Source organism: Lolium rigidum, unplaced genomic scaffold (assembly GCF_022539505.1).
Source record: "Lolium rigidum isolate FL_2022 unplaced genomic scaffold, APGP_CSIRO_Lrig_0.1 contig_23365_1, whole genome shotgun sequence".
NCBI lineage: Eukaryota > Viridiplantae > Streptophyta > Magnoliopsida > Poales > Poaceae > Lolium > Lolium rigidum.
In genome coordinates this window covers 55,139-127,227 of record NW_025900008.1, presented here as the reverse complement: position 1 = coordinate 127,227, position 72,089 = coordinate 55,139, and the positions used below count along the sequence as shown (strand labels likewise).

The 72,089-nt window shown below is 44.0% G+C and overlaps 1 protein-coding gene across 1 annotated transcript; it reads left to right on the top strand.

Annotated features, from left to right (window-relative positions):
• The first annotated feature begins 45,065 nt into the window (after positions 1-45,065).
• Positions 45,066-47,002, top strand: LOC124680636 (alpha-ketoglutarate-dependent dioxygenase AlkB-like). The gene is made up of 3 exons (XM_047215705.1): positions 45,066-45,555; positions 45,917-46,267; positions 46,526-47,002. The coding sequence occupies exons 1-3, from the start codon at positions 45,148-45,150 to the stop codon at positions 46,799-46,801; spliced, it is 1,035 nt and encodes a 344-aa protein (XP_047071661.1). The 5' UTR covers positions 45,066-45,147; the 3' UTR covers positions 46,802-47,002.
• Positions 47,003-72,089: the final 25,087 nt, after the last annotated feature.

Here is a 72,089-nt window from a genome sequence, read left to right as displayed (position 1 = left end):
AGTGTCTATTGCAAAATTAAGTTGCTTACTAATAAATCAGGGCAAAACATGTGAAGATAATTATTAATGAAAGTTATTAATTGGGGCTGGGAACCCCGTTGCCAGCTCTTATTGCAAAATTATTGGATAACCGGATGTGCCACTAGTCCATTGGTGAAAGTCCGCCCAACAAGATTGAAAGATAAAACACCACATACTTCCTCATGAGCTATAAAACATTGACACAAATAAAGAGTAGTATAGTTTGAATTATTTAAAAGTAGCACATGAAGTATTTACTTGGAATGGCGGAAAATACCATGTAGTAGGTAGGTATGGTGGACACAAATGGCATAGGTTTGGTCTACGGTTATGGATGTATGAGAAGCATTCCCTCTCAATACAGGTCTTTGGCTAGCAAGGTTTGATAGCAAGCATAAAGGTTGAGGGAAACAAACAAATATACATATGATAGAAACAATCATGCATCTTTCTCATAAGCACAAGCAATTTTAACTTTAGAATACTAAACTCATTAGCATAGAGATAATAGAGTAATATATCTAAGTGTATTTCTCTCTTCTATTTAAACATCAGGGTGTTGTTGCTATTGACCAATGCTAAGTTTGCCAAAACCAAATAGATTTACTTGATGCTCCCAAAGTGATATCAATACTCATGTCAAGAGTAATCATATAATGGAGATTGCAAACTAAAATAAGGTGTGCAAAAAGTAAATGATAAGACTTCTCATTAATATTCCATAACGATAACTCACACCAACGGATACATAGATAACCAACTAAGAGAGATACTTCCACATTGCATACTATTCCATATAATAACTTCCCTACTCATGATATAACACTACTTGATAGTAAAAGATAAAGGTAGTGATAATATGATACCGCGGCACTCCCCCAAGCTTGGAACAAACCAAGGGGATGCCAATACCGATGATGAATTACTCCTTCGGTGATGATGGTGAATCTTTGCCGTCCTCAGACTTCGATGGAAGAGGCTCTTGATACGTCTCCAACGTACCTATAATTTCTGATGTTCCATGCTTGTTTTATGACTATACTTACATGTTTTGCTTGCACTTTATAATGTTTTTATGCATTTTCCGGAACTAACCTATTAACAAGATGCCACGAGTGCCGGTTCTCGTTTTCTGCTGTTTTTGGTTCCGGAAAGGCTGTTCGGGCAATATTCTCGAATTCGACGAAACGAAGACCAAACCTCCTATTTTTCCCGGAAGGCTCCAGAACACCGAAGAAGAGTCGGAGAGGGGCCAGAGGGCCACCACACCATAGGGCAGCGCGGCCTGGCCTGGGCCCGCGTCGGCCTGTGGTGGGGAGCCCCCAGGTGCCCCCCTGCGCCGCCTCTTCGCCTATAAAATCCCTTTCGACCTAAAAACACCGTACCACTTGACGAAACTCCAAAAAGACTACTGGGGCGCCGCCGCCATCGCGAAACTCCAATTCGGGGGACAGAAGTCTCTGTCCCGGCACCCTGCCGGGACGGGGAAGTGCCCCCGGAAGCCATCTCCATCAACGCCATCGCCTCCATCATGCTCCGTGAGTAGTTCCCCCATGGACTACGGGTTCTAGTTGTAGCTAGTTGGTATTCTCTCCCCCATGTACTTCAATACAATGATCTCATGAGCTGCCTTACATGATTGAGATTCATCTGATGTAATCGGTGTTGTGTTTGTTGGGATCCGATGGATTGTTACGTTATGATTGTCTATCTATAAAGTTTGTGAAGTTATTGTTGCTGCAATCTTGTTATGCTTAATGCTTGTCACTAGGGCCTGAGTGGCATGATCTTAGATTTGAGCTCTATAATTATTGCTTAGATTGTATCTACAAGTTGTATGCACATGTCACTGTCCGGAACCAAAGGCCCCGAAGTGACGAAATCGGGACAACCGGAGGGGATGGCGGTGATGTGAGGGACACATGTTTTCACGGAGTGTTAATGCTTTGCTCCGGTGCTCTATTAAAAGGAGTACCTTAATATCCAATGAGATTCCCTTGAGGCCCGGCTGCCACCGGTTGGTAGGACAATAGATGTTGTGCAAGTTTCTCATTGCGAGCACGTACGACTAAATATGGAAAACATGCCTACATGATTAATGAATTGATGTTCTTTCTTAATGCCTTATCAATCCTATCAATTGCCCAACTGTAATTTGTTCACCCAACACTTGTTATTGGAGAGTTACCACTAGTGTAGATAGCTGGGAACCCCGGTCCATCTTTCATCATCATATACTCGTTCTACATGTCAACTATTTTCTGGTACCATTGCTCTCATATTACTACTACTGTTGTTGTGTTACTGTTACTATTGCTCTCATATCACTGCTACTTTCACATCACCCCTGTTGCTAGTGCTTTTTCAGGTGCAGCTGAATTGACAACTCAGTTGTTAAGGCTTATAAGTATTCTTTACCTCCCCTTGTGTCGAATCAATAAATTTGGGTTTTACTTCCCTCGAAGACTGTTGCGATCCCCTATACTTGTGGGTCATCAAGACTATTTTCTGGCGCCGTTGCCGGGGAGGCATAGCTCTACTCATAAGTTCACCTGGGGAGTACACTCTACCTCTCTCTCTGTTTTAATTTATTTTGTTTTGCTTAGTTTACTTCTGTATAGTTTATTTGTGCTTAGTTTATTTCTGTCTAGTATTAGTTTGCGTAGTTTACTTTTGCTTAGTTTATTTTTGTCTTGTTTTATTTGTCTCACATACCCAAAAATCCATAAAAATTTGAAAACCCAAAAAATTAAAAACTGCTGTTATGGGAGAACCTACAACCTACTTGGAGCTTATAGAATGTTATAATAATTATAGAGAATCAAGAACTGGTAAAATAATGAGTGCTATGATAGAAAAATTGAATACAATTGCTGAAATCTTGCTTGAACGCCATAATATAAACTCGTTGCTCTCAACAGGATACTAAACATCTTAAATTTCAATGTGGCTTTAGTGAGGAATTTTTAATTAAGAACTATAATCGGAATTGCTATATTCATTATGGGTTCGAAGAGGTAGAACAATTTGTCTTATTTATGGGAGCCTCCGAGATAGAATCCTTCATGGTTGAGAATTATGAAACTTGTGCTATTTGTAAGGACCTTAAAGATTATGTCTCTACTATCCTTAATTCTTGTATAGAATGCTACAGTAGGAATCCGTATATCCTTGATTATAAAGAGAGACACATTAATGCACAAGAATACACTCACAATTTGCAGGAACCGGTGGAAGAAGAAATTGATGAACCTGAAGGCTCATTGGATGAAAAAGAGGAGGAAATTGATGAACCTGAAAGCTCATTGGATGAAAAAGAAGAGGAGAGTGACGAACAAAAGGAGGAAGAATGGATTAGCTACCCATGCCAACCTTCTAATGAGAGTAACTCTTTATCTCTTACACTATTTGATTGTCCTCCATGCTTACCAAAAGAGGTTGAATGTTATGTTCCTGTGGATTCTCTTGAAATATTTCCTATAAGTAAAACTTGTGAGAATAATTATGCTACTGTTATATATGATAATCCATGCTACTTTGATAAATCTTATGATAATGCTTTGTTTGTGCCTGATGTCGAAATGCATGGTACTAAAGAATTTTGCTTGGCAAATGTTTATGATAAAGCTCTAGATGATGGTCCTATGTTACTTGATAATATTAATTGTACTACTAATGAAAATGAGATTGGAGAGTTCTTGACATTATCTATGTGTCCCATATCTCTTGAGATTGATCATTCATCTTGCTATATTATTGATAAAAGTGTGTTTGAAAGTTTTAATTCCACTATTTTTGAGCTTGATAAAAATTATATGTTTGTGGATCATGAAAAGTATGCTGCATGTGATAGTTATATTGTTGAGTTTATTCATGAAGCTACTGAAAATTATTATGAGAGAGGAAAATATGGTTGTAGAAATTTGCATGGTACTAAAACACCTCTCTATATGCTTAAAATTTTGAAGTTACACTTGTTTTATCTTCCTATGCTTGTTACTTTGCTTTTCATGAACTTGTTTATTTACAAGATTCTTTTACATATGAAGCATGTTAGACTTAAAATGTGTTTTGAATTTGCCTCTTGATGCTCTCTTTTGCTTCAAATACTATTTCTTGCGAGTGCATCATTTAAAACTGCTGAGCCCATCTTGATGGCTATAAAGAAAGAACTTCTTGGGAGATAACCCATGTGTTATTTTGCTACAGTAATTTGTTTTATATTTGTGTCTTGGAAGTTGTTTACTACTGTAGCAACCTCTTCTTATCTTAGTTTTGTGTTTTGTTGTGCCAAGTGAAGCCTCTAATCGAAGGTTGATACTAGATTTGGATTTCTGCGCAGAAACAGATTTCTATCTCGTCACGAATCTGGGCTTATTTCTCTGTAGGAAACTCAGAAAAATCTGCCAATTTACGTGCGTGATCCTCAGATATGTACGCAACTTTCATTAGTTTTGAGTTTTCTGATTTGAGCAACGGAAGTACCATTTTAAAATTCGTGTTTACTGGCTGTTCTGTTTTGGCAGATTCTGTCTCTATTTTTTGCATTGTCTCTTGTGGACTTTATGTGAGGCTTTCTAGACGTGGAGAGCTGTAGCTAATGTTTTATTGAGTTCTTGCAATGTGTCACTACAGGACCAAGGTGGATTAAAGTTTTTTGAGTACTAACCCCTCTAATGAAGTTTATGAGAAGTTTGGTGTGAAGGAAGTTTTCAAGGGTCAAGAGAGGAGGATGATATATGATCAAGAAGAGTGAAAAGTCAAAGCTTGGGGATGCCCCCGTGGTTCATCCCTGCATATTTCAAGAAGACTCAAGCGTCTAAGCTTGGCGATGCCCAAGGCATCCCCTTCTTCATCAACTTATTAGGTTTCTTCTATTGAAACTATATTTTTATTCGGTCACATCTTATGTGCTTTACTTGGAGCGTCTGTGTCAACACCCGGATTTTTAAGTCCAGATGCCTATTATGCCATACATCGCAATCCCAGGAATATTGTTGTTGCGAGACATAATAGTTAAATATCATAGAGTCATCATTTATTACAACACATAATCGTCTTACAAAGAGGGATCACATGATCCAATATTACAGTAGTAGTTGATCTATTGATCAACGAACATCACAAATAGCGGAAGCGAAGTAGTAACGGACTATCTAGTCCACAGGCCAACGCTTGACGTCAGGAGCGGTCCTAGTTGTCGTAGACGTCCTGCTGTCCATCTTCCTCCGTACAGCTGTTCACCTTCATAGTCTGGCCATTTGAATAGCCAGGGACAAAGCCATGAGTACTTTTAAAGTACTCGCAAACTAATACTAGTGTAAGCACTATCAAATTGTGGTAAGGGGATACTAAGCTCTAGGTTTATTTGCATAAAGCCAAGTTTATTTCATAAACATTTAGTAAAGATGCTTGAATCACTAGACTAACTCAAGTGGGAACATTAGTGTCATTCCCACAACTCTGTTGTGATTCAATTCAAAATCACCATTCACCTTTCAAATCCAAGTCACTAGTCATATGTCACATTTTTGAAAACGGTCTGATGACGGAACAGTATGGCATTTCCAATCGTCCGTAACCGTGGACACGGCTATTCGAATAGTTCTACACTCTGCAGAGGTCGTACACTTGTGCCACAATATTTGCAATAATCCGTCAGGGTTAACTGGCCCTGATTTATCATACTCCGTATGCGGACTACCAACCATAACCTTTCACTTATATACTCTAGTATATGGCACCTCTCCCCATGAGCTTGGCCTCCCAGTGAAGACACACCGTCAGCCTGGGAACTGCACAGGGCTTGGGCCGGACAGTTCACCTCAATCACGTCATTCCACATCAATTCACTTTCAACGGAGGCAGCCTCGGCATAACCCCTATGACGCTTGTTTAGAGGGAACCCATACTAGAACACATAAATTTCTAGTTAAGCCCTTACCCATGTTGGGTATTGTGGGGGTACTTTCAAAATTGGAATGGTATCGCATCCGAACCCAACCATCAGTTTTATATCAAAAATCACTATCTTCTCTTGGTCATATTCACCTTCAAAGTCATTCAATGGAATGAACCATCATTACAAGGTTTCAACTTCATTTCAAAGTCACATGTTCCCATCTAGAGTAGTCCAATTTTTAATTGATTAGCACTACCAACTATTTCATGAGGGGTGCTAAGCATCTTGGAGCTTGCTAGGCTAAGGGTGATTCTCTTGGGCTACTCTATAATTCAACCAAGTAAATCATAAACCAAAAAGTAACTTTGATAAATAAAATCAAATAAAGCTTGTAAGGTAAAAACTGGGGATAGGTTTACTAGGCATAAGGTAAAAGTAATAGTGCCTTGCTCTGGTAGAGCTTTGCACAAGGGAACTTTGCAAGGGTGTTAGCTTGCAAACAAAATGGCTTGCATTATTCTAGCTTGCAAGAATATTAGCTTGCATGCATGGGTAATAGCTTGCATTAATAATAGCTTGCATGGGTAATAGCTTGCATTAATAATAGCTTGCATGGGTAATAGCTTGCCTTGATTGGTGAGGTGATCAAAGTGTTCTTCTTCTTCCTCTTGGTAGAATACCTCCTCCTCTTGATAGTCTCCGGTACTATCGTCTATATACGAATACGGGGATACAATCACCAAACAATACTTAAGTACTCTTAATTAGCCTTAGTGGCTCACACAATGATCTAGCATCACTACTTAACATTTATCACAAGGTTATGCTAGGGTTTCCTTATTTAGTAATAGGAAAATAATTTTCTCTTATTAAAAATGATGTTAGGGTTTCTCTTTGGTTTGGTGAGAAATAATTTCCTCTCATTGAATCTTCTTAAGATTTAATTTCTCTTATGAATAATATATGACCTAGGTTGACTAAAGTCAACCTCTTCATACTTATCATTTAGGAAAATGATTTAAATGAGGTTCCATACCTCATGCAATTTAATACTAACATGGTAGTGATTTAATGCCACCAAATAATTCAATATGAGGTTACTTAGACTATGATCACTACCTCATGTTGAATCACTTGAGAACAAGATTTAAATGAGAGAAATATCTCTCATATGATTTAACACAGAGTGATAACTAATTTAAAGGATTACCATTGAGGTGATTTAATATTTTTAAATAACCAGGGATGATCCCATGTTGACCAAGGTCAACACTTCACACTTAGTATTTGATAAAAGTGAGTTAAATGAGATTAATCATCTCATGTGATTTAATTAATCTTTGGAAAATTTAAATATTATTTAGATTTAAGATTTATAAGTGAGCAAGTATGAGCCTAGGAAATTAAAGGTCAACACATTACTTTATATTATTTGAGAAAGATGATTTAAATGAGGTGAGCACCTCATACCATTTTAATAACACCTTGCAATGGTTTAATATCATTAATTAATCTAAGGTGAGTTTTAATGGACCATGGGATCTACCTCATATTAATTTGGTTGAGGCAAGATTTAAATGAGACCAAAGTCTATTATATGATTTAATAAATAGGTTTGAAATATTTAAATACTACTTATGAGAATGATTAAATATTTTCAAATAGGAACCTATGGGTCAATAATATATGTGTTATTAATTCTCATTGAACTATTTGGATTAATGATTTTAGTGAGAAGCTATACCTCATATAAGTTAAACTATCCCCTAAATGATTTAAAATCTATAAGTAACTAAGCATGAGACTTACTTGACCAGGGTCAGTACCTCTAGTTGAATTACTTAAGATCACAATTTAAATGAGAGAGAAGCCCTCATATTATTTGAATAAGTTTATGTGTGTGTATTAAATAGACTAGAAATGGTTCTATAGCCTTTATTTGAATCTAGTCCCTGATCATGCAAAACAACCATGCTATATTTTTACATAAACAATTATATTATGTCAAATGTGATTTATTAGAGTTGGAATCAACTTAAAATCATTTCTAGATAATTTCTAATATTTATTTGAAGTCAGAAAAGGCCCTGCCTTGTTATTTTTATCATTTAAATTTTATTTCGAATTTGGACATGAGGCCAGTGGCATTATTTAGATAATTTCATGAGCTTTCCAAATATATAAAATTGGCTAGATTTGGTTTGGTAGTTTTCAAACTATTCAAAAATTACTAAAGCATCTGCATAGGAATTCGAAATTAAACAAGCAATTTCATTTTTGAATTATTGGGCTTGGCGGGAAAGCAAATAGGCCGAAATGGGCGAAACAGACTTGGGCCAGCCCAACAGCGTGACTAGCACACGCGGGCCGCCTGACATTGTGGGCTCCACCCGTCAGTGACTTAAATCGACCGAAACGGTACGCGTTATGTGATCCGTTCGATCAGAGCTCGATCGAACGGCCGTGGAGCCTCGTCGTCTCCGACGGGATCCCGGCGTGCTGGCGGCGTACCTAGGGGGTCGGAGGGCGCTGTAGGTCGCCGGAGGTCGATGGCGAGGTTCGAGGCGACGTTGGCGAGGTAGAAGAGGCTCTCGGTACGGTGGCGGAGCTTGGGGAGGCGCGGATCGATGGCGAGGATCCGCGGGCTCCGGCGGCCTTCGTCTTGCGATTGGAGCAGCTCCGGCGGTGTGGTGTCCAATTGATGGTGGGAGAGTGATCGGTGATGGGAGGAGAGCAGATGTTGTGAGGAATCGAGGCTCGAGCTTCTCTATTTATAGCGGGGTGAGAGGGCCGGCGGGTGCTGTGAGGGGTCGCTCATGGCGCCGGCGTCTGAAGCAGCGAAGGGGCAAGCTAGGGCGCGCATCGTGTAGGCGACGGCTAGACGGAGCTAACGCGCGTGCTGGCGCAGCAAGGGGAGTACGAGGGAGTACTGGCGATGCTCGAGTGCTCGCAGTACCGTGGCGGCAGAGGTGTTGATCATGGCGATGGCTAGGGCGTTCCCGCGAGTCATTGAGGATGTCTAGTGGCTAGCTGTAGGGGTGGTGAGCATGCGTGCAAAGGGAGAGAGAGAGAAGGTCGAGCGAGTCCAGGCGAGGGCGTGCACTGGCGCGTCCAGGGCGTCGTCTGGGCGCGCTCACCGCGTGTCTGGCACGCCGTGGCGAGGTGCTGGGCGCGTGCGTGCTGGCTTCTAGCGTGCGTCTCTTTGCTTAGGGGTGGTACGAGCGTGTTTAGGGTGATGCAGGGAAGGCAGTAGACATGGTGTAGGGGAGAGGAGGGGCTCAGATCGATCAAGTGTGTGTGGGTGAGCATGGTGCACGGCATGGAGAAGAAAAGGTTCTCTCCTCACTTTAATCAGCCACTGCAAGGACATGGCTCGATGCAGGGGAGGTACAAGAGGTTGATGATCACATAAGAAAAGGGGTGGAGGCTAAAATCCAGTGTGTAGAAGGGTGTGTGTCCAATCTGAAATGATGCCTGCCAAGTGTTCGATGAAATGGCCGCATGAAGAAAATATTGGAATTTTGGAAATCTTTTTGGTGGAGCTCAAACATATAATTAAGGTGATAGATTGGTGGTGGTGGTGCTCATTTTAGAGTTGTTTTGCAACAATTCAAAAAGTGGGGCATCTTCACATAGTTTCAAAGTCTCCACTTGTCAAAATCATACTGGTCAACCTGGTCAACATTAGCATGTGTGGTCAACATGAAAGTTGGTCACTTTCACTTGGTCTTGGATGACATGGCATTGGTTGACTAAGTTTAGTTTAAGAATTGAGAAATACGAGAGGGGTAAAGTGGGGAACATTTTATAAAATGGCCAAATGACCATTATCACATGTATGTTGATTTTGAGATTTGCTTTGATTTGATTTTGGTTTCTTTGATGCAATTGTGTTTGTTTATCATATATAAGAGTTTTACAAACAATAGATCAAGCAATGGTGGCCTTTGGTGAAGATTTGCAAAATTGGGTTATGTGTATGTGAGTTAAAATTGGAATTATCTCACCATTTGAAATCTCTCCATTTGATTTGACTTTTGTTGACTCTAATGTGGTTCTTATTAGTTTAGAAACATTTTAAGAGCATTGAAACCAATTCAAATGGTCTTGTTCAAAGATTTGCAAATTTGGCCTTAATACATAAGAGATGAGGTGTCAAATTTTAATAAACTTGTAAATTGCTTCCCTTGCTTTACTTAGGCATGGGTGAGGGTCCATTTAGTGTTATATTAGGTTTAGAGATGGTTTCACACCATTTGGTCAAGGTTTGAAATCATAGGTCAAGTTTTAGTGAATTGGCTATGTGTCACATAGGCTTCTATGCATATATTGCATTTGATTTTTAATTTGACTTGGTTTGACCCAATTGGTTTTGTTGAGTGTTGAAATGGTATATGGAGGTGATCCAACCATTCACAACAAGTTCTAGGGTCAATTTTCTTGAATTCCCATATTTGCTATTTTACTCTCATATGCCTCTATGGCCTTTTTAGTTTCCTTTTTAATTTCTTTGGTTTCAACTTGGAAAAGATTTAAGAAATACTATATAAGGTTTATAAAGCTTTTCCAATCCTCTAATTAAAGTGGAAAGGTCTAGGGTAAAGATTTATAATTATAGCCCTAGGCACATTTGCCTTTTTCTCATTTAATTTCCTTTTATTTTATTTTCACTAGGATGGTGAGAAGAGGGGTGAGGTTTTAGGGTTTAAGATTATTTCAAATACCAATAACAAGCAATCATGGTAATAGCACAAGAATTAAGCAAGATTATTATGTACCAATCTTAATTTAATAAAAGTTTTTTTTGGTTCCAAAATTTGGAACTAGGGGAATTTGTTTATTTTGTTTTGAATTTCTGGGATGTTACAAACCCTTCCCCCTTAAACAAATCTCGTCCCGAGATTTTAAGAAGAGTTAGGTTCCTAAGAGAGATTGGGCATTTTGATTAACAGGAAGGCATACTTGTCAGGGTCTGGGGTGCTTCCTGAGCTTCAGTGGCCGTCATGTGGTAGAAACGGCCGTTGTTGTTGTTCTGGTTCCTTCTACCTGCGAAACGGCGCTGTTGCTGGGCAGGTGCAGCGGTGTTGGCGGCAATCTTGGCAAGCTTCTTGGGACATTCCTTGGAGTAGTGGCCCACAACTCCACATTCATAGCAGTTTACAGTGGACTTGTCCTTCGTGGCGACAGGGATGGCATTGCTTCCAGTTCTCGAGCCAGTGTTGGTGTTGGTGTTGTTCCCATTGTTGTTGTGGCTGTTGTGGTTGTTGTTGTTGTTGTTGTTGCCTCCGGGCTTCGGGGGTCCTCCGTGGTTGTTGCTGTAGTTGGGGCGATAAGTCTGCGCAGGTGGCCTGTTGTTTCTGGGGGTGAATCCTCCAGAGGGGTTATTGCGGTGCTTCGGGGTATGATGGGGTCCACTCTGGTTCATCATTCTGCGCTTGCGGTTCTCATTGGCCTGATGCAGCTTTCCTTCCATCTGTATGGCTGAGTCCACCAGGGCTTCGAGGTCAGCGAACGGAATATTCACTAACACCGTTTGCATCTCGTCGTGTAGTCCGTTCAAAAATCTTTCCTTTCTTTTCTCATTTGTGTCGGTCTCGTCCGGGGCGTACCTTGACAGAGTGAGAAACCTGTCGCGGTATTCCACCACGGACATTCTTCCTTGCTTGAGTTCACGGAACTCGTCTCTCATTTTCTTGATTAATCCTTGGGGCACATGGTACTTGCTGAACTTCAGCTTGAAGTCTTCCCATGTCATCATCTGTCCCGCATTCATTGCACGGGCACTAGTCCACCAGGCTCTTGCAGGTCCTGACAGGTAGTGGGTGGCAAACAGTACTTTTTCTGCGGCTTCAACTCCCGCAACTTCAAGGTTGTTCTCTATTGTCTGAAGCCAGTCATCAGCATCGAGGGGCTCTTCGGTTTTGCTGAACATGGGAGGGTTGGTGTTCTGGAAATTTTTCAGCTTTGACCCAGGGTGATCATGGTTTCCATGGCCTTGATTGTTCTGAGCTAGCTGTTGCAGAGCAATGATATTGGCCTGCCTTTCAGCGCGTTCAGCCTCTCTGTCTTCCATCATGAGCTGCAGCATCTGCATCAGCGCATCTTGGTTTGCGTTGCGATTTGGGGGTGCCATCTGAACAGGTAGATAGATCATGAGGTAAGAGGGAATTTTCTATGGCTTATTTTGAGTTAGGTTTAAACTTAAAACTTGAAATATTTTTGTGATGAACATAGCACACGTTTTATTTATTCACAACAAACATCATACATTACCAGCACTAAGGGTTTTAAGAACCCTTCTTCCATAAACTACGATACATGGTGCGGGGTACAACTCACACCTACGTAAGTGAAGCTAGTGCAACTATTCCTCATTGTCTTCATCCACATCGATGGGAATGGTCCCATCCTCTGCAGCCTCCAGAAACTCGTAGTCCTCCTCATCAGTGAACTCGTCATCCTCAAAGTCATTGTCATCACTCAGGAAGTTGTCACCTCCCTGGATGTCTTCTCCATCCTCCTCCATCTCCTGGATCTGGTCCTGCTGGGTCCGGACAGTCACCTCTAGGGTGCGAATCTTCTCGCGAAGACGGGTGATAGTAGCAACATTCTTGGCGCGCTGCAGGCGGAGTGACCGGCGGTCCTTGGCGAGTAGCCTGATGGCGTCGGCATGATGAGCCAAAGCCATCTGGGTACGGAGGGCATGGACACGTGTCAGCTCCAGGTCCTTCCGGGTCTCATGAAGCATAAAGTCCAAATGCTCCACATGAATCTTGAGCACCGGGTGCGAAGAGAGTGCCATGGGCTCTCCCATGGTGTCGTGCCTCGCGAAGTGAGCGAAGCAGCTTCCCCGGAGTGCGGCGATGTTCTGTCCGCACACCCGAGCAAGTCCCTCCTGAAGGGCGTGAGCAAGACCGTCCACCCAGCTGTAGGCCTTGAAGGAGAAAAGGATCCTCTCCGAGATGGGAGGTTCCGAGCTTCCCTTCAAGTCAGCGGTGATCATCCACTGCTGTTCCCCAACGGGGGTGTTGTGGATCCGGACTCCGTGGAACTGGGGAGGTGGGCGTTCAAGCTTCTCGGACACTAGGTACAAGTCGCGCTCAAACACCAGACTTCCTCCGTTTTCCAGATCGTAGGTCTCCGTCTGGACGTAAGGCTCCATCTGAAAGTGAAATGGATGAGTAAGTTAGAGATGTGAACAAGTGTGGCAAAATTTTAAATGGATTTATAAGGAGGTGCATGGCTTATTATTTTTAAGAAGATCTGGTAGAGAAGAAAATGAATAAGTTTTTCACAAATACTCCCTTCATTTGTTTTTAGAAACTAAAATTTTCCGAACATCCATTCTAACTAGGGTCTCCTAAGGTCAAACAATGGCTCTGATACCAACTTGTCAACACCCGGATTTTTAAGTCCAGATGCCTATTATGCCATACATCGCAATCCCAGGAATATTGTTGTTGCGAGACATAATAGTTGAATATCATAGAGTCATCATTTATTACAACACATAATCGTCTTACAAAGAGGGATCACATGATCCAATATTACAGTAGTAGTTGATCTATTGATCAACGAACATCACAAATAGCGGAAGCGAAGTAGTAACGGACTATCTAGTCCACAGGCCAACGCTTGACGTCAGGAGCGGTCCTAGTTGTCGTAGACGTCCTGCTGTCCATCTTCCTCGTACATCTGTTCACCTTCATAGTCTGGCCATTTGAATAGCCAGGGACAAAGCCATGAGTACTTTTAAAGTACTCGCAAACTAATACTAGTGTAAGCACTATCAAATTGTGGTAAGGGGATACTAAGCTCTAGGTTTATTTGCATAAAGCCAAGTTTATTTCATAAACATTTAGTAAAGATGCTTGAATCACTAGACTAACTCAAGTGGGAACATTAGTGTCATTCCCACAACTCTGTTGTGATTCAATTCAAAATCACCATTCACCTTTCAAATCCAAGTCACCAGTCATATGTCACATTTTTGAAAACGGTCTGATGACGGAACAGTATGGCCTTTCCAATCGTCCGTAACCGTGGACACGGCTATTCGAATAGTTCTACACTCTGCAGAGGTCGTACACTTGTGCCACAATATTTGCAATAATCCGTCGGGGTTAATCGGCCCTGATTTATCATACTCCGTATGCGGACTACCAACCATAACCTTTCACTTATATACTCTAGTATAGGCACCTCTCCCCATGAGCTTGGCCTCCCGGTGAAGACACACCGTCGGCTCGGGAACCGCACGAGGCTTGGGCCGGACAGTTCACCTCAATCACGTCATTCCACATCAATTCACTTTCAACGGAGGCAGCCTCGGCATAACCCCTATGACGCTTGTTTAGAGGGAACCCATACTAGAACACATAAATTTCTAGTTAAGCCCTTACCCATGTTGGGTATTGTGGGGGTACTTTCAAAATTGGAATGGTATCGCATCCGAACCCAACCATCAGTTTTATATCAAAAATCACTATCTTCTCTTGGTCATATTCACCTTCAAAGTCATTCAATGGAATGAACCATCATTCCAAGGTTTCAACTTCATTTCAAAGTCACATGTTCCCATCTAGAGTAGTCCAATTTTTAATTGATTAGCACTAGCAACTATTTCATGATGGGTGCTAAGCATCTTGGAGCTTGCTAGGCTAAGGGTGATTCTCTTGGGCTACTCTATAATTCAACCAAGTAAATCATAAACCAAAAAGTAACTTTGATAAATAAAATCAAATAAAGCTTGTAAGGTAAAAGCTGGGGATAGGTTTACTAGGCATAAGGTAAAAGTAATAGTGCCTTGCTCTGGTAGAGCTTTGCACAAGGGAACTTTGCAAGGGTGTTAGCTTGCAAACAAAATGGCTTGCATTATTCTAGCTTGCAAGAATATTAGCTTGCATGCATGGGTAATAGCTTGCATTAATAATAGCTTGCATGGGTAATAGCTTGCATTAATAATAGCTTGCTGTTACCCTCCTAAACCCACCGACGGGCAATGGCTGAGCAACACGAAGAGCCGGGAAGCTCCCAGGGCCGCTTAGTGGACCCTGGCACCTCGCGTCGTCTCGCAAATCTTCTAGCCACGTCCTGGCGGTTGCTAGGGCGTGCCACCTGACCTAGACCCGATCAGGAAGGTGTTAGAGTGCTTCGATTGTTCCTGCATGGTAGACACGTAAACATTAAATACGAGCCCTATCGGCTCTCGGGTTTCCTCGTGGATCGGCTCAAGGAGCCGATCGCCCCATGTTTCACGTTGGATTTACAATGGCATGGGGATCCTGCTTGATCAGGACAAAGCTAACACGATCCACAACAGTTTAGGGTTTTCACCGCATAACCGGAACGTCCTACGTGTGATCGGGCCTAGCAGCTACGGAAGATGATGCAAACCACCCCTACGAGAGGCCTAAAAACCAACATAACGTCGATTCCCGGAACATCCCTCGCGAGGACGATGAACAACATCTAACGCACTACCGGATCCTCCGACCCCAGCGTAAGGCCTAACTATGCAGATGTTAAACTAATCCTTGCGGGGCAAGGAGCAACTATAACGGATCGGATCTACTAAGTAATGAACAAGCAAGATGTTGCCCTTACGTCTGGAAAGACGTAAGGGCAGCTAGGTGTCGAGGGACGGCATCGCCACGCAGATATGCACGTGAAAGCATCAATGCAAGCCCCTAAACACCTAAGGATAAATAGTACTGCTCGCCATCAACAAGGCTTCGGCACGAGCGAGTACAAGGTTGACGAATAAACGAATACTGCCTAGATCGCTAGATGCGATCTAGGCAGCATGGTGCTTATCCGGGAGAAACCCTCGAAGAAAGGGGTGGCGATGCGCCTGATTTGTGTTGGTTGAACGATGATTGTCCTCCTTTTCCGATAACCCTAGATACATATTTATAGTCCAAGGGACTTTCTAATTGAGGCGTGCACCTAACCGTGCACGGGCCAGACTCTATCTGTTAATTCTAAACACGATGCGATCTAATATATTACAGATACATAGGCAGTTAAGCCCAAAGTCTTCGCGCAAGGCCGCTTCAAAGATGCTCCACGTGTAATCTTCTAAGCCCATCTTCCCTTACGGCCCATCTCCTGATTTGGCCAAAATCGGGTGATAACACATGCCCCCCTGGTTTTGATAATGATAATTGCAAAACCATCTGTCCTTCCTTCGAGAGGTCATGTCGTGGCAGAGCCGAACCGCCGCAGTATTCTCCATGATGACGTCTTGCCTTCTCAACTTCTCTGCACGATTTGACAATTTTGGCCTTATATCCTCGGAAACTGTTCGAGCATTGATCTCCAATATATCCCCCTTTATTTAACCGCATCGAACAGTCCTCTTCCTCATCCCCTTGCTCCAAACCAGTCGTCAGCCAAAAAACCCTCCTCCTTTATAGCCATGTCTTCTCCTTCCTCTTCCCAATCCTCTTCCGCAAGCGAGGGAGAGCCGGAGGTCAATCAGACGGAAGCATACAACCGGCGCGCTCCCGAGCATTGGGATGAGCAAGAATTTGACTTCGACTTCGTGCCCGAAGGCCGACCCGAAGACCTCGTCTGGTCGGATGGTGACATGCCCACGATCGACGGGGAAGATGATCTTCGGTTCTTGATCGATGGAGAACTAGAGGCGGAGAGCGACAGCAACGACCCTCTGTTCCGGGGTAAATTCACTTCCTCCACCAAAGAGGAAGAAGAAGAAGAAGAGGACGACGAAGACGAAGACGTCTCCTCTGACACGAAGAAGGAACCAGAGGATGACACCTCCTCCGAGGAACCGCCGCCAAAGCGCATCCGTGGCTGGGCCTGGTCCGATGAGGAGGATGATGATGACGAGGAAGAGGCCTCCGCTGAAGGTCACAGTAGCAGCGACGAGGAATTCGTCAACAGTAGCGACGAGGGCAGCTACCCCAGCGACGACGAAGAGGGCAACAGCCCTTAGAGTAGGGATTCACTAGCATAAGACTAGCAGTAGCAATCTGTTCCCCTTTTGTTTGAGTAATTAGCTCTTCCTTGTAAGAAATCCCCTTTTTAATCAATGAAGATGGATAGATTCCTCCTTTTGAGGGCAACCAGCTCTTCCATGTAAGAAATCTGATTTATCAATGAAGAATTTCCTCCAATTTGACTTTGTCGATTTTCCTCAAATTGATTTAGCCGATTCTCCCTCAACTGATTTTGCCGACTACCTAACCAATGCTTAATAAGCCGATGTTAACGCATCGGTCCTACGTAATCCATCCTTCCATTCCTCAACTGACGACTTTGAGACCTGGTAATCTTCAAGAATTCATCATTTGTTGAAGAAAGTTGCGGCGAAGGATCAGCCGATGATATCCCAATCGGCTTCTAAAACAGAACATCCACCAGACCAGCTGCCCCCCGAGCCTCAGTCAAGGCGAGACTAGCGGTGAGGATGTGCAGATCGAACAAAGAGCTTTGCAGGTAATTTGAGGCAGTCACTATGCGGAACCAGCCAAACTTGCCCCCATTGATTACCTTCCCTCCGCTGAAAGCCGATGTTGTAGATGAATCACCAACAGCTTAACTGATGCTTCTGACAGTACTGCCGAATTCGCATCTTGAACATGCAGCTGGTAGATCTTGTGTAATTGTACTAGAGTCGATGTCCAAGCATCGGCTATGCTAAAATTTTTCGTATTTTTTCGATTTTTACCAGCCGATCGATTTCTGAATCGGCTCACCTGGGTACATTTTCGCGGTCTTGTACGCCTTGTACCTTCTCTGTATATGCCCCCCGAGCTCCTTCAATTCAACGATGCGGCCTCTGGTGAGAATATTGAGATCGTCACCTTGGTCAAGCCTATGGGCAGTTTCGGGCGCCCAAACTGACGCTTCTGCTAGCACCGCTACACTTGAAGGCTTGCAAACGAAGTTGGAGGCCCTCGCAGAGAAGACCTGAGTCACCAAACAGTTGGAGGTCCTCGCGGAGTACCCCTTGAGTCGATGGCCGTGCATCGGCTTTTCATTCTTAAGTCGATGTCTACGCATCGGCTGTGTGCTCAAATTTTTTGGATTTTCCATTTTTTACGGCCGATTTGTTTACGTATCGGCCCCCATACTTGAGCTGTTCTGCTGGGCGTTTGGCATGCATTCTCCGCTTCGCATCCTCGTGTCTTATCCATCTATGTGCCCCCCGAGCCGATTCTGTCAAGTCATTGATGGTATCGGCTCTTCAGGCATCTGTTGGATCAATGCTGAACACAGACAAAAGGATGCTGATGATAATTTTGGCCGATTGCGGGAATCGGCCTCCTTTTCCATTGCAATGCTTTGGCGATGGTTTGCAACTTCTTGGATTTCCGCTGTAGCTACGTGGCATGCTGGAGATAAGATCCTTTGCTTTTCATTTTTTGAGGGCCGATCTCAGGGATCGGCCTTGCCACGCACGTCCAATGTCTTGGACCTGCTACTCTGTTAGGCCGGTGGATAAAACCAGCCTCACAACCCTCTAAACTGATTCCAGAGAGCGGCTCTTGGTTATCTGCTTCCCACACGCTCATGGCAGCTAATGATATCTCGATTGAGTCATCCGCCTGAACGACTTCCACTTCATCTCCATCCCACTGTATGATGCATTGGTGCATTGTAGACGGGATGCAACAGTTAGCATGAATCCAGTCCCTTCCTAATAGGACGGCGTAATTGCTTTTTCTGTCGACGATGAAGAACGCAGTAGGTATGGTCTTCCGGCCTACCGTAAGCTCTACATTCAGAACACCTTTCGCTTCTGATGCCTGGCCATTGAAGTCACTTAATGTGATGTTGGTCTTGATCAGATCGTCGCTAGAATGCCCCAAACGACGTAGCATGGAATACGGCATTATGTTGACTGCCGCTCCGGTATCAACCAACATCTTGCTGACAGGCTGCCCGTTGATGTAACCCCTCAAGTATAGGGCTTTCGGATGCTCGTAGCTTCTATCTCGTGGCTTTTCAAAGATAACTGGTCGTGGACCGCAGTCAAATTGAGCCACTGAAACTTCCTCGTCGCTTGGAGCGCGAAACTCCGACGGGAGTATAAACACCATGTTTGTGTCAGCCGATGTCTCTGCATCGGCATCAGCCGACGCCTGTGCATCGGCTTTCGGCTGTTTTGGGCGCCATACTTTCTTTGGCGGGCGCGCCTTCGTCTCCACTGTTTGCTGAATTTTCACGGCCAGATCGGGCCGTGCTCTTCTCAACGTGTACGGAGTGCGTGCCTCGGCTTCTTCCGGGTTTCGCAGCCCGCTGCACTATACGCTTCTGAGAATGGCTGAGTCCATCAGGGCACCACCTTGGCCGGTGATACCTATCTTCTTCCCCATCTGACTCCTCGAAGTCTTCTTCTTGAGAGGACTCAGCTCGTTTGTTATGTGGTGGGAGAGGTCCTAGACGCTCGAACACTGAAACTTCGTTTGTCCTTCTCCTTCGCTGTTTGCACTCTGGGCAGTTCTCGATTGTTGGCAATCGGCTCATTCCTGAGTCCCAGCAATGTTTGAAGAAGGGACAGTTCCAGTGCTTATCCACGTTGTCTTGCTCCCTTGACCTCCCTCTAACGTGGCGTTCATACCCGTCGTTGTTCCTGTCATGCTGACGATACCTCCTGTTTTCCGCATCAGACCGACGATATTTTTCATCGTCTTCGTCGTAGCGTCGACGTCGGTCATACTGCTGTTCATATTTGTTGAGGAGGTGCACGGAGAGTGGGCGCTGATACCGTATGCTTCTCACCTCCTCCTCGGTTAGGTACCGTCTATCATCATCTTGGGGCCGACCGCGTGGAACGGCCTCCTCTTTATCTTTGCCACGAAAGTGGCTGCTCTCTGCTTTGTCCGCGCTATGGCAGTTCACCAGCCTGGCCATATTGACACTAAAGGAGAACCCTGGCTCCCTTATAGAGTGGCTGAGATCTACTGTATTGACGCCATGCGACAGACACGTGTTTCCTTTGAGCTTGATGTTGTGAGCACGGGTTGTCTCAGAGGAGCCGATGAGCTCGGCTTCACAGATGGCCTTCAGCTCATCGTACTTCTTCTTATGATCAGGAGGGAGATCCTCGTATGTGATCTGTTCCTCCGCCATCTCGGATGCCGATGTTGACGTGGATGTTGCAGAAGGTTGTCCCACCGGGCGTGCCAGAATGTGTTACCCTCCAAAACCCACCGATGGGCAATGGCTGAGCAACACGAAGAGCCGGGAAGCTCCCAGGGCCGCTTAGTGGACCCTGGCACCTCGCGTCGTCCCGCAAATCTTCTAGCCACGTCCTGGCGGTTGCTAGGGCGTGCCACCTGACCTAGACCCGATCGGGAAGGTGTTAGAGTGCTTCGATTGTTCCTGCATGGTAGACACGTAAACATTAAATACGAGCCCTATCGGCTCTCGGGTTTCCTCGTGGATCGGCTCAAGGAGCCGATCGCCCCATGTTTCACGTTGGATTTACAATGGCATGGGGATCCTGCTTGATCAGGACAAAGCTAACACGATCCACAACAGTTTAGGGTTTTCACCGCATAACCGGAACGTCCTACGTGTGATCGGGCCTAGCAGCTACGGAAGATGATGCAAACCACCCCTACGAGAGGCCTAAAAACCAACATAACGTCGATTCCCGGAACATCCCTCGCAGGGACGATGAACAACATCTAACGCACTACCGGATCCTCCGACCCCAGCGTAAGGCCTAACTATGCAGATGTTAAACTAATCCTTGCGGGGCAAGGAGCAACTATAACGGATCGGATCTACTAAGTAATGAACAAGCAAGATGCTGCCCTTACGTCTAGAAAGACGTAAGGGCAGCTAGGTGTCGAGGGACGGCATCGCCACGCAGATATGCACGTGAAAGCATCAATGCAAGCCCCTAAACACCTAAGGATAAATAGTACTGCTCGCCATCAACAAGGCTTCAGCACGAGCAGTACAAGGTTGACGAATAAACGAATACTGCCTAGATCGCTAGATGCGATCTAGGCAGCATGGTGCTTATCCGGGAGAAACCCTCGAAGAAAGGGGTGGCGATGCGCCTGATTTGTGTTGGTTGAACGATGATTGTCCTCCTTTTCCGATAACCCTAGATACATATTTATAGTCCAAGGGACTTTCTAATTGAGGCGTGCACCTAACCGTGCACGGGCCGGACTCTATCCGTTAATTCTAAACACGATGCGATCTAATATATTACAGATACATAGGCAGTTAAGCCCAAAGTCTTCGCGCAAGGCCGCTTCAAAGATGCTCCACGTGTAATCTTCTAAGCCCATCTTCCCTTACGGCCCATCTCCTGATTTGGCCAAAATCGGGTGATAACACTTGCATGGGTAATAGCTTGCCTTGATTGGTGAGGTGATCAAAGTGTTCTTCTTCTTCCTCTTGGTAGAATACCTCCTCCTCTTGATAGTCTCCGGTACTAGCGTCTATATTACGAATATGAGGATACAATCACCAAACAATACTTAAGTACTCTTAATTAGCCTTAGTGGCTCACACAATGATCTAGCATCACTAATTAACATTTATCACAAGGTTATGCTAGGGTTTCCTTATTTAGTAATAGGAAAATAATTTTCTCTTATTAAAAATGATGTTAGGGTTTCTCTTTGGTTTGGTGAGAAATAATTTCCTCTCATTGAATCTTCTTAAGATTTAATTTCTCTTATGAATAATATATGACCTAGGTTGACTAAAGTCAACCTCTTCATACTTATCATTTAGGAAAATGATTTAAATGAGGTTCCATACCTCATGCAATTTAATACTAACATGGTAGTGATTTAATGCCACCAAATAATTCAATATGAGGTTACTTAGACTATGATCACTACCTCATGTTGAATCACTTGAGAACAAGATTTAAATGAGAGAAATATCTCTCATATGATTTAACACAGAGTGATAACTAATTTAAAGGACTACCATTGAGGTGATTTAATATTTTTAAATAACCAGGGATGATCCCATGTTGACCAAGGTCAACACTTCACACTTAGTATTTGAGAAAAGTGAGTTAAATGAGATTAATCATCTCATGTGATTTAATTAATCTTTGGAAAATTTAAATATTATTTAGATTTAAGATTTATAAGTGAGCAAGTATGAGCCTAGGAAATTAAAGGTCAACACATTACTTCATATTATTTGAGAAAGATGATTTAAATGAGGTGAGCACCTCATACCATTTTAATAACACCTTGCAATGGTTTAATATCATTAATTAATCTAAGGTGAGTTTTAATGTACCATGGGATCTACCTCATATTAATTTGGTTGAGGCAAGATTTAAATGAGACCAAAGTCTATTATATGATTTAATAAATAGGTTTGAAATATTTAAATACTACTTATGAGAATTATTAAATATTTTCAAATAGGAACCTATGGGTCAATAATATATGTGTTATTAATTCTCATTGAACTATTTGGATTAATGATTTTAGTGAGAAGCTATACCTCATATAAGTTAAACTATCCCCTAAATGATTTAAAATCTATAAGTAACTAAGCATGAGACTTACTTGACCAGGGTCAGTACCTCTAGTTGAATTACTTAAGATCACAATTTAAATGAGAGAGAAGCCCTCATATTATTTGAATAAGTTTATGTGTGTGTATTAAATAGACTAGAAATGGTTCTATAGCCTTTATTTGAATCTAGTCCCTGATCATGCAAAACAACCATGCTATATTTTTACATAAACAATTAGATTATGTCAAATGTGATTTATTAGAGTTGGAATCAACTTAAAATCATTTCTAGATAATTTCTAATATTTATTTGAAGTCAGAAAAAAGGCCCTGCCTTGTTATTTTTATCATTTAAATTTTATTTCGAATTTGGACATGAGGCCAGTGGCATTATTTAGATAATTTCATGAGCTTTCCAAATATATAAAATTGGCTAGATTTGGTTTGGTAGTTTTCAAACTATTCAAAAATTACTAAAGCATCTGCAGGGAATTCGAAATTAAACAGCAATTTCATTTTTGAATTATTGGGCTTGGCGGGAAAGCAAATAGGCCGAAATGGGCGAAACAGACTTGGGCCAGCCCAACAGCGTGACTAGCACACGCGGGCCGCCTGACATTGTGGGCTCCACCCGTCAGTGACTTAAATCGACCGAAACGGTACGCGTTATGTGATCCGTTCGATCAGAGCTCGATCGAACGGCCGTGGAGCCTCGTCGTCTCCGACGGGATCCCGACGTGCTGGCGGCGTACCTAGGGGGTCGGAGGGCGCTGTAGGTCGCCGGAGGTCGATGGCGAGGTTCGAGGCGACGTTGGCGAGGTAGAAGAGGCTCCTGGTACAGTGGCGGAGCTTGGGGAGGCGCGGATCGATGGCGAGGATCTGCGGGCTCCGGCGGCCTTCGTCTTGCGATTGGAGCAGCTCCGGCGGTGTGGTGTCCAATTGATGGTGGGAGAGTGATCAGTGATGGGAGGAGAGCAGATGTTGTGAGGAATCGAGGCTCAGAGCTTCTCTATTTATAGCGGGGTGAGAGGGCCGGCGGGTGCTGTGAGGGGTCGCTCATGGCGCCGGCGTCTGAAGCAGCGAAGGGGCAAGCTAGGGCGCGCATCGTGTAGGCGACGGCTAGACGGAGCTAACGCGCGTGCTGGCGCAGCAAGGGGAGTACGAGGGAGTACTGGCGATGCTCGAGTGCTCGCAGTACCGTGGCGGCAGAGGTGTTGATCATGGCGATGGCTAGGGCGTTCCCGCGAGTCATTGAGGATGTCTAGTGGCTAGCTGTAGGGGTGGTGAGCATGCGTGCAAAGGGAGAGAGAGAGAGAAGGTCGAGCGAGTCCAGGCGAGGGCGTGCACTGGCGCGTCCAGGGCGTCGTCTGGGCGCGCTCACCGCGTGTCTGGCACGCCGTGGCGAGGTGCTGGGCGCGTGCGTGCTGGCTTCTAGCGTGCGTCTCTTTGCTTAGGGGTGGTACGAGCGTGTTTAGGGTGATGCAGGGAAGGCAGTAGACATGGTGTAGGGGAGAGGAGGGGCTCAGATCGATCAAGTGTGTGTGGGTGAGCATGGTGCACGGCATGGAGAAGGTTCTCTCCTCACTTTAATCAGCCACTGCAAGGACATGGCTCGATGCAGGGGAGGTACAAGAGGTTGATGATCACATAAGAAAAGGGGTGGAGGCTAAAATCCAGTGTGTAGAAGGGTGTGTGTCCAATCTGAAATGATGCCTGCCAAGTGTTCGATGAAATGGCCGCATGAAGAAAATATTGGAATTTTGGAAATCTTTTTGGTGGAGCTCAAACATATAATTAAGGTGATAGATTGGTGGTGGTGGTGCTCATTTTAGAGTTGTTTTGCAACAATTCAAAAAGTGGGGCATCTTCACATAGTTTCAAAGTCTCCACTTGTCAAAATCATACTGGTCAACCTGGTCAACATTAGCATGTGTGGTCAACATGAAAGTTGGTCACTTTCACTTGGTCTTGGATGACATGGCATTGGTTGACTAAGTTTAGTTTAAGAATTGAGAAATACAGAGGGGTAAAGTGGGGAACATTTTATAAAATGGCCAAATGACCATTATCACATGTATGTTGATTTTGAGATTTGCTTTGATTTGATTTTGGTTTCTTTGATGCAATTGTGTTTGTTTATCATATATAAGAGTTTTACAAACAATAGATAAAGCAATGGTGGCCTTTGGTGAAGATTTGCAAAATTGGGTTATGTGTATGTGAGTTAAAATTGGAATTATCTCACCATTTGAAATCTCTCCATTTGATTTGACTTTTGTTGACTCTAATGTGGTTCTTATTAGTTTAGAAACATTTTAAGAGCATTGAAACCAATTCAAATGGTCTTGTTCAAAGATTTGCAAATTTGGCCTTAATAAGAGATGAGGTGTCAAATTTTAATAAACTTGTAAATTGCTTCCCTTGCTTTACTTAGGCATGGGTGAGGGTCCATTTAGTGTTATATTAGGTTTAGAGATGGTTTCACACCATTTGGTCAAGGTTTGAAATCATAGGTCAAGTTTTAGTGAATTGGCTATGTGTCACATAGGCTTCTATGCATATATTGCATTTGATTTTTAATTTGACTTGGTTTGACCCAATTGGTTTTGTTGAGTGTTGAAATGGTATATGGAGGTGATCCAACCATTCACAACAAGTCCTAGGGTCAATTTTCTTGAATTCCCATATTTGCTATTTTACTCTCATATGCCTCTATGGCCTTTTTAGTTTCCTTTTTAATTTCTTTGGTTTCAACTTGGAAAAGATTTAAGAAATACTATATAAGGTTTATAAAGCTTTTCCAATCCTCTAATTAAAGTGGAAAGGTCTAGGGTAAAGATTTATAATTATAGCCCTAGGCACATTTGCCTTTTTCTCATTTAATTTCCTTTTATTTTATTTTCACTAGGATGGTGAGAAGAGGGGTGAGGTTTTAGGGTTTAAGATTATTTCAAATACCAATAACAAGCAATCATGTCAATAGCACAAGAATTAAGCAAGATTATTATGTACCAATCTTAATTTAATAAAAGTTTTTGTTGGTTCCAAAATTTGGAACTAGGGGAATTTGTTTATTTTGTTTTGAATTTCTGGGATGTTACAGTCTGTGTGTTTTTATTTTTGTTTGTGTTTGAATAAAGATGGATCCTAGCAATCCTTGTTTGGGAGAGAGACACGCTCCGCTTTTTCATATGAACACTTGTTCTTCGTTTTACTTTTAATGTTCAATGATAAAAGTTGGAAGCTACAATACTTATTGGTATTAGGTTGGAAATAGAAAATGCCTCATAATGTCTTGAATAATTTGACACTTGGCAATTGTTTTGAGCTCTCAAGTAGATCATAAGTTTTTGCATGTAGTTTAAACCTATTAGTGGAGAACTACCGTAAAGCTTGTTAAAATTGGTTTGCATAATTGATCTCTCTTAAGGTCTAGATATTTTTTGGTAAAAGTGTTTGAGCAACAAGGAAGACAGTGTAGAGTATTATAATGCTTGCAATATGTTCTTATGTAAGTTTTGCTGTACCGGTTCATACTTGTGTTTGCATCAAACAACCTTGCTAGCCTAAACCTTGTACTGAGAGGGAATACTTCTCGTGCATCCAAAATCCTTGAGCCAACCACTATGCCATTTGTGTCCACCATACCTACTTACTACATGGTATTTCCTGCCATTCCAAAGTAAATTGCTTGAGTGATACCTTTAAACAATTCAAAATTTATCACCTCTGATTTGTGTCAATGTTTTAGCTCATGAGGAAGTATGTGGTGTTTATCTTTCAATCTTGTTGGGCAACTTTCACCAATGGACTAGTGGCTTCATCCGCTTATCCAATAATTTTGCAAAAAGAGCTGGCAAAGGGATTCCCAGTCCCAAATTAATTAACAAAAATAGACACTCCTCCATGGTATGTGATTGTTGGACGGCACCCGAAGGATTCGGTTAGCCATGGCTTGTGTAAGCAAAGGTGGGGAGGAGTGTCATCATAATAAAACTAAAATAAAAAGGCACTCCTTCATGGTATGAGATTATTGGCAGGCACCCGAGGATTCGGTTAGCCATGGTTTGTGAAAGAAAGGTTGGAAGGAGTGCCACCCAAAAATAAAATGGGAGCCGCTCTTTGAAGGTTTGTCTGGCAAGGGGGTTAGAGTGCCCACTACCATTCGTTGACAACAACAAACACCTCTCAAAACTTTACTTTTATGCTCTCTTTATGTTTTCAAAACCAAAGCTCTAGCACAAATATAGCAATCGATGCTTCCCTCTTTGAAGGGCCACTCTTTTACTTTATGTTGAGTCAGTTTACCCACTTCCTTCCATCTTAGAAGCAAACACTTGTGTCAACTGTGCATTGATTCTTACATACTTGCTTATTTGCATTCATCATATTACTTTGTGTTGACAATTATCCATGAGATATGCATGTTGAAAGTTGAAAGCAACCGATGAAACTTATATCTTCCTTTGTGTTGCTTCGATGCCTTTACTTTGAATTTATTGCTTTATGAGTTAACTCTTGTGCAAGATTTTTGATGCTTGTCTTGAAAGTACTCTTCATGAAAAGTTTTGCTATATGTTATCTATTTGTTAGCAACTATAGATCATTGCCTTGAGTCACTTCATTCATTTCATATGCTTTGTAATAGTATGATCAAGGTTATGTAAGTAGCATGTTACTACAGAAATTACTCTTTTTATCGTTTACCTACTCGAGGGCGAGCAGGAACTAAGCTTGGGGATGCTTGATACGTCTCCAACGTACCTATAATTTCGATGTTCCATGCTTGTTTTATGACAATACTTACATGTTTTGCTTGCACTTTATAATGTTTTTATGCATTTTCCGGAACTAACCTATTAACAAGATGCCACGGTGCCAGTTCTCGTTTTACTGCTGTTTTTGGTTCCGGAAAGGCTGTTCGGGCAATATTCTCGGAATTCGACGAAACGAAGACCAAACCTCCTATTTTTCCCGGAAGGCTCCAGAACACCGAAGAAGAGTCGGAGAGGGGCCAGAGGGCCACCACACCATAGGGCGGCGCGGCCTGGCCTGGGCCCGCGCCGGCCTGTGGTGGGGAGCCCCCAGGTGCCCCCTGCGCCGCCTCTTCGCCTATAAAATCCCTTTCGACCTAAAAACACCGTACCACTTGACGAAACTCCAAAAAGACTACTGGGGCGCCGCCGCCATCGCGAAACTCCAATTCGGGGGACAGAAGTCTCTGTCCCGGCACCCTGCCGGGACGGGGAAGTGCCACCGGAAGCCATCTCCATCAACGGCATCGCCTCCATCATGCTCCGTGAGTAGTTCCCCCATGGACTACGGGTTCTAGCTGTAGCTAGTTGGTATTCTCTCCCCCATGTACTTCAATACAATGATCTCATGAGCTGCCTTACATGATTGAGATTCATCTGATGTAATCGGTGTTGTGTTTGTTGGGATCCGATGGATTGTTACGTTATGATTGTCTATCTATAAAGTTTGTGAAGTTATTGTTGCTGCAATCTTGTTATGCTTAATGCTTGTCACTAGGGCCCGAGTGGCATGATCTTAGATTTGAGCTCTATAATTATTGCTTAGATTGTATCTACAAGTTGTATGCACATGTCACTGCCCGGAACCAAAGGCCCCGAAGTGACGAAATCGGGACAACCGGAGGGGATGGCGGTGATGTGAGGGACACATGTTTTCACGGAGTGTTAATGCTTTGCTCCGGTGCTCTATTAAAAGGAGTACCTTAATATCCAGTAGATTCCCTTGAGGCCCGGCTGCCACCGGCTGGTAGGACAATAGATGTTGTGCAAGTTTCTCATTGCGAGCACGTACGACTAAATATGGAAAACATGCCTACATGATTAATGAATTGATGTTCTTTCTTAATGCCTTATCAATCCTATCAATTGCCCAACTGTAATTTGTTCACCCAACACTTGTTATTGGAGAGTTACCACTAGTGTAGATAGCTGGGAACCCCGGTCCATCTTTCATCATCATATACTCGTTCTACATGTCAACTATTTTCTGGTACCATTGCTCTCATATTACTACTACTGCTGTTGTGTTACTGTTACTATTGCTCTCATATCACTGCTACTTTCACATCACCCATGTTGCTAGTGCTTTTCCAGGTGCAGCTGAATTGACAACTCAGTTGTTAAGGCTTATAAGTATTCTTTACCTCCCCTTGTGTCGAATCAATAAATTTGGGTTTTACTTCCCTCGAAGACTGTTGCGATCCCCTATACTTGTGGGTCATCAGCTCTCCATCAACAAAAGACATCTTGGTCTCCGGAAACCTGAAACTAGCAGCATGACTTATGCGCTTAAACCTGTTTTCATACTCACAGTTTTGATTATGAACATCATAGAGTTGAGCTTGGAGTTTGTTGGTGGTGTCGTGAAGTGAGAAGATATCGTCCCACAACTTCGCAGTCTCCTTCTTGTGTCCATCAATGAGTTCAGACACAATCTTGTGAAAGATGTCCACTTCACGCTCAGCCATCTTCTTGTAGTTGAAGACATCTTGTTCCAGTTTCTCCATCCTGTCTTCCAAACTCCCTTCTCCCTTAGGACCCTGGACATCTTTGATCTGCAACTCTCCATCCACGAGCAGCAATTCTTTGGGGTGCATCTTCAGCTCGTTCATGTACGGGTTGACGACGTCCTCAAAGAAGTTGTCCTTCTGAGTTCCCGACGAAGACATGGTGGATCTAGATCCGAAGCAAATCCTGGCAGCAAACAGCTCGAAACAAAACACGACGAGAAAATGATATACGGACCTCCAGGGATCCGGGGGATTATATAGCAAATATTTTTACAACAAAAGGAAGGTTCCAGGCCGAAAACGAGTGGAAACGGGACGCCGAGGGGCTGTCCCCATAGGTCGGCGCGGCCAGGGTGGGGCCCGCGCCGGCCTATGGTGACGGGCCCTCGCGCGTCTTTTCCACTCCGTTTCGATTCCGTAATTTTTCATATTTTCCAAAAACAGCAGAAATATTGTTCGGAGAGTAAATCGCGGACTTTTTATTACCTGTACTGTTACCTATTCAAAGTCGAGTTCTGGCGGACTGTCAATTTGTCCTTTGATGAAAGCTTCCGGTGTTTCCACTTGAATAATATCAACATCAACATTATAAGAATCACCCGAGATATAATGCTTGAGTCTTTGTCCATTCACCACTTGTGTGGCATTGCCTTGGAGAGAGCTAATTTTAATTGCTCCTGAACGATACACCTCCTCAACAACATATGGTCCTTCCCATTTCGAGAGTAATTTCCCTGCAAAGAGTCTAAGACGAGACCGATACAATAGGACTTTATCCCCAATATTAAACTCTCTTTTAATAATTCTTCTATCATGCCACTTCTTAACTTTTTCTTTAAAGAGTTTAGCATTTTCATAAGCTTCACTTCTCCATTCATCTAGAGAACTTAATTGCAGCAACCTCTTATTACCGGCTAGTTTCGGATCTTTATTTAGTTCTCTAACTGACCCAATAAGCTTTGTGCTCTAGTTCTAGAGGTAAATGACAAGCTTTTCCATAAACCATTTTATAAGGTGACATTCCCATGGGATTTTTATAAGCAGTTCTATAAGCCCATAGTGCTTCCTTCAATTTGCTAGCCCAATTCTTTCTAGATTTATTAACGGTCTTTCCCAAAATGGATTTAATCTCTCTATTTGATAATTCTACTTGACCACTAGTTTGAGGGTGATAAGCGGAAGCAATTCTATGATTAATACCATACTTAGCAAGAGTTTTTCTAAAACCTCCATGAATAAAATGAGAACCTCCATCAGTCATAATATATCTAGGTACTCCAAATCTAGGAAAAATAATATCTAAAAGCATTTTTAAAGAGGTCTCACCATCAGCACTTTTTGTAGGTATAACTTCTACCCATTTGGTAACATAATCAACAGCGACAAGTATATGAGTGTTACCTTCTGAAGAAGGGAAAGGACCCATGAAGTCGAATCCCCAACAATCGAATGGTTCAATAACAAGAGTATAATTCATAGGCATTTCATTGCGTCTAGAGATATTACCAACTCTTTGACATTCATCACAAGATAAAATAAACTTCCTTGCATCTTTGAAAAGTGTTGGCCAATAAAAACCTGATTGTAGAACCTTTTGCGCGGTTCTATCTCCAGCGTGATGTCCTCCATAAACACTACCATGACATTTACTCAATATCTCCTGTTGTTCATATTCAGGAACACATCTTCGCATAATACCATCCACTCCTTCTTTATATAAATGTGGGTCATCCCAAAAATAATGCCTCAAGTCATAAAAGAATTTCCTCCTTTGCTGAGCTGAAAAGGTTGGAGGCAAATACTTCGAAACAATAAAGTTAGCATAATCTGCATACCAAGGGCTCTCTCGCGAGCTCACCTTTATTACAGCCAATTGTTCATTTGGAAAACTATCATTAACAAGAACAGGATCATAAGCAATATTTTCCAATCTAGACAAATTATCAGCAACAGGATTATCAGCACCTTTCCTATCTATAATATGTAAATCAAATTCTTGCAAAAGAAGTACCCATCTAATAAGCCTTGGCTTAGCATCTTTCTTTGTCATAAGGTATCTAATTGCGAGCATGATCGGTATGAATCGTAACTTTTGAATCAACAATATAGGGTCTAAACTTGTCACAAGCAAAGACTACAGCTAACAATTCCTTTTCAGTTGTAGCATAATTTCTTTGAGCAGCATCAAGAGTCTTACTAGCATAATGAATAACATTTAATTTTTTATCTACTCGCTGTCCAAGAACAGCGCCTACAACAAAATCACTAGCATCACACATAATTTCAAAAGGTAAATTCCAATCGGGATGTTCAACTACGGGAGCGAGTTGTTAAGGCTTTCTTTAGAGTTTCAAAAGCTTCCTTACAATCATCATCAAAAACAAAAGGTACATCTTTTTGAAGAAGATTAGTAAGAGGCTTTGAAATTTTAGAGAAATATTTAATAAATCTCCTATAAAACCCAGCATGGCCAAGAACACTACGAATACCTTTAACATCCCTCGGATAGGGCATCTTCTCAATTGCTTCAACTTTAGCTCTATCAACTTCAATACCTCTCTCGGAAATTTTATGTCCCAATACAATTCCTTCATTAACCATAAAGTGGCATTTCTCCCAATTAAGAACAAGGTTAGTTTCTTCACATCTCTGCAAAACTTTATCGAGGTTTCGCAAGCAATTATCAAAAGAATTCCCATAGACGAGAAAAATCATCCATGAACACCTCTACAATACTTTCGCAAAAGCCATGAAAAATAGCAGACATGCATCTTTGAAAAGTAGCAGGAGCATTACATAAACCAAAAGGCATACGCCTATAAGCATAAGTTCCATAAGGACAAGTGAACGTGGTTTTCTCTTGATCTTTAGCTTTAACAGCAATTTGTGAAAACCCAGAATAACCATCAAGAAAACAAAAATGAGTATTTTTAGACAACCTTTCTAGCATTTGATCAATAAAGGGTAATGGGTAATGATCTTTCTTAGTAACTTTATTAACTTTTCGAAAATCAATGCACATTCTATACCCTACAACTACTCTTTGAGGGATGAGCTCATCATTATCATTAGGCACAACAGTCATTCCTCCTTTCTTAGGAACACAATGCACAGGACTAACCCATCTACTATCAGCAATAGGATATATAATACCAGCTTCAAGAAGTTTTAATACCTCATTCCTTACCACCTCCTTCATCTTCGGAATTAGACGACGCTGATGTTCAACAATAGGCTTTGCATCATCTTCCATATTAATAGCATGTTGGCAAATAGAAGGAGAAATCCCTTTTAAATCATCAAGAGTATAGCCAATAGCTCCTCGGTGTTTCTTCAATATTTCCAATAACCTTTCTTCCTCAATCTCTGAAAGCTTAGAACTAATACTAACAGGATATATTTTCTTATCATCAATATGAGCATATTTAAGATTATCAGGTAAAGGCTTTAAATCAAAAACAGGATCTTCCTTTGGTGGCGGTGTTGTACCCAAATCTTCCACCGGTAAATCATGCTTGAGAATAGGTTGGCGAAGAAAAATTTCCTCAAGCTCATCTCTTTCTTTCCTAAAAGCTTCACTTTCGCTATTCTCCAAATGTTGCTGCAAAGGATTATTAGGAACAAGAACAATAGATGCACACTGCTCTATTTTAAAATCATTACTAGGCAAGTCAGCTTTATAAGGAGTTTTGGTAAATTTAGAAAAGTTAAATTCATAAGGTTCACCAGCAAATTTAGTCAAAATTTTCTCTTTCTTACAATCTATAATAGCTCCACAAGTATTTAGAAAAGGTCTACCAAAAATGATAGGACAATAATCACTAGCAGCAGAACCAAGTACCAAAAAGTCAGCAGGATATTTAATCTTACCGCATAGAACTTCCACATCTCGAACAATACCAATTGAAGAAATAGTTTCTCTATTAGCCAGCTGAATAACCACATCAATATCTTCAAGTTCACAAGAACCAATTTCATGCATAATCTCCGTGTAAAGCTCATAAGGAATAGCACTAACACTTGCACCAATATCACATAAACCATAATAGCAATGATCACCAATTCTAACAGATAACATAGGAACACTAACTTGTTTGGATTTATTAGGATGTGAAACAATATTAGAAGCATCTTCACAGAAAATAATATGACCATCCTCCAAATTTTCAGTCACAAGATCTTTAACTATTGCAACAGCAGGTTCAATTTTAATTTGTTCTTCGGGTTCTATAGGTTTCTTTTCACTTTTATGAACCGCACTAGATATGACAGAGTACTCCTTCATTTTAGCAGGGAAAGGAGTTTTTTCAATATAAGCTTCAGGAATAACATGATCAACAGTTTCAACCACTACACATTTGTTTACAGATGAATCAACTTTATCTTTATACGGTTCATGATACTTATCAAAATTCTTCTTAGGCAATTCATAATGAGAGGCAAAAGCTTTATAAAGATTTGCAGCAACTTGAGAATCAAGACCATATGTAGCACTCATATTACGAAATTTATCAGTCTCCATAAAAGCTTCAATGCATTTATAATCATAAATTATACCTGATTCTCTATCTTTGTTGTTCTCCCATCCTTCAGTATTTTCTTGGATCCGATCAAGAAGGTCCCTTTTAAACTCTTCTTTCTTGCGTGTAAATGATCCAGAACAAGAAGTATCCAGCAAGGTCTTGTCTTGAAAAGAAAGTCTTGCATAGAAATTATCAATAATAACATTACCAGGAAGCTCATGAATGGGGCATTTGAGCATTAAAGACTTCAATCTCCCCCAAGCTTGGGCAATACTCTCTCCATCATGAGGCCAGAAATTATATATGCGATTCCGATCCTTGTGGATTTCACTTGGAGGATAGAACTTAGAATAAAATAAAGGCACAATGTCCTCCCAATCAAGAGAATCACCATTCTTCAGCAATTTATACCAATGCGCCGCTTTACCAGACAGCGATATAGTGAATAGTTTCTTTCTAACTTCATTCATAGCAATACCTGCACATTTGAATAACCCGCATAATTCATGCAAAAACGAGTAAATGATCACCAGGATGAACAGTTCCATCCCCTTCGTAGCGGTTATCCATAACACGTTCAATAATTTTCATAGGTATTTTATATGGTACTACTTCCTCACCTGGCGCTTCATCCACTACCGTTGCAGTAGTAGTAGATTTCCCAAATAGAAATTGAAGAGAAGATCTCTCCATAATGACTTATAGCAACGAGCAGAAATAAAATCAGCACAAACAAGTAAAGGTTTTCCTTACCAATTCCACTTACCAATAGCGCTTCACTCCCCGGCAACGGCGCCAGAAAATAGTCTTGATGACCCACAAGTATAGGGGGTGTATCGTAGTACTTTCGATAAATAAGAGTGTCGAACCCAACGAGGAGCAGAAGGTGTTGACAAGCAGTTTTGATGAAGGATTCATCGTAAATGCTCACGGACAAGTATTCAGGGGGTTTTGATATAGCGAGATAAATAAAGTACGAGTAAGTAAAATGCGAGAGAAATAATTGCAGCGAGTGGCCCAATCCTTTTTAGCACAAAGGACAAGCCGGTTTGTTTACTTATAATGACCAAACGTTCTTGAGGACACACGGGGATTTTAGTCTAGTGCTTTCGCTTCATGTAGCTAAATAATCTTCATTGTTTTGATAAGTGTTGTGTGGGTGAACCTATGCTAATGCACCGCCCTTCCTAGGACTAATACATACTTGTGATTATACCCCTTGCAAGCATCCGCAACTACAAGAAAGTAATTAAGATAAATCTAACCACAGCCTTAAACTCTGAGATCCTGCGATCCCTCTTGCATCGATATACTAAGGGGGGCTTAGGTTTCTGTCACTCCGGCAACCCCGCAATTAGCAACCGAATACAAGATGCACTCCCCTAGGCCCATAAATGGTGAAGTATCGTGTAGTCGACGTTCACACGACACCACTAGAAGAATGACACCACAACTTAAATATCATAACATTGAATATTACTCAACCATAATTCACTACTAGCATTTAGACTTCACCCATGTCCTCAAGAACTAAACGAACTACTCACGAGACATCATATGGAATACAATCAGAGGTGATATGGTAATGAATAACAATCTGAACATAAACCTTGGTTCAAAGGTTTCACTCAATAGCATCAATAACAAGTAGAGATTAACACCGGGAGAGTTTCCCCTATCAAACAATCAAGATCCAACCCAAATTGTTACAGCGGTGACGAGGTGCAGCGGTGGTGATGGCGGTGTAGATGGTGGAGATGATGATGATGATGATGGTGATGATGTCCAGCTCGATGACGGTGGCGATGGCGTCGATTTCCCCCTCCGGGAGGGAATTTCCCCGGCGGATTCCTGCCCGCCGGAGAGCTCTTTTCTCTCTGGTGTTCTCCGCCCCGCAGAGGCGGCTGTAACTCTTCGTGAGGTACCCTCTGTGGCTTAGGTTTTCGGGACGAAGGAGTACGCGAAGAAAAGGAGGCGAGAGGGGCTGTGGGGCCCCCACACACCATGGTGGCGCGGCCAGGCCATGGGCCGCGCCGCCATGTTGTCTGGGCCCACCTCGGGTCCAGCTGGCTCCCCCTTCTGGCTTCCTTCGTCATCTGGAAAAATAGAAATTTACGTGTAATTTCCTTCCACAGTTGATCTTCCAAAATATTGCGTTCTGACGGTGCTTTTTCCAGCAGAATCCTGGCTCCGGTGCTTGATCCTCCAATAATGATGAAACATGCAAAATAGATGAAATAACATAAGTATTGTGTCCCAATATGAAATATATCAATGAATAACAGCAAATTATGATATAAAATAGTGATGCAAATTGGACGTATCATATGTCCAAACTGAAACTTCCACCATGATACATGGCTTTAGTTAGCGGCCCAATGTTCTTCTCTAACATATGCATACTCAAACCATTTGATCGCGAAGTCCACTACTTCAGACAAGACGAACATGCATAGCATCTCACATCATATCCAACAAAAATAAAGTTGATGGCGTCCCCAGAAAACATGGTTACCGCTCAACAAGCAACTTATAAGAATTAAGACACATAACTACATATTCATCACCACAATAGTTTTTAAGCTATTTGTCCCATGAGCTATATATTGTAAAGGTAGAGGAATGAAATTTAAAGGTAGCACTCAAGTAATTTACTTTGGAATGGCAGAAAAATACCACATAATAGGTAGATATGGTGGACACAAATGGCATGGATTTTGGCTCAAGGTGTTTGGATGCACGAGAAGCATTTCCTCTCAGTACAAGGTTTGGGCTAGCAAGGTTGTTTGAAGCAAACACAAGTATAAACAGGTACAGCAAAACTCACACAAGAACATATTTCAAGCATTATAAGGCTCTACACTGTCTTCCTTGTTGTTCAAACATTTTACCCGAAAATATCTAGACTTAGAGAGATCAATCATGCAAACCAAATTAAACAAGCTCTACAGTAGTTCTTCATTAATAGATTAAACTACATGATGCAAGAGCTTAAACATGATCTATGAGAGCTCAAACAATTGCCAAATTTATCAAACCATATGCAACATTTTCCAATTCCAACTAAATAGCAATCTAACGAAGCAATAAGCTTTCGCCATGAACATTAAAGCACAATTAAGAACACAAGTGTTCCATATGAAAAAGCGGAGCGTAATATCTCCAATATAAGAATGGCGAGATCCAACTTTATTCAAAACAAAACAAAAACAAAAACAAACCGACGCTCCAAGTAAAGAACATAAGAATGTGACGGAATAAAAATATAGTTTCACTAGAAGTGACCTGATAATGTTGTCGATGAAGAAGGGGATGCCTTGGGCATCCCCAAGCTTAGATGCTTGAGTCTTCTTAAAATATGCAGGGATGAACCACCGGGGCATCCCCAAGCTTAGACCTTTCACTCTTCTTGATCATAGTATATCATCCTCTTCTCTTGACCCTTGAAAACTTCCTTCACACAAACTTCAAGCAAACTCATGAGAGGGTTAGTGCATAACCACAATTTCATATATTCAGAGGTGACACAATCATTCTTAACACTTCTGGACATTGCACAAAGCTTCTGAAAGTTAATGGAACAAAGAAACTCATTCAACATAGCAAAAGCGGCAATGCGAAATAAAAGATAGAATCTGTCAAAAATAGAACAGTCCGTAAAGATGCATCTGGACTGGGCACTTAACTTGCTCAAATGGAAAAACTCAAAACTAATGAAAGTTGCGTACATATCTGAGGATCACGCTCGTAATTTTGCAGATTTTTTCGAATTTTTTACAGAGACTTATGCCAGAATTCGTGACAGACAGCAATGCTGTTTCTGCGCAGCGATCCCAAATATAACATCAACTTAAGCATAGAAACTTTACTTGGCACAAAAACATGATAAGAAGAGGTTGCTACAGTAGTAAACAACTTCCAAGACTCAACAAAACAAAAATTGCTGTAGTAAAATAAACACATGGGTTATCTCCCAAGAAGTGCTTTTCTTTAACGCCTTTCAGCTAGGCGCAGAAAGTGCAAATCAAGTATTTCCAAGAGATGGAGCATCAACATTATCTCGGGCCTTACACTTACCCTTCTTGTTATTTTTCTTATTCTTTGGTTTAGGGAATACATGTCGGCCTCCTAGTGGGATTTTTAGGGTGCCTTCTCCTGTATTTATGATTGCTCCCAATAGTTTCAGCAGCGATCTTCCAAGTGTGATTTGTCCAGTTCCTACACATTCAATAACAAGATAATCAGTGGATACCGTTCTTCCAAGAATGGTTGTATGCACACTCTTGGCTATTCCCTTAGGTATTATAACGGAGTTATCAATAAGAGTTATTCCTTCTCCCCCTTGAACAAGCCCCCAAAGTGTCAAAGATTCATAAATACTCTTAGGCATAAGACAAAATTCAGACATAATATCACAACGGGCATGAAAAGTTTCACCACCAATAATAACTTTAATAGTAGGTTTCCACATTGAGGGTTCAGAGTTCACTAAAACTTCATCAAGACGGTTTCGAACATAACCACAACTTTCCTTCAAGTAAGATGCATTTGTCTCAAGAGTGTTTAATCTATTATAAATGCTAATAAGAGCTGAATCAAAGTTATTAGCCGAACTATGTGATGCAACCAATTTTTTTTATGGCATTAAAAGCTTGATCACCGTTGCAATGAAGGAAATCTCCTCCCACTATAGCATCTAAGGCATATCTATAGCGAATCATAAGCCCAAAATAAAAATTACTAAGGAGCAAACTTAGAGTCATTTGAGGTTCAACTTTACGATAAGCATCAAAAATTCTAGACCAATCATCTTTAAAACTCTCCTCATCCCCTTGTTTAAAAGTAAAGACTAATTCTTCAGGTGAAGAAGTAACAAGTACAGAACTAGACATGATAACAAAAGTAAACTAAGCAAATAAAGTAAAGACAAGTAACTAATTTTTTTGTGTTTTTGATATAGAGAACAAGATAGTAAATAAAGTAAAGCTAGCAACTAACTTTTTGTGTTTTGTTTAAGTGCATCAAACAAAGTAGTAAATAAAATAAAGCAAGACAAAAACAAAGTAAAGAGATTGGAAGTGGAGACTCCCCTTGCAGCGTGTCTTGATCTCCCCGGCAACGGCGCCAGAAAAAGTGCTTGATGCGCGTAGATGTACACGTCCGTTGGGAACCCCAAGAGGAAGGTATGATGCGCACAGCGGCAAGTTTTCCCTCGGAAAGAAACCAAGGTTATCGAACCAGTAGGAGCCAAGAAGCACGTGAAGGTTGTTGGTGGAGGAATGTAGTGCGGCGCAACACCAGTGAAACCGGCGCCAACGTGGAACCTGCACAACACAATCAAAGTACTTTGCCCCAACGTAACCAGTGAGGTTGTCAATCTCACCGGCTTGCTGAAAACAAAGGATTAAGCGTATCGAGTGGAAGATGGTGTTTGTTTGCAAAGAACAGTAAAAGCAGTAGAATGTATTCAGATGTAAAAGAATGGACCGGGGTCCACAATTCACTAGTGGTGTCTCTCCAATAAGATAACTAACATGCTGGGTGAACAAATTACATGCGAGCAATTGACAAATAAAGATTCAATACATATCAACGATGATTACTATGTGATTTAATCAGGGCATTACGACAAAGTACATAGACCGCTATCCAGCATGCATCTATGCCTAAATAATCCACCTTCAGGTTATCATCCGAACCCCTTCCAGTATTAAGTTGTAAACAACAGATAATTGCATTAAGGATGGCGCGTAATGTAATCAACACAAATATCCTTAGACAAAGCATCAATGTTTTATCCCTAGTAGCAACAGCACATCCACAACCTTAGAACTTTCTGTCACTATCCCAGATTTAATGGAGGCATGAACCCGCTATCGAGCATAATTACTCCCTCTTGGAGTTACAAGTATCAACTTGGCCGAGCCTCTACTAGCAACGGAGAGCATGCAAGAACATAAACAACACATATATGATAGATTGATAATCAACTTAACATAATATTCTATATTCATCGGATCTCGCCAAACACAACATGTAGCATTACAAATAGATGATCTTGATCATGTTAGGCAGCTCACAAGATCTATAACAATGAAAGCACAAGCGGAGAATACAACCATCTAGCTACTGCTATGGACCCATAGTCCAAGGATGAACTACTCACGCATCAATCCGGAGGCGGGCATGATGATGTAGAGCCCCTCCGGTGATGATTCCCCTCTCCGGCAGGGTGCCGGAGGCGATCTCCCGAATCCCCCGAGATGGGATTGGCGGCGGCGGCCTCTCAGTAATGTTTTCCGTATCGTGGCTCTCGGTACAGGGGGTTTCGCGACGGAGGCTTTAAGTAGGCGGAAGGGTAGGTCAGGGGGCGACGCGAGGCGCCGACACAACGAGGCCGCGCGGCCCAGGCCCGAGCCGCGCCGCCCGGTGTCCGGCCGCCTCGTGGCCCCACCTCGTCTCCCTTTCGGTCTTCCGGAAGCTTCGTGCAAAAATAGGACCCTGGGCGTTGATTTCGTCCAATTCCGAGAATATTTCCTTACTAGGATTTCTGAAACCAAAAACAGCAGAAAAACAGCAACTGGCACTTCGGCATCTTGTTAATAGGTTAGTGCCGGAAAATGTAAAATAATGTTGTAAAATAATGTTGTAAAGTATGTGTAAAACACTCAAGTATTGTAATAAAAGTAGCATGGAACATAAGAAATTATAGATACGTTGCGACGTATCAACCACCGCCATCTTCATCACCGCTGCTGTCTCTCATGAGGAGGGAGTAGTTCTCCATCGAGGCTCGGGGCTGTACCGGTAGCTATGTGGTTAATCTCTCTCCCATGTACTTCAATACAATAATCTCATGAGCTGCCTTAGATGATTGAGATTCATATGATGATGCTTGTAATCTAGATGTCATTATGCTAGTCAAGTGGATTTTACTTATGTGATCTCCGGAGACTCCTTGTCCCACGTGTGTAAAGGTGACAGTGTGTGCACCGTGTGGGTCTCTTAGGCTATATTTCACAGAATACTTATTCACTGTTATGAATGGCATAGTGAAGTGCTTATCTATATCCCTTTATGATTGCAATGTGCTTTGTATCGCTACTAGTCTATGTGCTACTCATGTGATGTTATTAAAGTAGTCTATTCCTCCCGCATGGTGTAATGGTGACGAGTGTGTGCATCATGTAGTTCTTGTCGTAGATTATGATCATAATCTCTTGTAGGTTATGGAGTTGATTATCGCTATGATAGTATTGATGTGATTTATTCCCCCTTCATAGTGTAAAGGTGACGAGTGTGTATGCTATGTTAGTACTCGGTCTATTTTGCAAAGATCTATTATGCTCTAAGGTTACTTAAACATGAATATCGAATGTTGTGGAGCTTGTTAACTCCGGCATTGAGGGTTCGTGTAATCCTACGCAACGAATGGTGTTCATTATCAAACAAGAGTATATGTAGCACAAGGAAGAGAACTTATTTATTATGTGATCAATGTTGAGAGTGTCCACTAGTGAAAGTATGATCCCTAGGCCTTGTTTCCACCACAAAAAATTGCTTCCCACGCCAGCAAGCTATTTTCTGGCGCCGCTTGTTTACTCGTTTTACTCGCATCTTTACTTTCCGCAATATTACCACCATCTATACCACCTGTGTTTTACTATCTCTTCGCCGAACTAGTGCACCTATACATCCGACAAGTGTATTAGGTGTGTTGGGGACACAAGAGACTTCTTGTATCGTGATTGCGGTGGTTGCTTGAGAGGGATATCTTTGACCTCTTCCTCCCTGAGTTCGATAAACCTTGGGTGATCCACTTAAGGGAAAACTTACTGCTGTTCTACAAACCTCTGCTCTTGGAGGCCCAACACTGTCTACAGGAAAAGAAGCGTGAGTAGACATCAAGCTATTTTCTGGCACCGTTGCCGGGGAACAAATCAAGACACTCCATCAAGCCCGTCAACCGCCATCAAACCTCCCACGTCAACCACGCGCCAGTTGTGGACAGCATCCACCCCTGACCCAAGCTTACCAGTGAGATAGCAGTGGCGCACCAGTAATTAAGGGATGCGCCACTCGTAAGTGTGGGGCTGTGTGTATAGATAGGGGCAGAAGTTACCAGTGATGCAGCACATATAGGTGCGCCACTGCTAACTTCTACCCAAAATTCCCACCACCACCACCCCCATGTGGATCGCCTTTTTAGTCTTTTTTTAATAAAATAATTAGATAGAAATGTCAAAAAATAAAATCCTTCAAGATGTTCATGTATTATTTTATCTAGTTTTAATGAATTAACAAACATGAATTTCGAATTTTTTTGCAGAATGGCGTCATGTTTCTGTAACATTGGATTTCTCGTTGCATACAACCTCCGATGAAAATCGTTCTTATATGAAAATGCATCTACGCGAAATTTAGAAAAATTTTAGATTCCCAAAAAACAAAAAAAAAATAGGACCTTTTCAGGTTTTAGATATCGGGCAGAAATTTCAAAAAAAAAAGAAAATAATAGCGGCGGCGCACCAACCACTTTACCCTTATCCCCTCCCTTCTCCACACTACTTCTCCACTCACTCCCACCTCCTCCAACTCTTTCCTCCTCATCCTCCACCACTTCGGCCACCTCCTCCACTCCGGCCTCCTCCCTACACTCCGGCCTCCTCCTCCACTCTCTCCCCCTCCAACTCCGGCCCCCTCCTCCTCCTCCTCCTCCAACTCCAACTCCAACTCCAGCCTCCTCGTCCTCCTCGTCCTCCCCTCCTTCTCATCCTCATCCTCTCCTTCCTTCCTCTTCTTCGGCTGCAAGTGGAGCTTCACATCACACAAAATGTAACAAAGATGCATACTAGAATGAAAATAAAATAAAAACACAAAAAATAGGAAAATCCAGATCTAGATCTAGATCCAAATTTCAAATTTTTACCAGTGGCGCACCTATTTTCCCCGTTATGGCGCACCTCGACCATATAGCAGTGGCGCACCTATACGTTAGCAATGGAGAACTAGGTGTTGCGTTACTGCTATCTGGTTTACCAATGGCGCACCACTGGTGCGCCACTGCTAACAGTTAGCAGTGACGTAATAGACTGGCGCACCCAGGCGCGCCACTATTAAGGCTTTTTCTAGTAGTGGCCCCAGCCCTCGAACGTCGTCCACCTCCATGACGATGAGGACCTCGACGAGGAGGCCTTCGGCGTGACGAACGAGCAGCGGGCACTACTCGCTTCGTTCGTGAGCGACCCGCGAGACGCAGATCATCGTTAGGCCCTGGTTGTAGAGGAGAAAGCGTGCTCCCAATCGCTTGCCATGAGGCGGGCGTACGAGATGTCGGCCCCGACAACGGTCCACTGGGCAGCGAGGAGACTGGAGCAGCCGCGGGTGGACCGGGAGAACCAGGAGCTAGAGGACATGGAGGCGGAGCGACGGCTGGAGCCTGCTGAGACGAGGCACTAGCCGAGGACCAGGCGCGCCGGCGGCAGGAGGAGGCATCCCGTCGCATTGACCACCGCCGTGGATGGAGGAGCTCCGACAGCGCTAGGCCGTCAGGGCATGCCGGCGGCCAGTAGGCCACGCGGCTGCGAGTAACCCCGACCATAGTATGCCGCGCGACAACGAGTATGTACGACCGTCGTAGTATAGGTCAACTCGGCTAACCATGTATGTAAAGATGGGTCCTTTTAGATAACCAATATTAATGGAAAAAAGTAACTATAAATGAGTCACTGTCCAACTGGCTTGGATACTAGCCAGACGGACATGCACGTATTCGCGTCATAAATTTAAACCGCGTTCGCGTTTCCGTCGACAGGCTGATCATTTTACGTCGGACCGCTGGGATGGGGTGCAGATATAATTTTTCAACTGGGGCGCGGACGCAAACAACGCAAATTGGGAGGCCGGAGATGCCTTAGCTTTAGAGATGCTATATACAAGCACTTGAATAAATAAAGCAATGTCAAGACAAATAAATGCCAATTTTCTCGCTCAGAAAAAAGAAAAGAAAAGGGAAAGTCATTTTTTCCCTGTCGTATCAAATTCTTCTGGCAGCTGAGTCGGATTCGCACACACACCCGGGCGGGTCATAAATAAGGACGACTTGTTTTTGTTCGCCTCAGGCACTCTGCTCTGCTCTGCTCTGCTTGAAACGACACAGGCGGCTCCCCTACCCAAAAGCAGGCGAAAAGGCAGAGACCTCGCCGCCCTTCCGCCTCCACCACACCGCCGCCAATGGCCGGCGGCGACGACAAGAGGACGCCGGTTTCCTCCTCCTCATCCTCCCGCTGGCGGAAGCCCGGCTCCCGTTACGGACCGGTACGTGCCGCCTTGCCCTAACCCTTCTCCACTCTTTCGTACGAATACCCGACCTGACGGTCCGATTGGGTGAGGGTCCGGCGGTTAGCCGCCGGCCTTGGATTTGATGCGTGGTTCTTTAGAATTGTAATGCCGTGGTTCTTGGTCGGCGCGGCGATTAGAGCTCGGCACTTGGCAATTATGGGTGGCGAGTTGCTTTTTCCGCACGAGGTTGGGGGTTCTTTGGTTTGGCAGCAAATCAGGCAACTGAGGAAGAAGCAGTAATCTCTTAGTCCAAACTGCGGTGTTCCTTTCTCAGCATGGCCGTCTCTGATGAGATCTGAATTTGTATCTCAAGAACCGAACCTCCTGATGTGATTTTGCACATCCTTTTTCCAACCGTCGACCAGCGCTTCATTACTTGTGATAAAAGGGATCAGCCTTTGGACGAAATAACGTGAATTCAGCCATCCGTCTTGCTGGAAACTGCCAGTATGCCATCTCTGCGACTTCCTCTTTGCACTGCCTTCGTCTCTACTCTGTGTAGAATTGACCATTTGTTCTGAAGGCTTGTTTGGTTGTTTGAGTTTACAGTTATAGGCTCCTAATTTTATAGTATATGACCTTTAAAAGGTTCGGAACATACACAATGTGAAATTCAGTTTGATAGACAACAGTCATGTCTGATTACCTCTGAATTTAAGTGCACAATGTGTTTCTTTTTATTTCAGGTTTTTTTTTTTTGTAGAGTTCCCTGATAAATAAATATCTACTTGTTTCGTGCACTTACTTGTTTCAATAATACTTTATAGGGTCTTGAGAAGAGGTCCTCTGAATGTCAGAAGGAGGGTCCATGTTCATCTTCTCCCTCAGTTTGGACTAAAAAAGCACCGCAGCAGATGGTTACACCAGTTCAAGAATCGAAATCTGAAGGTTTACTGCCGCAGACTGTTACACAGGTTCAACCACTGAAATATGTAGATTCACTGCCCCAGACTGTTACACAGGTTTACTTGTTTCGTGCACTTATTTGTTTCGATAATACTTTATAGGGTCTTGAGAAGAGGTCCTCTGAATGTCAGAAGGAGGGTCCATGTTCATCTTCTCCCTCAGTTTGGAGTAAAAAAGTACAGCAGCAGATGGTTACAGCAGTTCAACAGTCGAAATCTGAAGGTTTACTGCCGCAGACTGTTACACAGGTTCAACCACTGAAATCTGTAGATTCACTGCCCCAGACTGTTACACAGGTTTACTTGTTTCGTGCACTTACTTGTTTCAATAATACTTTATAGGGTCTTGAGAAGAGGTCCTCTGAATGTCAGAAGGAGGGTCCATGTTCATCTTCTCCCTCAGTTTGGAGAAAAAAAGTACAGCAGCAGATGGTTACACCAGTTCAACAATCGAGATCTGAAGGTTTACTGCCGCAGACTGTTACACAGGTTCAACCACTGAAATCTGTAGATTCACTGCCACAGATGGTTACACCAGTTCAGCCATCGGTTGTAGATTCACTGTGCCAAATGGTTGGGTCGGTTCAAATATCAGACTCTCTAGACTCCAGGAGCACTTCATGTGCCTCCGAATCCGTTGTGGGGTCTGGTCCAGGAGCTGCTCCTTTTGATATATGCAGGGGTGTCAGCAAATGCTCTGTAGAGGTTAAACGTTCTTTACTGGACATCAACAGGGAAAAACGGCGTGCAAAAGAACTTGCAAAAAGTGCAAATGCATTGCAACATTTGAGACCTGGGATGGTTCTGTTGAAAAACTTCTTAAAGCCTGATGATCAGGTATGCTCTGTTTGTTATCTCATGCTGATATGTTTAGTTTTATCCTAGCACCAATGATTATTTTGTATCTCAGAAAATAAAATGATTGTTTGAAACTAGCATTAAATTTAGTTTTGTATGCCTTTTTATCTTCCTTTAGATCTTGTGCTCATTACTGAAGCGTTTTTTTTTGTCTTCAAAATTTCAATCTCTTGTCTGCATGCTTTGCTACAACCTATACAATATAGCCTGTATAAGCCAGAAACATATTTTTCTTGCTAGTTTTATTACCTTGCTTATCTTTACTATCTGTTCAAGTACTCCTAAGGCATATTCAATGCATCAAGCATATATCTAAGCTTTCTTTTGTTGAACATGTCAGGTTAAAATTATCAAACAATGTCGGGAACTTGGTGTTGGCACAGGAGGATTTTATCAACCTTGCTACAAAGATGGTGCTAAGTTAAGTCTACGGATGATGTGCTTAGGGAAGAACTGGGATCCAGATTCAAGCTCATATGTGGATAGACGACCCTTTGATGGTGCTCAGCCACCAAAGATACCAGAAGACTTGACTAAGGTTGTCAAAGATGCCATCGATGCTTCTCATTCATTCTTGGAACAAAGTGGTGGTCAAGGAACTTCCAATCCTTTGAAAGAAATTCCTCCGATATCACCAGATATCTGCATTGTTAACTTCTACACCACTGCCGGGAAATTAGGTCTTCATCAGGTATGAAAGAACAACTTTGTCCAAGATATATTTCATGCATCAGCATCATTAAGTTTCATATTGCTGGTACCAATTGATTGGTAGAACTGCGAGCTAATAGATAAATTCAGTAAACATGCTCTTCTGGAGTTTGGATGGGCATTTGTAGCATAATGTCTTTTGTCTTCTATTCCCACTTCTTTGCAACTGGAATGCTAATAGTGATGCACTCTTGTTTGACGATTACTACCTGGATCTAATGATCGTGTCACTTGACAGGACAAAGATGAAACAAAAAACAGTCTTGTCAAGAATCTGCCTGTTGTTTCGTTTTCATTGGGTGACACTGCGGAGTTCTTGTATGGTGACGCAAGGGATGAAGCCAAGGCTTCAAAGGTTAAACTTGAATCTGGTGATGTTCTAATATTTGGCGGTCAATCAAGGCACATATTTCATGGGGTTTCTACCATTACACCAAAAACTGCGCCGACCTACGTGACTGAGGAGGCGAATCTTCGACCTGGGCGTCTGAACCTCACATTCAGGCAGTATTAGTTGTATCTCCCATTAAGCTAAGTGCAAGTAGAGGGCACTCTTATTATGTATTAAAGTGCCCTGTTAGTAAAATTCAGCAAGAGCACTCTATCTAGCTATTGCAAAACCTGGGTCGCCTGTTGCTGTGTGCAATATATTTGCTCGACACTTTCAATATTTTGGATTCATCTTGTATGCAAATCCATGGATATAAGCTATATGATTGTTCGCATGTGTTGAGCAAATTGTGTGTATGTGTTTTTCCTTTTTATTGCAGTATCAGTTAATACAGGGCAATTGATGATAACACAGAAACCATATAAAGCTCTCGGTAATATTGTTCAGTAAAATGTGTTGCATTAGAACTTGAATGAAAATGACGAGACTTGAGTTTGTGAGTTCTCTAGCGGCGTCGATGGCCGTCTTCAAGACGCATCTCCTTGAGAATCATGGTGAGCGCCAGGATGAAAGCATGGTTGACGCTGGCGCCTACCGTCGCCGGGCTCGTGCTTCTCCCCCTGGACGCCTTCCACCTCCTGCCGACCAAGAAAATCTGGGATGGCGTGCGCTGCATGATACGTCGCAAACGTATCTATAATTTTTGATTGTTTTATGCTAATATTATGCCTTTGGGACTTGTTTTTATATTAAGTTTATGATTTATTTGGACTAACCTATTAATAGTTGCAAAAGTGCACAATGTTCTTGTTTTACACTTTGATGTGTAGGAATTATCAAGAATATAAGAGAAAACCTTGTTGGAGTCGAATTGGAACTTTGCTGAAATCTGTCCCAGAACTGTTTTCGGAGATTGTCTGTTTGACCCTCGAAGATGACCTCCAACGGAGTTGGGCCTGAAGAGGAAGTTGTAGATAATTTTCTGCTGAACGTTCTAGAGTTAAAATTCGGTCCAATCGAAGTCCATATGCGGCCTAGGGGCCCGTTTTACTGAAGTCCTAGATGGGATGACGGAAATCCGAGAGTCTATATTAAGGAGGAAACCCTAACTCGTGGAGGACACCTCCACCCACGAATTTCCAGCCACCAAAGCCACGTTTTTGCCTCCCCATGGATCCCATCGCCATGAAGGAGGGAGGCTAAAGGGCGGCGCTCCCCAAGCTTGCCGGCGGCGGGGAAAGGAGTTCCCCGCGCCGCCGGCGCCGCCCTGCGCCGCCGCGCTGCCCCTCTCCAACGTCTTCACCGCCATCTCCATCACCATCTCCTCCTTGTATTCAGTGGTTCATCCTCCCACAAACCTCTGTACCATCCTATGTAACATGGTGTTTGATGATCTATATCATGTTTATGTAGTATATTTGTCTTTTGATTGCTTTGTTGAATGTCTATGGTTCATTAGAGTTGTATGTTGATATGGTACTGTCCTTTGGTGTCCATTATACTTGTGCGCGCATGGATCAACACCATAGGGTTAGTAGTATGTGCAAAAGAAGGGGGTAGTCCTGCCGGAGTGACAGAAACCTGAGGGCTCAAACCGGTTAGTTGCATGTATGAGAGTAAGAGGACCATAAACTTAAGGCTATGGTTGGGGAAACCTTAATGCATTGTTAGTATTTACGGATGTTTGCTAACAATCCAATCATATAGTACTTGTAATCCCAAGTAGTGGAGCGCTTGTATATTTAGCCTCTCCCACATTGAAAACTACATCAAAGACAATGAACTAAATGTCTTCACTAATTGATCTTGGACAAAGCCACCACTATTACCACCGCCTTTCCACACCCATGGTACTGTTAGTTTAGTTTGTTTTATTGCTGCAACACTAACATTTATTCCGTGTATTTTATTGTTCTGCAAAGTCACCTCTCATACCCCTTATCGCTCTAGTTTTATTTCCTAGATATTGCAAACGCTTAGTGTGCGTAGAGTTGTATCAGTGGTTGATAGAACTTGAGAGAATGTTTATCCTACTTTTAGCTCCTCGTTGGGTTCGACACTCTTACTTATCAAAAAGGCTACAAACGATCCCCTATACTTGTGGGATATCACTGCACTGTGAGAACAGGCCGTCGCAACGCAACGTCGAGGAGGAGGAGGACGCGGCGGCGGAAGATGCATGAACGGGCGAGCGACCTCAACCCGCATCACGATCGCGCCGCCGCCGCTCCCATTTCCGTCAGTTCGGGTACTTTGAAAAGTTCTAGGCTTCTAGTTTTATATATGGTGTTTGAAAAGGTCGGAACATAGATATGCTGAAACTCAATTTGATTGACGATAGTTACATTTGCGAGCTTCTTGGATAATTTAATTACCTTTACGAGCTAGATCACGCCCTTCGTTACGAGCTTGTACACAGGCTTCTGAAGCTACTTGATTAGCTGCTGCATCAGATGGTTTTTTCCAAGGATGTGCTGAAGTTCCTCCATCAAATTGTAACATAGAATCATGCCCGACTGTTTCTGAATTTAAGTATTCAATGTGTTCTGCATCTCAGGTACTTCTTTTTTGCCGAGTTTCCTGATAAACCAATGTTTACTTGTTTCAACAATATATTCAGAATGTCAAAAGGAGTGTCAGTGCTCGTCTTCTCTCTTGGTTAGCGATAGAATATCACCGCCGCAGGTGGTTAGAATACCACCACTGAAATCTGTAGGTTCACCGACGCGGATGGTTACACCGGTTCAGCAGATCATTCTTTCAATCTAGCGAAAGGGTTTATCAGCCTTATATGTTGTCATGTGCTTCCACCAAAAAAAGCTACACTCACGGAAATTCAATTCGGCTCCCGGGTACGTATGCAGCGTTTATTTGAAGCGTCAGTTGAGACAGGGTAGTAGTAGGTAACACATGGTAAAGAAAAAGGGACATCAACCTCTGGATAAATTTACCCAGCCCGTCTTATAATAGATATTTTAGATTTATCTAAAACTAAATGTACCTAGTATCTACGCAACATATAAAACTAAGAGGCAAATATCTTGCACGAAAGAGCAAAGGGTCTAAAATTGCCGGCAGATCAACGCGAGTTCCAGGCGCGTAGTTGTCGGCGACGTTCTTCTTCGTCGTCACGACGTATCTCCTTCAGAATCACGGTGAGCGCCACGACGAAAGCGTGGTCCACGCCGGCGTTGACGGTCATACGATACGTCAGCATATTGAACAGAAGACCCAACAATGTCGCGGGGCCACTGTTGATCTGAGCAAGGGCGGCACCGCCGCGGGAGACAGTGTAATCGCAGCCGAAGAAGCCGCGGGAGTGGACGACGAAGTCGGGATCCCGCCCACCATCGCGGCCGGGGAGGTGCACCTGGACGACTCCGGGCTTGAAAAGCGGAGACTCGACGGCGACGAAGAGTAGGTTACCTTCACTCGTGCTGTTTCCGCTGTACACCTTCCACCTCCGGCGGGTCTCGAAGAAGGTAGGCGAGCGTCTCACGGTGAGCACGGGGTGGCGCGACGCCGTGGAGACGTCGAGGAGGAGGTGGCGGCTAGGGCAGCTGAGGGGGGCCTTCTCGGCCCGCATCACCGTCGCTTTGCGGGCGTCTGTGACGGGGAAGTCATTGAAGAACGTCTCTGTCGCCGTGAACGTCGTCCCGTGCGGCGCGCAGTACCGTGCGCCGACCACGGGCGCCGCCGTCGTGAATAGTGGCCGCGTGGCCCGTGTCCATTGACGTTGAGACAAAGCCCCAGATCGTGTAAGCCTAATAACTAACATCTCCGTAATTAATGTCGCTGGTCGCTGGAACACCGACGTAGGATTGAACCAGCAGAGTCTCTGAGACAAAGTTTCGATCGTATTTACCGATGATGGGATTATTTCCTTGTTGTACACGACACTATATCTCATAGTACTATACATGCCTATACTCTACCAGATTAATACTTCCTCCGGCCCCATGACGGAATTATTTCCTTGCTATACACGATATATACTACCTCAGATACATGGGAATGTGGGATTATATCCTTGTTGTACAAGACTCACTACTCTCTGGTTCAAAATAATTGCATAAAATTAGAGAGAGTAACATTTTTTTCTTCTTATACGAGATTTTTTGCGGGGTTTTCTTATACGAGATTAACTTATTTTGTGTCACACCTAATGTGGTTCTTGGCCACACCTTGCGTGGACAAGATTGGGGGATAAGAGAAACACGAGAAACCCTAGCGCTGCCAAAGACCAAGACCCCCGAGGCTCCCATTGCCACCGCTGCCACCAGCGTGGGCAGTGGTGGTAGGGGGGCCGATACTGAACATGCAGGGGCTGGTAGATTGCGGCGGCAAATATCGTGGGGTGGCTGGCGCGACATCAACAGAGGAGGCCCGCATGCGGTGGCCATAGCGGCGCCCCTGGTCGTGCGGTGGCGGTAGCCTTCCGTTGGGCGTCTTTGAGCGCGGAGTGGAAGTTGCTGGCCGTAGGTATACACTTCCGTCTAGATCCGTCATTCGGTGGTGTGTAGGGAGGCAGCGCCAAGCTGTGATGCATCTATGCTTGGATGCTCGTGGCGGTGCTGCGGAAGGGTTAGCCCTGAGAGCATCTCTAGCAGATACGGCATATCGGCCTCCAAACGCGGCGGCGGGCCGATATGCGGGTTTCGGCCGTTTTTTGGGCCAGTCCAGAACCCGCATCGGTGGTCTCGCCCGAAAAAACTATCCAGGCCGCAGCCCAAATCGTCAAAACGCCCGCATATATAGCGGTCAACGAGGCAGATGGGGGCCAAACCCCATCCGCTCCTCCTGAAAGGACGAGATGGCGCCTAGAGGGGGGGGGGGGGTGAATAGGCGTTTTAAAAAACTCTTACGAATTTGGCTTGTAAGAATGCGGAATTAAACTATGTTTATTCTACAAGCATAAACCCTAAATGTCCTAGCTCAACTAAGTGCAACAACAACAACTAGAGCTAGGCAAGATAGGCACAAGATAGATATATATGAACAACAAGTGATAGCAAGATATAATAGATACTTCAAGCACGATGGCTATCACAAGAAAGGTAAGCTCGGGTATAGAAATAACCGAGGCACGCGGAGATGAAGATGTATTTCCGTGTTCCCTTCCTTTGCAAGAAGGTACGTCACGTTTGGAGGAGTGGAAGTCCCATGAAGGATTCCCCAACGCCACGAAGGCTCACCCTATTCTCCGATCCTATCCCACGAAGGAATAGCCCTTTCCTTATGGCTAGCTTTTCCTCCACTCCGGAGATGGCAAGCTCCACAACCACTTCACAAGCTCCACGAAGGAGAAGCCCGGGCCCCTTCACAATCTTCCACGAAGAGGTCACCGGGACACCAACCAAGCCAACTAGGAGGTCACCCTCCAAGAGTAACAAGCTCACGGTCTCTCACTCGAACTAATCGTGGTGGAGAGCTTAATACTATACAATGATGCAAAGCAAGAACACTAGAGGTGTTCAAATCCTTCACACTCAAATCTCACCAAAGCAACAAATGCTAGGATGAGCTTAGAGAGGAAGAACAAGGAGGAAATCAACAAATGACTGCAAGATCTAGATCCCAAGAGATCCCCTCACTTAGAGAAGGAATGGATTGGATGAGGTTGTAGATCTAGATCTCCTCGTTCAAATCCCCCAAGAATATGCAAGAATCATAGGAGGGAAGGGAGCAATCTCAGGAGATTCAACAATGGTGGTAAAAACGTGCTCAAGAACCCTAGAAAACTGTTGGGGAAGAAGACCCTTTTATAGCCAAACGAAATATGACCGTTTGGGGCAGATCTGGGAGTTTTTCGTGCAGCCTGATCAACCGGGCCAGGGACCGGGCCACCTGGCGTGAGAGCTGGTCCGACCGGGCCAGGGACCGGGCGGCCCTGAGAGCCCCTAGTAAAACGTCCGGTTGGCACCGGTGTGGGAGCCGGTCTGTGCCGGACAAGCCGGTGAGACAGCCGGCACCACCGGGCCAAACATGAAAACATGTTTTACAGAAACCATGATAACTTTTGTGTTCGGACTCCGATTTCGATGATCTTGGACTTGTTGGAATCAGATTAACAAGCCCTACAACTTTATGCATAGAAACATCACTATACACCCACGGAGTAAAAACCACAAGATAAATGTTTTGACCTATCTATAAAAGAGACACCGGTAAAACCTTCAAGCTCGAAAACGCAATAGAAGATTCATACGAATTCCGTTTTCGATGAACTTGGGCTTGTTGTAAAGCTAGCAACAAGCTCAAGAACCTCACACAGAGAAACACCAAGAAGCAACAAGATTTATGGGATAAAAAGCATGCAAAGGGTTGAGCTCCCTAAGAGGATGTGATCAAGTTACCCAATCGAAAGCCCCTCTTGACAGTGCGGCTATGTATCCTATAACCCAGTCTCCCAAAACCACCTTGAGACCGGTAAAAGGGAAACCTAGCAAGGCCATACCTTTGCCTTGCGCATCTCTCTTGATCTTGATGATAACTCTTCAAGATCCACTCAAGCCGGAATGCCTCACTTGATCATTGTTGCTTCATGAATACTCACAAATGCTCCCCCATACACCATGATGGGAAAGCTCCATTGATGCACATATTAACATGCCCATTATCACCAAATGGACGTCAAGCTTCAAGCATATGATCCTCTTGAGATGCTCAACTTGAACTTGCCCAACTCTACTGTTAACACCCGGATTTTTAAGTCCAGATGCCTATTATGCCATTCCTCGCAATCCCAGGAATATTATTTTTGCGAGACATAATAGATTGATATCACAACACATCATTCATTACAACACATAAATGTCTTACATAGAGGGATCACATGATCCAGTCTTAATACCACATAGAGGATCTAGAGATCCTATTACAAAACACATAGCAGAAGCGAAGTAGTAGCGGTCGTGGTCCATCTGTTCCACAGGCAACTGTTGACGTCGGGAGTGGTCCTAGTTGTCGTAGACGTCCTGCTGTCCATCTTCCTCGTCATCGTTGTTCCTCTTCATAGTCCGGCCATTTGAATAGCCGGGGACAAAGCCATGAGTACTTTAAAGTACTCGCAAACTAATACTAATGTAAGAACTATCAACTATAGTAAGGGGTGCTAAGCTCTAAGTTTATTTGCATAAAGCCAATTTTAGTTCACAAACATTTAGTAAAAGCCTCTTCATTTGCTAACTAACTCAAGTGGGAACATTAGTGTCATTCCCACAACTCAGTTGTGATTCAAGTCAAGTTCACCATTCACCTTTCAAGTTCAAATCACAAGTCACCCTTCACATGTCACATTTTTGAAAAGTTCTGATGACGGAACAGTATGGCCTTTCCAACCGTCCTTAACCGTGGACGCGGCTATTCGAATAGGTTTACACTCTGCAGAGGTTGTACACTTGTGCCACAACTTTTGATTACATCCGTCAGGGGTAACCCTGAATAATCGTAACTCGGTACGCGGATCATCAACCATAACCTTTTACTTACATATCCTAGTATAGGTACCTCTCCCCATGAGCTTGGCCTCCCGGTGAAGACCAATCGTCAACTCTGGAAGCTGCACGGGGCTTGGGCCGGACATTCACCTCATCATTAACGTCGTTTCTTTTGTTGTGGAGGCAGCTTTCGGCATAACCTCGATGACGCTTGTTTAGAGGGAACCCATACTATGACACATAAACTTCCGGTTAAGCCCTACCCATAATCAGGTATTGTGGGGGTACTTATAAATTGGAATGGTATCGCATCCGAACCCAACCATCAGTTTTCGTAAAATTCACCAAGTCATATTCACCTTCAAAATCTTTCAATAAAAATGAATCATCATTTCAAGGTTTTCAAAGTCATTTTATTGCACATATTCCCATCTAGAGTAGTCAATTTTATTTGTTAGCACTAGCAACTAGTCATGAGGGGTGCTAACTAGCTTATAGCTTTCTAGGCTAAGTTTGATACTCTTGTAGTACTCTATCTCTAGACCAAAGTTAACTATAAGAGCAAGTTATAATAATCAAAGTAAAAGTTTGGAGGAATAAAACTTGGGATGGGATCATGAAGCATAAAGTAATTGGTGAGTGTGCCTTGCTCTAGTAGAGCCTTGCACTTTGCAAGAATATTCGCTTGCCCCAATATAACTTGCATTAGTCTAGCTTGCCTTGGTTGGGGTATTGATCAAAATGTTCCTCCTTCTTCTTCGTAGATGTTCTCGTCGTCCCTTCGTAGCCTTCGGCACTAGCGTCTATAAATACGAATACGGGGTATACAATCACCACACAAGTTCAAGAGCTATAAAAAGCACACCCATAAATCACACCAACTATTCTAGCATTATCACATTGTCATCATGTGGGTTGATATGGTTTTATTCTTAAGAAAAATAATTTCCTCTCATTATATATGTAAATGATAGTTTCCTTTTAATTCTTGAGGAATAATTTCCTCTCATTGAATCTTCTTAAGTTTTAATTTCTCAAATCATTACACATGAATTTATGTTGACCTAAGTCAACCATTCATCATCATCATTTGAGAAAATGATTTAAATGAGGTAGAGATACCTCATACCATTTAATAATGCCTATTATGATTTAAAATCTCCAAGTATTTCATGTGAGAGTATTTGACCAGGGGTTCAAACTTCATATGAAAATACTTGGGACAAGATTTAAATGAAGTGGTACACCTCATATAATTTACACCAGTAACTAGCATCACTCATTACTATTAAGTGGGTAAATGTGTTGTTTTCTTATTTAGGAAAAATAATTTCCTCTCATACTAAATAAGGTATTACTTTTAATTACTTAGAGAAATAATTTCCTCTCATTATCTTATTAAGATTTAATTTCTCTTATGAATAATATATGACCTAGGTTGACCAAAGTCAACCTCTTCACATTTATTATTTGAGGAAGGTGATTTAATTGGGATTCATCATCTCATGTGATTTAAATAACTAATGCAATTTAAAATCTAATTTTGATTTGCATTAGTTATTTAAATCACATGAGATGATGAATCCCAATTAAATCACCTTCCTCAAATAATAAATGTGAAGAGGTTGACTTTGGTCAACCTAGGTCATATATTATTCATAAGAGAAATTAAATCTTAATAAGATAATGAGAGGAAATTATTTCTCTAAGTAATTAAAAGTAATACCTTATTTAGTATGAGAGGAAATTATTTTTCCTAAATAAGAAAACAACACATTTACCCACTTAATAGTAATGAGTGATGCTAGTTACTGGTGTAAATTATATGAGGTGTACCACTTCATTTAAATCTTGTCCCAAGTATTTTCATATGAAGTTTGAACCCCTGGTCAAATACTCTCACATGAAATACTTGGAGATTTTAAATCATAATAGGCATTATTAAATGGTATGAGGTATCTCTACCTCATTTAAATCATTTTCTCAAATGATGATGATGAATGGTTGACTTAGGTCAACATAAATTCATGTGTAATGATTTGAGAAATTAAAACTTAAGAAGATTCAATGAGAGGAAATTATTCCTCAAGAATTAAAAGGAAACTATCATTTACATATATAATGAGAGGAAATTATTTTTCTTAAGAATAAAACCATATCAACCCACATGATGACAATGTGATAATGCTAGAATAGTTGGTGTGATTTATGGGTGTGCTTTTTATAGCTCTTGAACTTGTGTGGTGATTGTATACCCCGTATTCGTATTTATAGACGCTAGTGCCGAAGGCTACGAAGGGGACGACGAGAACATCTACGAAGAAGAAGGAGGAACATTTTGATCAATACCCCAACCAAGGCAAGCTAGACTAATGCAAGTTATATTGGGGCAAGCGAATATTCTTGCAAAGTGCAAGGCTCTACTAGAGCAAGGCACACTCACCAATTACTTTATGCTTCATGATCCCATCCCAAGTTTTATTCCTCCAAACTTTTACTTTGATTATTATAACTTGCTCTTATAGTTAACTTTGGTCTAGAGATAGAGTACTACAAGACTATCAAACTTAGCCTAGAAAGCTATAAGCTAGTTAGCACCCCTCATGACTAGTTGCTAGTGCTAACAAATAAAATTGACTACTCTAGATGGGAATATGTGCAATAAAATGACTTTGAAAACCTTGAAATGATGATTCATTTTTATTGAAAGATTTTGAAGGTGAATATGACTTGGTGAATTTTACGAAAACTGATGGTTGGGTTCGGATGCGATACCATTCCAATTTATAAGTACCCCCACAATACCTGATTATGGGTAGGGCTTAACTGGAAGTTTATGTGTCATAGTATGGGTTCCCTCTAAACAAGCGTCATCGGGGTTATGCCGAAAGCTGCCTCCACAACAAAAGAAACGACGTTAAAGATGAGGTGAATGTCCGGCCCAAGCCCTGTGCAGTTCCCAGGTTGACAGTTGGTCTTCACTGGGAGGCCAAGCTCATGGGGAGAGGTACCTATACTAGGATATGTAAGTAAAAGGTTATGGTTGATGATCCGCGTACCGAGTTACGATTATTCAGGGTTACCCCTGACGGATGTAATCAAAAGTTGTGGCACAAGTGTACAACCTCTCGCAGAGTGTAAACCTATTCGAATAGCCGCGTCCACGGTTAAGGACGGTTGGAAAGGCCATACTGTTCCGTCATCGAACTTTTCAAAAATGTGACATGTGAAGGGTGACTTGTGATTTGAACTTGAAAGGTGAATGGTGAACTTGACTTGAATCACAACTGAGTTGTGGGAATGACACTAATGTTCCCACTTGAGTTAGTTAGCAAATGAAGAGGCTTTTACTAAATGTTTGTGAACTAAAATTGGCTTTATGCAAATAAACTTAGAGCTTAGCACCCCCTTACTATAGTTGATAGTGCTTACACTAGTATTAATTTGCGAGTACTTTAAAGTACTCATGGCTTTGTCCCTGGCTATTCAAATGGCCAGACTATGAAGAGGAACAGCAGTACGAGGAAGATGGACAGCAGGACGTCTACGACAACTAGGACCACTCCCGATGTCAACAGTTGCCTGTGGAACAGATGGACCACGACCGCTACTACTTCGCTTCTGCTATGTGTTTTGTAATAGGATCTCTAGATCCTCTATGTGGTATTAAGACTGGATCATGTGATCCCTCTATGTAAGACATTTATGTGTTGTAATGAATGATGTGTTGTGATATCAATCTATTATGTCTCGCAAAAACAATATTCCTGGGATTGCGAGGAATGGCATAATAGGCATCTGGACTTAAAAATCCGGGTGTTAACAAGTTGGTATCAGAGCATCTGAGGAGGGCCAGGGTTGGACCAAGTCCAAACCAAAAATCAGCATGGGCTCGAGTTTAGATGCTGCCCACAAAGTGTTTGTGGAAATGGCCGAAAGAGAAAAGTTTTCAAATTTTGGAAATTCCTTTGGTGGATCTCATTCATATAATATTTGAAGTAGATGGGTGGTGGTGGTGCTCATTTTGGTGGAGGTTTGCAAGTTTTCAAAAAGTGGAGGAATCTTCTCTTTGTTTCAATGTCATCACTTGTCAATTTATTTCTGGTCACCCGGGTCAAAGTCAGCACTGGTGGTCAACATCAAAGCTGTTCACCTTGACATGGTCTTGGATGACATGGAGAGAGTTGGCCAAGTTTGGTTGCAGAAACAAAAGATAGGTGGGTGCAAAGTGGGGAAGAAATTATAAATGTGACATATGACCATTATCATATGTGATGTTGATTTTGAGATTTGCTTTGATTTGATTTTGGTTTCTTTGATGCAATTGTGTTTGTTTATCCTATATAAGAGTTTTACAAACAACAGATCAAGCAATGGTGGCCTTGGTTGAGGATTTGCAAATTTGGCTAAGTGTATGTGAGTGCATTTTGGGGATTTTCTCCCTATTTGATTTCTCCCCATTTGAGTTGACTTTTGTTGACTCTAAAGTGGTTCTTATTAGTTTAGAACATTTTCCAACCATTGAAACCAATTCAAATGGTCTTGCTCAAAGATTTGCAAAATTGGCCATAACACATAAGGGGTGATGTGTTAAATTTTATTATTTTTGTAAATTGTTCACCTTGCTTTACTTGGGCATGGGTTAGGGTCAATTTAGTATTATATGAGGTTGAGAGATGGTTTCCCAACATTTGGTCAAGTTTTAAAGTCCTAGGGCAAAAATTGGATATTATGGCTATGTGTCACATATGCCTCTATGCATATGTTGCATTTGTGTTTTACTTTGACTTTGCTTGACCCAAAATGGTGTTGTTGAGTGTTGAAATGGTATATGGAAGTGATCCAACCATTCACCACATGTATTAGGGTCAAGATGCTTAAATTCACATATTTGCTATTTTACTCTCATATGCCTCTATGGCATTTTTAGTTTCTTTTTATTTTCTTTGGAAACCACTTGGATCTGGTTTGATAAGTACTAGGTAAGGTATATGAAGGTTTTCCAAACCTCTAAGCAAAGTAGAAAGGCTTAGGGTAAAGTTTTATAATTATGGCCCTAGGCACATATGCCTCTTTTTTTTATTTAATTCCCTTTTATTTTAATTTAACTAGGGTGGTGAGAAGAGGGGTGAGGTTTAGGGTTTTGTGGGGTTCACAATGGTTCACCACCATTTAGCATAAATAATAAAGGTAGGGTTCAGGATTTACCTATTAGGGCTATATGCCCCCATATGTCTTTTATTTTATTTTGGGTTTCTCAAAATAGATCCAAATGATTTTTGGAGAGGATTAGGGTTTAAGGTTTTTTTTTTCTTATTGGATTTCTTTCTCTTTTATTTTATTGGGTTGGTGATCTTCACTTGATCACTTTAGGGTTTTAGGGTTTAGCACATAAGCATAATAACACTCTTCATGGCAAAACACCGGATTTAAGCAAGATCACTAAGCATCAAACCTAATTTGATAAAAGTTTTTGTTGGTTCCAAAATTTGGAACTAGGGAAATTCATTTTGTTTGTTTTGAAATTTTTGGGATGTTACATCTACCTTGATGACGATCACCACTTGACGGCATTCTCTCATGGGCTATATGAGATCTCACTTTTGATGCATGCCCATGGAAAGATACGTAACCCACATAGACAACACAAGGGAACATATATGATGGGTTAGTTCATAAAGCATAATTGGCACGGCTTACCATACCACATGACTTCTTGTGGCACATTCTTCATGCTTCATGTGTTGACCAAACTTGAATCTATTCTTCCCTTTTTGTATTGGTCAACCTTGTATCTTCTCATGCTCTATCATACTATCTTGAGGTGTATATAGAATTCTTCATTTGTTTGCATGCTCTAAATCTTAGTCAACCATAGCTCAACTTATGAGATTATCATAACACCGACTTAGAGCCATAACTTGAATTTTTCACTTGGAATCAAGCACTCAAGAACTTGATCATTCATTACTTATCACATAAGCTAGAGCATGGCTAATATTGAGTTCCACATAAGGACTCCATCTTTATTTCTTCTTCTTGATCATATCACATATATATCTTCAAATCGATGATCTTGATGCCAATACACAAGGTATATCTTTATCTTCATGGCATCCATACTTGAATCCAACACATGGAATACACATAGTACATATGGAATATTCCTTCATATAAACTCAATGAAAACATAAGTCCATAGGGGTTGTCACTAATTACCAAAACCACACATAGGAGCAATATACCCTTACACATCCGCCTCTCCGCCTCCCGCCCCTCCGGCGAGCAATCGACGCGGTAGAGTGCAGATCGAGAGTCCACAGCTCCCGCCGGTGATGATGGTGGCAGGGCGCGGGCGCGAGGGAGGCCAGGTGGGCCACGGCGGAAGCTCCACCAAGCGCGGTGGGAGCTCCACTCCTCCTCCCACCGACGAGAAGACGGAGGCGGAGAAGGTGAAGTCGGACGCAGCGCGCATCCGCGGTAGCTACCGCTATCGCAACCACGGCGTCGCCACGCCGCCCGCCTTCGCCAAGCGCGAGTCGGAGCGATACCGCCGTAGGTGCGCCGCCTCATCGTCCTCGGGCTTGAGCTCCCGCTAGCGCCCGCCGACGGCACTAGTGGTGAAGATGGAGGTCGAGCCGGAGCCGGAGCCGCCGCGCCTCCCCCACTTCGCCCAGGGCGGCTACCTTGGCGACGAACATTTCAAGAAGCTCGTCCCGCAGCTCGGCGTCAAAGCGGGCCTCACGCCTGGCAACTTCGTCGCAGAGCGGGACATCGACACCGTCGTCGGCCTCGTCGCGCGCTCCAGCCAGCAGGATCCGGGCAAGGCGGCCGAATGGAGGCGCATCACCATCGAGCAGGACCGCCTCTTCGTCGACCTCGTCAGCGACGAGGAGTGAGCCGACCCACCGCTCCACCGCACATGGCTCCGGTGAGCCGATTTTGCTGCACTGTACTGCCGTGGCAGATTGTTTTACTTTTGCTGTAATGTAGTGCTGCAATGTAGCTAAATTTAGGATGAATTGGAAGCATCTGAACTGCAAGAATCGAACTGTTCTTCTCTTGCGCGCATATTTTTTAAATTTGCAGAACTGCGTGTGTGCTTTTCGAACCCAAATCCGTATTGGTATGCCCTGGATACACGGATTTAGGGTTTGGGATTTGCCGTATCAACTAGAGATGCTCTGAGTATGTTTCGGTGGGAAGGTGTGCGGGAAGCGCTGGTACAAGTAAGTATTGAGCAAACACTTGCTTCTTGTATTGGCCAGAGTCGGCAGCGACGACACCCATGGGCGTCGCCTCCTTCTTGAAGGTGATCGATGTTGTGGTACCATGCTCGCCTCCCACATCCTGCTGGACAGGGACCAAAAGCGCTGCACGGTGAGCACGTAGGAGCGACAACTAGCCGGCGACCACCACCGGCATGACATGATGCCGCGGCCAGCTGCCAGGTGTCTTGGCGATGTTGAACGCCGTCGCGTGTTGTACGCTCGAACAACGCGTCCTCGGTGCCATTTTTTGCACAGAAAGAGGGGTCTAGAAGACCCCAGAGAACAATTCATTAAAGTGGCAAGAAAACATTTTTCAGTAAGCCCCTTGCAACAACTCGCTCTAAGAACCTAATATTTGAAGATAGGGCCCTACACTTTACAAAAAACACCCTAGAAAGAACAAGATCGAAGCAATCAAAGACAGAGTGTCTCTGCCACTCGCCGTCGGCGTCCTCAAGGCGTCGTCGCCGAGGAACAAGGGCCAACTGCTCGGGAGCCCCCTTCCGACGAGAACCCGCAGTCTCGGTCCACCACCATCCTGCGGGGAACGAATCACTTCGCGGGAGAGCGGTTTCGAGCACCCGCGACGGAGTCGAGCCATGGCCTCCGCGTCGGAGGTTGAAGAGTTGTCATCCTCACGGCCTTGGATAACAACGGCGAGATCGCCAATTGCTTGGTTGATCTCAGACGAATAGCACCTCACCGGCAAAGGAAGGCCCCAACACAGGGAGGCATCAGCTTCATGATCCTCTTCGATCTCACCACCGTGGTGAGGCGGGGAAGAAGAGAGAAGAACAATCCCCAACCCGCTGTTGCCCTCCACAGACCTGGATTTAGCCGCCGGACTGCAGAGAGGCTTCCCGCATCCATCCTCCCCCTCGCCACCAAGGCCGGCCAAGAGAAAGGACACTTGGAACACCAGGATCTCGCCGCTCATCCCCTAGCCGCCATGGCCGCCCAGAAGAGCTTCAGAGATCTTGGAACTGCATCGGCTTCTAAGATCCGCCGCCGCTACCTTATTGGAGAAGGTGGATCCACCTCCTCCGCTGATCGCCTCCAACCGGAGAAGGCCAAGCAGCAACACCCGTGCTCCTAGACCATGGATCCGGCGGAGATCCATGGTTCCACCTCCACTACGGGGCACGAGCCAAAGACGCGGCATCAAGTCGAACTCAGCAACAAAATAACCCTAGACTACTTTTAAACTACTCTAAACTACTCTGGCGCCAGCCAAGACACACGCCGGCCAGCTAATCTGGCGGCGCGGCCGTCGGCGGCCCAGTCAAGGGAGAGCTCCTCTCAAGACTACTGTAGATGAGCGAGAGCAGGGGAGGGGGAAAGTGGTTGATTTTCCTCGGTGCCATATGGGACTTGGTGAATCTTGACCGTATCGAGAGAAGGCCACATATTGGCAAGGCTAATCAACATGCATAAGAATGAGGTAGAAACACCTGACGCTCGAACTCATCAGACTAGATTTGAATTGTAATAAAAACACACCTGATAATACTAACAGCAAACAAACCGTGGACTCGAAACAGCAGTAGGTACCCATCCAGAGTGTCGAGGCCCGCTGTAGAGCAATCTTAATTTCGTTGTGCTCTGATCAATCGAGGTCCGATGTCCCTGCACAAATGTAAGTATAACGGAGCATGGACGGTTCGTCGTTCCTGTGCTCACAGGGGTAGAGGGCCACCCAGTGCTCATCCCCGGGCTTGGCTCGGAGGACGAGCCATGCCTCATCTCTCACGCAGAGCTGAAGGGTCGGCGGCGAGGTGGACTCGTCGAGGCCGGCGCTGGTGAGCACCGTGTTGAAGGCCGGGAAGCCGGCAGCGTAGCCTTCAGTGGCGAGGTAGGCGTTCGGCTCAGGGCCGAGGCCGGGGAAGCGGGACCTAAACGCGTCCATGGCGACACGGGCGTCCGGCCCCGCGCCGATGCGGTCCCGCACGTCGGTGATGTCCGGGAAGTCGGCGAGCGCGCCGGTGAGCGGGTGGAGGACGCGGACGGCGTGGGTGGCCTTGTCGCAGAGCACGAGGAGGCCGTGGACCAGGCTGAGGTAGTGGCTGGCTGGGAATTCAGGGTGGTTTAACCGGACGATGACGCCGGTGACCCTGTTTCGGAGGCGGAGGTGGAAAGCGGACTCCACTTGCATGCTTAGCAGGAACCAGTTGCAGGGGCGGAACCGGCTGTCCAGGACGCCATGCTCACGGTCACGGGGGTCCTCCTTCAGCGCGCGCCACGGCTTGCACACGGCCCGGAAGCGCAGGTACTCCGACACGTCGAAGGAGAGGAGCCGGCCGGCGATTTCCTCGATGAACTCCGTCGTCAGGTTGGCCCAGTCCCTCCTGCCATGGCATTGCCGGAGTGAGATGGCGTGACAAGAAAATCCCAAAAGGGGAGGGAGACGGCGGCGCACGTACCGATCGGTCACTTGCGGATCGTAGCTGGAACGCGCGCCGTCGGTACAGAGGCGGAGCTGGTGACGCGCAAGCTTAGGCTTCGGCTCCCCGCGACAAGGGCGCAAGCCCAGCGGCGTTCGCTTCCCCGGGCGGCCAGATCCGGTGCCAGGCAACTGACGATCGGCTAGGCACCGGCGCAGCCGCCGCCGTCGTGGTCCTGTCATTATCCTCTTGCCTCTTGGACCTAATACGTCACGCCACGGTTTTAATTTTGGGTCGCCCCCTAATTATCGCTTAAGTGCTTTTTTTTTGCCCACGTCGCCCAAATTAGAATTATATAGAAAGTTAAAAGGAAAATTCCATTCTAAACTCAAAAAACTAGACACGAGTGTGGAATGAAATTAGCGTTTGCGGAGAAGACGGCGAGAAGACGATAGAGGCAATTTGGTAGCTGGGCGAATGTGTGGAGGTCGTCCGGTGCTTCTTCCACTCTGAGGCCTTGTTTACTTCTAAGGTATTTATGGGGATGGAAGGGGATTATTTTGTATCCCGGAAAATCCCCACTAATCCGTTTACTTCTCCGGTTTTGAATCAAATAATCCCGAGATATACCCTCCCATCCCCTCTCATCCCCACATTTTTTGCCTAAATCAAAAACTCTTCATCATACTAGTGTATTTTTGGGGAAGGGTATTTAAGGGATTGGGTGACACCAAATCCCCTCTTATCCCCATACTCATTGGGAAAAAAATACGAGAGAAGTAAACAAGGCCTGAAGAAGGAGAGTGACATAAGGGAGGTCCGGTGGTGTTGAATTGGACGTGCATAATGAAATCACGTTAATAAATGTTCAATACAGCTTTGCTCCTTCCTACTTCCGCCGGAGCACATAGCTTCATCCTATACCTTCAGCCAAGCTTGCATATTTGTTGACTATACCTACGACATGCTTAGCTGCTAAATGTTCTTTATTTCTCACTAGTTGATTCATATGACAACGCTGGATGATACGCCGTTTTAATAAAAAGCTATGTGCATTGGTACAAAGGTTGGGGTCTTATTCCCCTTTCTAATAAAAAAAGAATTCAATAGACTCCTCTCAATCATTATTTTTTGGAAAGGAGGATAATCCCAAAGCTCTACATCATATAGCCTTCTATTATTATTAAATAAAAGTCAGGCAAGCAAAAAAAAAAGCATAACCATAATCAAAGTAAAAAAATAAAACAAGACCGATGGCTCATGCATCGTGACAGAACCTCCACCAAGTTACCACTAACTCTATGGTTAATGTTATAAAAGCGACAAGCAAATAACGAAGAACGAAACAAGAACACACGCAGATGACACAAGATTTAACGTGGAAAACCCCTTCCAACACAGAAGGGGAAAAAACCACGGACGCCAGCCAGCAAACACTTCACTATATTGGGGAGTGTTTACAAACGCCGTGGGTTATCCTATAATCTGATAAACCCTAACCGGCGGATTACAAGATGTATATATAGGCGGTGGCAACGATCCGTACAGGTGACAAGATAAACCCTACGCTTCGGCCCAAGCCTACCGGCAACGGGCCTTGCTCCGCTCGTCAGAAGTTAGCCTCCCTTTAGTATATGAATTTGGATCACAATATAACAAACTCCATCTTGAGAAAAATTCCATCTTGTAGCATGAACTTCAACAATCTCCTGAACAACAAAGAAAAACACTTACTGGCGCCAACAACCACTTGGGCTAAACAGTTATACCAACCAAGCTTGAGCAAAGCTCAAACTTGGAAACAGAAACCAGCAAAAGATGGAGTTTTTCTCGAGGTCACTGAGCCAAATACGAGTTGGACCAACAAGGTACAACTGGAGCATGGGGCAGGCTATGTTGGGGGTTCCTCCGGCAAAGGTTACTGCATTGTAGTAATTCTCGATCTAGGTACCCGGCCTTTCACTGCCATCATAATGCTTTAGGTTTCCGGGTAGCTTGAGGTTCAAGCTTCTTGGCTTTGGTTCCTCTCGAATCATCCTGCCAAAGCACTTTGAGCCAATATAGTTTAATTTTGAGCGGGAGCGGGATCTCCGGCCGCGGATTTTGAGCTTCTTGGCTTTGGTTCCTCTCGAATCATCCTACATCACGCGGGCTCTCGCCAGGGGATTTTGAGCGGGAGCGGGATCTCCGGCCTCCGCCTCCGGCTCCACCTCCTCCACTGGGTCGTGGTGAGGGAGATCTGCGAGGGGGCCTGTGGGATTTCTTGCTTCCGCCTTCGGATTCCCTGCGTCCTTCCCGCGGCTGACTCCGGCTTCGGTGGCTACCTTCTTCTTGGTGGCGGTCGCCTCCGTCGTTCCGGCTTCTGCGGGGCTCGGGCTCGCGTTCTTCGTTCCTGTTCCTCGGAGGTGGCGCATTGTCGCGGATATTGATTCCACCGGGCCCATGGGGCCTGGTGTTTCCGGCTGGACTACGTTGGCGAGGTGGCGGAGGAGAACGCGGGATCCGTGGCGGAGGTGATGGATTCCGGTACTTGTATCTGCCAGCGTACATCGGGCCCTTTCCCTTTGCTGGGTCCATCGGAGGTGTTTCCGAAGGCACCGGGATTGGGTTTGGATGTTCTTTGGTCTTTCTCCTGCGCTCCGTGGATCAGGTGCGCGATTCATCATCACGATGCTGTCTGCCGAAGGCGTCCTTCTGCGCGGTGGACATACAGTGCTCCGGGTTGGATTCCAACCTACGCGAAGTTTTTGCCTTGCTATGTTGTTTCATTGCTGAGGCAACGAGCGTACGGACGTGGTTGATATCGATTTCCTCGTCCTTCTTGGCTAAGAGCACCGACGGAGGATAACATAAAGGCTCGAATTGATCAAGAAAGGTGGTGCGATAGGCCGGAGTTGAACATGCAGCCACCTCATGGTGCCAAAAAAACATGGACTAAGCCACACGCTCCGTTCTGCCTCACAAAGGCCCACAAAAGGGAGGTCTTCCAATGGATGAAGGACTCCTTGTTTTTCCCTGATGGGTTCGCAACCAACTGGATGAGGAGTGTGAACTTGGAAATGTTGCGAGTACAAGGACTCAAGAGTCATGACTACCACATATGGCTTGAGCGGATAATGCCGGTGATGATTCGAGGTTATGTCCCTGAGCAGACTTGGCGAGTGTTGTCGAGGTTGAGCTTTTTCTTCCGCCAGATCTGTGCTAGGGAGTTAGACACTAAAGTGATGGAGAAGCTGGATAAAGAGGCACCCGTGTTGCTTTGCGATCTAGAGAAGATCTTTCCTCCATGGTTCTTTAATCCGATGCAACATATGATCTTGCATCTCGCGAACGAATGCTTAGGGGGGGAGGGGGCGAATTGGGGCCGTTGGCAGTTTCCGCCTGAGAGAGAAACACAGAAGCTTCGTCAAATGATAGGCAATAAATGAAAGATCGAAGCATCCATAGCCGAGGAAGTCCTTAACCTGAATGTGGCAAACTTCACCACGAAGCACTATGATCCCAACATTCCCACAAAGCACAACCCGGTCCTCCGTTACAATGCTGCCAACAATGAAGAAGTACACAAGATTAGCATCTTCATGGGGCTTGGTGGAAAGTCAAGTGGCTCGAAGCCGTACAGAACGAACCTACAGGAGCGGACCTTGATCCACTCGTATGTCTTGAACACCATGGTGAAAGTGAAGCCGTACATCAAGTAAGTGCAAACCATTTAGTTATTTGCAAACATTCACGGCCTTGCTCCACTCGTATGTTCGTGGCTAACTCTTCCTCTTTTCATCGGTATAGGCAATTCACGGCTATACATTGGAAAAATACCCACATGGAGCATACCATGGAAGAACCCAAGGAAATTTTCGATAAGGGCGGCGGTTTCGGTTTCAATAGCTGGTTCTGTGGTTTGGTACTATTCTATCCAAATTAACTAGCACTTCCGACATTTATCGGTCATTTCTCGTTCTAAACTTCTCGTGGTAACTTGTAGGCAAGAACTGACAAAGAGATGAATTCAGAGCTAAGAAAAATTGCTAGGGGCTTTGACCATTCCGTCGAAGCGTTCAACTCCTATGACGTGAACGGGTATCGCTTCCAGACCCATAAATACACAACAAGCCGGCCCAACGCAAAGACAATAAATAGCGGGGTGGTATGTCAAGGTTATGATGGGCTTAATTACTATGGAAGAGTCGAGGGTATATACGAGCTGAATTATGGGTTTCACAAAGGGCTAAATCCCGTCGTCTTCAAATGTCATTGGTTTGACCCACGTCGGGTAAGACGGGATCCTGAAATTGGGTTGGTCAAAGTTGAAAGGAACTCTGTTTATAAGGGGGAGGATGTGTACATCTTGGCTACCCAAGCCTTTCAAGTATTCTATCTCCCGTACGCGTGCAAAAACCTGACAAAACGTCTACATGGATGGGATGTTGTGATGATGGTACCTTCACGCAATAGGCCGCCCCCGCCAAACAATGACGATTACCGCCGTGTTGACCCCTCAACAAAGAATGTCGAGTTTTATCAGGAAGAAGGGCTCCCCGGCCATTTCACAATCGGCTTGCCGGCTGTCGATGACATGGTTGTAGACGATGAACAAGAAGATGCGGGCATGGATGGAGACAATGCAGAAGATGAAGCTGAGGATGTTTGTGCCCCAGAAGACATGAGTTTGCTCGAGGCGTTCAGAGAAGGGATTGACCTCGATGCAGATGGACCACCTCCAGGATTCATTGATGATTATTGGTTCACCGAGCCTGATGATGATGATGAAATACGCGGTCCAATCACGGATGGCGACATAGGCTACTGATCTATGTAGTAGTAATTGTGAGGCCAGCCTATTTGTAATAACTCTGCGTAATAGTGACTGTCCAGCTAGGTTATTTGTAAGAACTCTGTGATATGTTTGAGAGAACTCTATGCTAGCTATTTGTTGCTTCCACTAATTAATGTTTATCTATTTGCATTATTGTTGCTTTCACTAATGTTCAATGATACGTCCCAAACGTATCTATAATTTCTTATGTTCCATGCTACTTTTATGACAATACTTGCATGTTTCATACATACTTTACATCATTATTATATATTTTCCGGCACTAACCTATTAACAAGATGTTGAAGTGCCAGTTGCTATTTTCTGCTGTTTTTTGTTTCAGAAATCCTACAAAGGAAATATTCTCAGAATTGGACGAAATCAACGCACAGGGTCTTATTTTTCCGCGGAGCTTCCAGAAGACCGGAGGGGTTACGAAGAGGGGCCATGAGGGCCCGACACCATAGGCCGGCGCGGCCAGAGGGGGGCCCGCGCCGCCCTATGGTGTGGCCCCCTCGCGCCGCCTCTTGACCTACCCTTCCGCCTACTTAAAGCCTTCGTCGCGAAAACCCCTGTACCGAGAGGCACGATACGGAAAACCTTCCAGAGACGCCGCCGCCGCCAATCCCATCTCGGGGGATTCAGGAGATCGCCTACGGCACTCTGCCGGAGAGGGGAATCATCACCGGAGGGCTCTACATCATCATGCCCGCCTCCGGATTGATGCGTGAGTAGTTCATCCTTGGACTATGGGTCCATAGCAGTAGCTAGATGGTTGTCTTCTCCGCTTGTGCTATCATGTTTAGATCTTGTGAGCTGCCTGACATGATCAAGATCATCTATTTGTAATGCTACATGTTGTGTTTGGCGGGATCCGATGAATGTAGAATATTATGTCAAGTTGATTATCAATCTATCATATATGTGTTGTTTATGTTCTTGCATGCTCTCCGTTGCTAGTAGAGGCTCTGGCCAAGTTGATACTTGTAACTCCAAAAGGGGGTATTTATGCTCGATAGTGGGTTCATGCCTCCATTGAATCTGGGATAGTGACAGAAAGTTCTAAGGTTGTGGATGTGCTGTTGCTACTAGGGATAAAACATCGATGCTTTGTCTAAGGATATTTGTGTTGATTACATTACGCACCATACTTAATGCAATTGTCCGTTGTTTACAACTTAATACTGGAGGGGTGCGGATGCTAACTCGAAGGTGGATTATTTAGGCATAGATGCATGCTGGATAGCGGTCTATGTACTTTGTCGTAATGCCCTGATTAAATCTCATAGTAATCATCATGATATGTATTGAATCTTTATTTGTCAATTGCCCACCTGTAATTTGTTCACCCAGCATGTTAGTTATCTTATTGGAGAGACACCACTAGTGAACTGTGGACCCCGGTCTATTCTTTTACCTCTGAATACAATCTACTGCAATCATCGTTCTCTACTGTCCTTTGCAAACAAACATCATCTTCCACTCGATACGTTTAATCCTTTGTTTTCAGCAAGCCGGTGAGATTGACAACCTCACTGTTACGTTGGGGCAAAGTATCTTGATTGTGTTGTGCAGGTTCCACGTTGGCGCCGGTTTCACTGGTGTTCGCCGCACTACACTCCTCCACCAACAACCTTCACGTGCTTCTTGGCTCCTACTGGTTCGATAACCTTGGTTTCATACTGAGGGAAACTTGCTTCTATACGCATCATACCTTCCACTTGGGGTTCCCAACGGACGTGTGCTTCGCGCGTATCATTCAACAACTTATATCTTTGTTGCTTTCACTAAGATTCATCTCTTTACATTGCGTACTAATAAACCACTCTCTTCATTTGTGTTTGCAGGTGATTGAAACATGCCGCCAAAAAAAAGGGTGACGGTCTTAAAAAGAAGCTCAAGGACTTGGTAGGTGTAGGGACTTCGAGGCGGGGAGGCCGAGCTACTACCCCCTCCTAGCCCCCTCCTACTGCTCCCCCTCCCACCGCTCCCCCAGTGCGGCCGCGTAGGAAGAATGCGATGCGGGTACTCACTCCTAGTCCTAGCCCCCTCCCGCAGCCGATGATGATGATGAGGAGGAGGATGGGAGTGAGGAGGACCAGGAGCAGCACGGGGGTGGGGAGGACCAGGAGCAGCACGGGGGTGGGGAGGGCGAGGAGCAGTACGGGGGTGAGGAGGACCAGAAGCAGTACATATTCAGTGCATCCGCAACTGGCACGCCGACCGTTGCGTCCATATGACTAAGGACGACGCTCGCGACACGCTCATGCAGCCGTGGCAGTACCTGTAGGTATTTGCATTTATGTGTTATTGATTTCTTTATTGCCATGTAGTTTATTTTACCATAATGGGTTTATCTTGTGTATGTAGAACCCTCCTCAGTACGTCGACAACGACGAGAAGTGTTTTCTGGCGATGGTCATGTGGTGGACATGCCCCCAGTACCTCAAGAAGCACGAGGAGGGCAAGAAGAAGCGGGCAGAGATACGAGGTGGATTACATATCCAAGGCAGCATCCCCATCTCTCTTCACCTGCAGAACGAGCTGAGCAAATTAATGGTTCCTTCATTCTTTGAATTCACGTTATATATTGTTAACTCCGAAAGGGTGTGCCACTTCACTTAATTACATGTTCTCTTTTTGCAGGAAGTCAGGACAGGAGTGAAGTCTAACGTCTTTTCCATGCTAAAAAAGATGAAGCAAAGGAAGACACCGCATCCTGAGACGGGGTCCTTGTGGGTTAACCCGCAATTCGAGACCCAGTGTACGTCGTATGTCTCCAAGTTCAAGCAGAAGCACAGCGAGAGCTCCAACCCAGAGGTCGAGTACTTTGATGCTGAGGTTGCGGTGCTTGCGGGAGAAGGCATGAAGCATGGTTGCCTATGGCTTTGGTGATGGGTGCGTCGACCCATCGACTATTTCATCTCTCCGCCAGATCCGTCGTGGTCGTAAGAGCGGCCAGCCTCAGGTAGAGACCCGGCCACGGGCTTCAGATCTAGCCGTCGAGCGGTTACGGGTATGTTCTTCCTCGGGCCTCTATATTTCCTTTACATTCTTTTCATTGAAATTTTAATGACATTGCGGAAACACAACGTAGGCGGTGATGGCAGCGAAGGAGCAGGAGGCCCAGGAGCAAAGGGCGCATATGGAGCAGCAAATTCTGGACTACCAACAGCACCAGACACAGATGATGCAGCAGATGCAACAACAGCAGCAGATGATCCAACAGCTCCAGGCACAGATGAACTGGCTGATGAGCCAGACCAATCTGTCTTCTTCACCGGGCAGTCTTCCTCTTCCTCCTTTCTCCTTGCCGTGGATGCCGCCACCGTCCACTCAGAGCCCGGTGAGTCCTTTCACCGTGAACAATATGAACATCATCCGGAGCCTGAACCCCGGTGAGTCCTCCTACACTTGTGCCCAATCCGCTTCTTGTACTTGTTCAAGTGTCCATGCTTCTCCAATTCCATGTCAACATGCAAATGCTACTACTTGTTCAATTCC

Excerpts from the sequence above, each read along its gene's own strand:
- LOC124680636 (XM_047215705.1), top strand. The coding sequence starts at position 45,148 with ATGGTTACACCAGTTCAACAATCGAGATCTGAAGGTTTACTGCCGCAG. Across the intron at positions 45,556-45,916 it reads TCTTAAAGCCTGATGATCAG|GTTAAAATTATCAAACAATG; the intron begins GTATGCTCTGTT and ends TGAACATGTCAG. Across the intron at positions 46,268-46,525 it reads GGAAATTAGGTCTTCATCAG|GACAAAGATGAAACAAAAAA; the intron begins GTATGAAAGAAC and ends GTCACTTGACAG.